Raw genomic sequence first — 72,089 nt, forward strand, 5'->3', positions numbered from 1 at the left:
TACATCCTCAGATTTCCACAGGGTAACTACATCCTCAGATTCCCGTGGGGTAACTATATCCTCTAATTCCTGTGGGGTAATTACATCCTCAGTTTGAAGTAGGGTAACTACACCCTCTGATTGCTGCGGGGTAACTACACCCTCAGATTGAAATGGTTTAAATACACCCTCAGATTCCAATGGGGTAACTGCATCCTCAGATTGCCATGGGGTAACTACATCTTCAGATTGAAGTGGGGTAACTACACCCTCTGGTTGCCATGGGGTAACTACACCCTTAGATTATCATGAGGTAACTACACCCTCAGACTGAAGTGGTTTAAATACACCCTCAGATTCCACTGGGGTAACTGCATCTTCAGATTGCCATGGGGTAACTACATCTTCAGATTGAAGTGGGGTAACTACACCCTCTGGTTGCCATGGGGCAACTATCCCTCAGATTAAAGTAGGTTAACTACACCCTCAGATTGAAGCGGGTTAAATACATCCTCACATTCCAGTGGGGTAACTACACCGTCAGATTGAACTGGGTTAAATACATCCTCAGATTCCAGTGGGCTAACTATACCCTCAGATTGCTGTGGGGCAACTATCCCTCAGATTAAAGTAGGTTAACTACACCCTCAGATTGCTGTGGGTCAACAACAATTATACACCTGCCTGCAAATAGTAATATCCTATTTATTTGCATTACCTTTTCTAAATTGCTAGAGATATACACATTTTTACCACTTTCTGCTCTCCTCTATGCCAATACTTCACATCCAGGTCCTGTGTGAGTCTGAAATCTTCAGCCTGGGATTGGATCGCCCTCCTGGGTGGAACTCTGAATTGTAAATCAATGCTCACTCTGATTCGGTCTCATTTCCCCGGGAGGGGACATGACATTATTCGTGTGGCAGTTCGCTGCACAATTCTAGCTGCAAAAGCGCAATGTTATATGAGGGTCTATTCAGTAAGTTTCTATTCTGAAGCTCTCTTCTATTGAGATGCCAAGTGGGTTTATCGTGTCGAAATTACTATTCAAGCTCATGTTCATCAACCTTCTGCACTAAGGCACAAACTATACATCAGTTCGCAGTGACCCGATGACAGAATTAAAACATAATTTGACGGCCGTTCCTGGAATTAAATTAAGATTTGAATCGTGTAAAGCTACGTTCAACAGTTGGCACTTCAGAAATTGCTAACTAGATAAAATCCATTCTATCCGCACCGAATCTTAACTTAATGGCTATTAAAACGTTAAAGTGTTAAAACTGTTCAAACTTCCCGGCTCTGTAACATTGTGCCATGGCTATGTCATGCTGGAAGTTCCATCATGTAACCACCGTTCTGCCAAAATGGATACCAGTTGTACGCGTTGGGCACAAATTAAAATTGCTGTCAGGAGATTATCGGTCCGAAACTGTTTGATATTCAATCACTGTTTAAAACGTTTCTCATATTTTTGTCTTCAGTAAAATCACAACAGGTTATTTTTGGCCAATAACAAACTCCGCGCGGCTGTTCCACAAAATAAATAGCGATAATCCTCACAAACACTGAGGAAATCGATTTATTTTCTAATTACTTGAATGCCAATTAATTTGGATGGGAAAACCATTCAACAGCGGGAAGTTAGGCAGATTATTTTTAGAATTATTTATTTCTGTCCTCGCTGGGGATGCTGAATGAAGGTAGGTAAGAAAACATCACAGCAGGGAATATTTTAGATAAAAATAATTACTAGTCATCCGATGTTGGACGAAACACCGTCATATAAACTGCGGGGATTCTTGAGCTCATGTGTTTGCAATGAAAGCAGAAACTGAAAGCAAACACAGCTTTGCCATAACATTCAGCCTGCGTTTTAACTCTTGCAAGAGTGTAGTAGAATTGTGACCGGGAGAGCTGCCACACATTAACGCAATCAGACCGAGTTAATCAAGATGTCTTGTGCTTTGCGTTCCCACCAGGGAAGAACAATAGTATTGTGTGTTGTGTATGTGCATGTCGTTTGCATATATTTTGGTGCATGTTAATTTCTCAGCACATGTAATCTCACAAACGATTACAACGTGTGTAACGTCTACGTTATTTGATTAAACGACCTGTTTACATCTTTGATCGCCTGAACATAACTTGATCTTAACCATTCAGACCACTTGATTATAACATCCTATGCCCTCTGGTTGAGATAGGGAAGATCTGAACTGCCTTTCAACACGTTGACACCGGTGCTGTTTAGCAACATAGTTCTCAAGGGCTTCAGCACACGCTCCAATCACCACACGGAGCTACCAAAGCAAAGTACTGTGGGTGCTGGAAATCTGAAATCGAAACAGAAAATGCTGGGAATTCTCCGCAGGCCTGGCATTCAGAACTGATGTCAGGTCACTGAGCTGAAACGTTAATACTGTTTCTCTCTCCACACATGCTGTTGTCTGAGTATTTGCAGAGTTTCCTGTTTTTAATACACATTGCTGATAGATCATGTTGTGCCACTTCTGGTTAGAACATTAAATCCATTTTAATAGCGAATTATGCGGTTCATCCAAGGTTAAAATAATAAACTTGGAATATTATAAAATGCGCCATTAGTTTTGTCGCTATGTATCTCACATTGTACCCAAAAGCGAAAAAGTCTCATTTCATTATCCCCCTACCCCAGGAACAGGGTATCAGTGAAATCCGAAATCTTACCAACTTGCTTTGTAATAGTCGTGGCAATATTAGTTGAACTTACAGAGCGGTGGACATAAAAACCGTTAGCTATTCGTTAGACAAGAAACTGACTTAACTGAATATCAGAAATACGAAGATGTTGTTTTATATAGTTTTGGTATCTTACTGAATGAGGTGAATTATTTGTTTAATGTGTGAAACAAAATACATTTTTGAACATAGGGTTTTAAAATTGGGGATTTCATTTTCAACTTATCTGGAACCGGACTCGGCATCCCAGGGATTATTAATTTATTCACTGGTGCCTTTTGAACTGAACCCACTGTAAAAAGTGAAATCATATTCCCCTGGTTTCATTAACATACACGTCTCTGCTGTCCTAAATGTCCACACCGATCATTGGGAGTATGTCTTATATGAATCTAATGAATGCTAACAGGAAGCGATTGAGAAATTGATTAGCACAGTGAACTCGCTGGAGCAGGTCCACACCCCGACAGTGCGCTGTTACTGGGATATGGTGCTGAACATCGAGGTCGGGCACCCCAAGCCGAAGGCTCTAAGCCTAAAGACACTGTCAGCAAATGAGCAAGATTCTGGTGGCACCAACACGTTTCCAATCGGAATCATCAAGTTTGCGCTTGTTGTTTATAAAGTTATCTTCAAATCAAATTAGCCGCGTTGCAACATTCAAAACATTGCCGCGCCTATTAATCCTCAAGTGCTCAGCACTGGGAAAAGGCAAACCATTTAATGACAAGAATTCCCACAATAGGCACTGTTCCAGCATTTAGCTGCAAATGCTGCAGTGGTTCCCCAACTGTAATCAGCGCTCGGAGGTTCGGTTCAGCCCCTCTCCCTCATTTTGTAATAGGAATACAGATTCCTCAATACTAACTGCACCACATGTCACGGGGATAGATTTTCCTGACGCTAGCTCCAACTGCAAAGTTTGCCCATGCAAGTGCATTTCTTACTGAAATCGAACCCCGCCCCCCGCCCCCACCCCCCCCCCCCCCCCGTATCTCAGCAAACAGCTGCTCCAGTCCCTGCTGCCGGTTTTATTACATCCAAATTACTATGTGATGGCAGTTAAAATACAACGCGAGCATTACTGTGTACGAGGTCACTGGCTGAAGCCTGTAACCCCGCCCAGTTAAAGACACGACACTTATTCTGAAAAAAAGCCACATAATTCCATTGGCTTGTATTTATTTAGTGAAGAACCGGCAACGTGGGAAGAAAGGAGATGCTGTAGTTGATAACGGAAATCATATATATGAAACGGTATCAGAACAGTGATACTGGTCACTTTACCAATCGGCTGTAACATCTGAAACCATTCGCTGCCCCCTCTAAATCTCTACCCTACACTTGATGAATTATGAATCTTAAACGATATATTAACCATTTCAAAATGGCCAGTTATCACAATGTCATTCAAACGAATTACGCATTCAACAAGAATATATTTAAATAAAATTAAATATGATTACTGTATGTCACATGCTTAAGGATTTCAATACGTTTAATCAGCTGAGTCCTCACTTTCGCTCCTTGCCCTCATAGATTTAGATACACTGGGAACGTGAATTTACAGAATGCCCGATCTTTAGTCCAGTCTTACTTAGACAAGTTTAATTAAAGAGATGATTTTGTAAAGGCTGGGTTATAGGGACAAAGAGCAACGTGTTTCGTGGCTCTATTACCAGGACTATAGAAATTATCATCGGAATAGCTGAAACCACATAGTAACATTTCTGTGCCCTCTGGCGAGAAGTTGATCCACTTATTTAAACTCCAAAGCAAAGCACCGTGATCCGAAGTTTGGGAAATGGGGCCTTTTCTTTGGCGTGTGCAAGTTAAGAAGATTATAAAGACTATTTTCAGTTTATCTCTTACCTCCAGAGCACTTACTATTGACTGTGCTCCTTATCTAACGCTGCCAGGATTCTAAGTTGTGCCTGCAGTTGAAATCGTGGGTTGTGGTGAAGTGAATTCTTTGAGCTTTTCATGCAGAACTTGATTTAAAAACTGGTCTGCGGCGTCCCCTTTACAATGGGGAGATTTGATGTGTTTTTTTTTGCTTTCTGATATTGAGTGAAACTTTCCCTGTGCTGAAATCGGGAAAACATGTCCCATCCCTTCATTCAAACTGAGCTTGGTCAAACTCCCTAAACCCTTTTGACCTCCCCGTGTCCATCCCTATCCCTTTGTCGTTAATACAATTTGTTGTAACGATTAACACTTGAAATGGGACGGGACAAGCGTGATTTTTTCCCCCTTTTAATTATCCATTTTCACAAAGTGGTTTGGCTTCTGAAAAGTCCAGTGTGAAGCCAATGAAGTGCAGGCATAGTGGAGGCTTCACATTTGTGTGTTTTGAACAGCAATGTTGTCGATAACGTGCGTTCGTGCTTATCGCAATATTCAAATTAAAAGTAACCTCTAGCTCTTCTTGCTGGCATTACTTGAGAAATGCTAGTGATTTACGTTCCTATATCGTGCGTCCAAGTGTTCAGAATTGAATCTTCAAAATAACGTGCCAGCCTATTGAAATGATAATAATTCCCACTTGGCATTTTCGACCAGTCCAGCAACTGGGATGTGTTTGACCTCTACACGGTGTCAACTTGTTGAAAGTGGATAGAAAACGCCAATAGGACCCAGAATGTGTAAAGGCCAGAGTAAAAAGGAAGGGGCCGTATAGCGACGCCCACTGCTATCTCAGTGGATGTGACTTTGAGATGACATTGACGCTATGTAGATGAGAGCATTAGGCTGGGCGCCGCACGCTACGCTCTCGCTGGAGGCATTCGAGTTGCGCGGGAGCCTCATCCCTCCTGCTCCCTGCCCCTTCTCCTTCTCTCCGCACGGCGAAGCTGAGCAAGACACGCCGCACACTCAGAGCCACACTGTGGGCAGACACTGCGCCCAATGCTCTCCGCTCGTGGGCTCGCTAACACGAACAATAAAAAGCACAAGAGTTGCCACTCGACTAGAGGAAGGAGCAAGTTCGGACAGTAGGCACGGGCTCACTCTACGCTTTGGAACAGTAAGTGGACGGCTTGATCCATATAACATTTGCAGAGAGTGAACTGTTTCAGTCATTTATGTGAAAATAGAGAGTGAGGGAGACAAAGTAGCAGGAGGCCAACAGGCTGATTTGCAGCGAATAATCGCACCGATTTGAAGCCATTCTAACCACAACGCGACCTGATAGTTTCCTTTATACATTGATTTCACTGAGGGAGAGGGAAACTTGTTAGTGTGTGAGAATGTGCTGCTGTAAGGGAGTTTGCTGGCAATTGCTAAGGTTTTTAAGTCCAAACGCTAGGGTTAAGACGCTTGACGATTTCCTCTCCAGGAATTCAGCGTGGGAAGGGGCGGGGGGGGGGGGGGGGGGGGTGGAGGGGGGGGAGGGGGGGAGGGGGCGGGGGGGGGTGGGAGATGCTGGCGATCTTTACAATGATCAATTGAAAGCGACAAGGGATATTTTTATACACATCAGGAATAAGCAGATTGACGGGCAAACCTCGGGGCTTGAGGCGTCTTGTCCATGCAGCTCCGGCTAGACTCTCTGCTTAAATGTGATCGCTATCACTTTGTGACAATGTGCACAAGACTGCACATGGGTTAAGGAGACGACAGGTCTGCTGCATGCAGTTTATATTGTGCCCGCCGAGGAGCGGGGCTCTGTCGCGAATGAACTCTTGGTAATATTTAATTGGCATGAAGTAGTAGATTTGTGAGGATGTGTTCCGGGATAGGCGATTGTGTGAACGTGGGTGAGATTTTCACGTTGTCTTTAATAAAGGTTAAACCGCCTCTTTTTTTTCCGAAAAAGGTTTTCTTGTAAAGAACTGGAAAACAATGAATAGTTAGGATGGCCTCAGGCTCACGGTGGATTGGGCTCCGGAATCGAACAGCGACGGTTACTGTTTTTTTTAGGCAAACTCTAAAATGAGGGGGATGTGTCCCAATGCCATCAATATAGGCAAAGCGAGGGCAGAGTGAAAGCACGTGCCTTTGACTGTTTCTGTCGTTACCAACTCTAGCCTTGCATCTCCTTGTCTTCTTCCAGCATCTCTCCCATCTGGCTACATCTGGCTGCGAATTCAGCCATTCCACAACCGGCCACGTCCGGCTGCCGATCCGAAGTCGTCTCCGTTCGTTTCTATATTTTCTCACCTGTACCTGCTCACACAGAACCGCGAAGCTGCTTTCCACGTGGTCTGGTGCTGAAAATTTCCGACCAACCCCCAGACGCTCGGCGCCCAAACTCAAAGGTATGGCGACCAACGGGGCAAAAACCCCCGACGGGCAAATTTCCACCGAGCTGCACGACGCCCCCACCTCGAACGATAAACCGAAAACTCTGGTGGTGAAGGTGCAAAAGACTAGAGCCATCCCCGAGCGGGAGAAATGGGGAGGAAAATTTGACTTTCTGCTGTCCTGTATTGGCTATGCAATTGGTCTGGGAAATGTGTGGAGGTTTCCTTATCTTTGTGGGAAAAACGGCGGAGGTAAAAAAAGAACTTTTCATTTCACAATACACTTTCTAAATAAACCAAATACTTTAAACAAACATATGCCGAAATATCGCATCTTTCGTGGATTCGAATTTTTAAAAACTAGAGTCACTTGTACCTTAATTATCAAAGCCCTATGCAAATATACTGAGATAAAATATTCCCAACAAATTACTGCATCAATTTTACATGTGAAATTGGAATAGTGAAATCCAGGTGTATATCCAATTAGACTTATATTTTCTAACCGAGTGCATTCTTTTAAGTCCGAGAAAAGTAGTAATGCAACACATTTTAACGCGGTGATTAAGGTATATTGGTGGCATGACCAACCCTTTACATGTACTTTACATATGAGACTATTCATCAAGTATCTGGATCTTGCCAGTTCTCCTGGATTTTGAGAGGCTGCCTATTCCCCATCAATTCCTAACGTGCCGTTCCTTGTTCTCCAAAGGGGCCTTTCTCATTCCCTACTTCTTGACGCTGATCTTCGCTGGGATGCCAATCTTCCTCCTGGAATGCTCTCTGGGCCAGTACACATCTGTCGGAGGGCTCGGTATTTGGAAACTGGCGCCAATGTTCAAAGGTATGGTCTAAATCAGCACCGAGAGCAGGAGCGTCGCATATTTCTAAGCGGATCGCAGTGTAGGGAAAACAAAAACGATGTCATTGGGAAATCCAGTATATGGCTATTCCCTGCCTGATATAAGGGGGAAGGATTGTTCTCTATATAACGGCATTCTAACCTAATTCAAAACGATTTCTCTACAAAGAGCGGCGGTGGTAATGCTTTCACCATCGTTTACAGCCACTGTCATGGATTTATTATGAAGGAGCTGTTATGAAATCCACACACAAAGTATTAATGTTAATATCTCAGTGGCACATCAGTCCGAGTGTCATTGCAATCGTTGGAGCCAATGTAGTTTGAATTTTTCCAAGTTGAAGAAGAAGCCAACCAGCTTCACAGGAGGTATCTCAGGTGCCAGTAACACTGTGTATTTCACTTTGCATTTCATAAAGTCTTCCCTGGAAGCCCTTGTCAGGCGCGGCCGCCTGTGTTAACGCGCTCCACACTGTAGGGATGAATGGCACAACCTGTTGTATTCACCTGCTCGGTTTAACATTTCGGGTTTCTCGATATGTCTTCTGTTTACAGGCGTGGGTCTCGCAGCAGCAGTCCTCTCTTTCTGGCTAAACATCTACTACGTCGTCATAATTGCTTGGGCCATTTATTACTTGTATAATTCTTTCACATCAGTAAGTTGTTTCTGCTTCTCTTTGAGCGCGAGTTAAGCTCCCTTGGCTCTAAAAAAAAGTTCACTTGGTGTTAACGTAACCATATTCTCATTCTCGAACACAGCTAAACACTCCGCCACCCTGAATTAATATATAGTGAGTGACAACTGGAGGGGGAAGTATCACATATATGATAACTGTAATCATATGGCGGGTTTGGATTGAACTGGCAAATAAAAGCTACAAGCAATGAAGATTAATTGGTGAACATGTAAATGGCGCGTTGTTGAAAAACAAACAAAAAAAATCAATTCTAACGTTTCGTAAACAGGATCTTCCCTGGCAAAGTTGCGGTAATCCATGGAACACAGAGAACTGTTTCTCAAACTACAGCATGACCAATGCAACTAACCTCACCAGCCCAATCGTGGAATTCTGGGAGTAAGATGGCTTTTACCTCTTTGGATTTTTCGGGGTGTTTTTTTTTTGTTACCAATTTAAAGTTTACTTTAAGAAAAATGCTAGGTCAAGGATGAAACATGTTATTGAGGAACACATAACTATATCCACAGACGAAACATGCACCAGTTAACAGATGGATTGGATGAGCCTGGACAAATCCGACCGCCTCTTGCAATAACACTGGCCATCGCCTGGGTTCTTGTGTATTTCTGTATTTGGAAAGGTGTCAGCTGGACGGGAAAGGTAAACTCATTCCTTAGAGAACAATTCTCGAGCATGGTTAGTCCAGCGGCATGAAACTAGTTGAAATCACATGACGTTAGGATGTCCCCTCATTACCTCCTATCTGTTTTTGGTAATGGTTTGTAACATGGACCAGATATATATTTGGTGCTGAAAGACGCCATTCGGCCCATGGTGCTTGTGCTGGCTTTTCACTAGAGCAAACCAAAACGGCATTCTTTCCATTTCCCTGTTAGTTCAAAGGACTTTTTTTGTGGCCTCACCACCTCCAACCGTAATCATTCTTTACACAACAGATAAAGGACATCTCCCACTCCAGGCACCGTGCCCTAAGATTGGCCCGTGGTCATGCTTGGCCAGTACTGCAGTGGTTTGCTGTTGCTTTCGGCTGGCCAGGTGTCTCTCCTGCCCTTACGACCTGGATTTGCAATTTGATCATTAACCTGCTTAGCCAGTTACGCACTGGCCATCAAATCCCCCAGGGGCACTGGAACCTGGAGCTTCCAACTCAGAGGTGGGCAAGCTCCCCACAGCCGTCAAAAGTAGCTACTGATGAGCAATGGTCTCGGGGTCTGCAAAAATACGGACATCCATTTTCACAGCCTCACGCTCCAACCATCCATGATCCCCTATCATCACCATCATACATATTAACGGATGCAAGTTGTATAATTTATATAATTCCAACTTTTCCCTATCCGGTAGACCTAAGGCCTGCCTTCCCAATGAAATTACAACGGTCTCGTTGGAATTAATAGTGGCAGGAATCTAATAAAGGCTTCACGAGACAATTAAAACTTTGAAGATGTTATATGCTGCTCAGAACATCACACCAAAGATGTGAACATCTGACAACCAGGACTTATACTTAATTAGCATATTTTATTGCACGAATCTATTAGTATTAATCCTTTGAAAAAATAATGTATTAAAAATCTATAATACCAATAGTTTTTAATCTAATCCTGATATCGATAAAGTAGATAAAAAATTACCACGATCTTCCTAAACGCTCCGTGTCTTTTCACAGGTAGTTTATTTTTCTGCAATCTACCCCTATGTTATGCTTCTTATCTTGTTTTTCCGTGGAGTGACACTGCCTGGGGCCCGTGAAGGAATTCTGTTTTACATAACCCCCGATTTCAGCCGCCTTTCAGATTCAGAGGTATGTTAGCAGCAATCTTGATGTTTAGCTCTCTTATAAAGAGGGAAACGAAGCCACTTTAATTACTGTGCACCATCTCGACCATTTCTCTCACAGGTATGGCTGGATGCAGCTACACAGATATTTTTCTCATACGGCTTGGGACTTGGCTCTCTGGTGGCGCTTGGAAGCTACAACACCTTTCACAATAATGTTTACAGGTAACACACCCCTACAGCTGTCATTGTTATAAATCGCATATTATACTGACAGTATTCTTTCCCAGAAAAAAATACAGAATCACGCAGCACAGAAGGAGGTCGTTCGGCCCACCGTATCCATGCCAGCCCTTTGAAAGAGCCATCCCTTTGCCGTGTTCTTCTCCCATTGTCCTGCAATGCTTTCCTTTTTGAGTACGTTTCCCGCTCTGTTGGTAGTCAACGCAATCTTGGGACCCATCACCTCAGATACCATGTATATACCTCACCAACTTTAATTTACTTTCTTTGCAGTCATTCGAATTTGTCATTCAGATGAATATTTTGCACTCATCTCTAACCCCCATTATGCAAACCCTCTCCCCCTCCCCTCCCCCACCCCACTCCCATTATTCCTACGGAGGGGAGTACCTCCCGATTACAATGCTTTTCATCCAAAGGTCTGATGAATCATTTATCCTTTGGGAATAAGTCATTTGAATTAATTATTGTCTGAGTTCCATTAATGATGTACAGAATTGAATTGTAGAAATTTATAGCACAGGAGACCATTCAGCCCATTGTGCCGATGCCAGCCAGCAAGCAGCTGTCTAGCCAAATCCCACTTTTCAGCTCTCTGTCCATAGTCTTGTAGGTTAAGGTGCTTCAAGTGCATATCCAAGTACTCTTTAAATGTTAGGAGGGTTTCTGACCCTACCACCCTCTCAGGCAGCGAGTTCCAGATCCCCACCACCCTCTGTCAATATTTCCTCAAATCCCCTCAAAACCTCTTAGCTCTTAACCTAAATCTAGGCCCCCTGGTTATGGATCTATCAACCAAGGCAAATAGAGCCTTCCCATCCATTCTATATAAACCACCCATAATTTTATACACTTCAATTAGTTCTTCCGTTAGCCTCCTCTGTTCCATAGAAAACAACCCTAGTGTATTCAATTTTTCCTCATAATTAAAACTCTTCAACCCAGGCAATATCCTTGTAAATCTCTCTGTATCCTCTGTAGTGCAATCATATCTTTCCTATAATACAGCAAGGTTAAATCCAAGTCCCCAATTTTGGTATGGTTTGATCCATTAAAAAAGGATTTTCTCATTTCATTAAAACCAGCTGGACTATGTCACTTGTTCGTATTGGCAAGATTAAAGACTGTTGAGCATGTTTTTGATTTAAATTGAGGGAACCTAACCTTTAAAATCAATGTTTAATGCACATCAATGCCTTGTTTGGCAATAGTGTTGTAAAGAGGTGGCTTATTATGATGCTCACTTCAAAATTAGATCAGTCATTTGGGGTTGGTTCTCACTCCTGTGCTACCCATTGCTGGATGTGGCTGTGCCTTTACTTTCTCCAAGTTGTTCCATTGACACAAATGGAGACCCCGATAGAAGTCAGTCAACATTTGTGGTTTGAAATCATGTAAAGTTATTTGTATCCACCTCACAAATAAACTCAAACTAGATCATGAGTAAACTGCATTAGAGAAGACAAGAAACTGATCTGCTTCCCCAGCCTTTGTCAATGCCATTACCAACTGCTTGAAGGTGCATAGGGGCCGCTTGTTGTTGAGATTCATCCATTTTACTCCTGACCCATTGAGAAATTGTTTTCCTCCACTAAATGTTCCTATTAAATGTCAGCAACTCAATAGTTTGCTGAATCATAAGCAGGGATCCAAGTCCCACTACTCCATGGATTTACGTGTTGGTGCTACATTGTTGCTGCCCCCAAAATAATTCAGTAACATTACATGCTCTAGAGACAAAAGCAATGTTTCTTTTCTCTCCTTATTTCAGGGACTCAATTATCGTCTGCTGTATAAATTCCACCACCAGTATGTTTGCCGGTTTTGTCATTTTCTCTATCGTGGGCTTCATGGCCCATGTGACAAAAAGATCAATAGCGGACGTGGCTGCTTCAGGTATGTTAATCCCATGCCTATGCTGTTTTGCAGGGTAAATTCATCGCTAATGTACAGATTTAGACCTACCTTGACCTTATTGTAACAATAAAAGTATGGGTCACATCTTTCATGCCATTCCTGAATGATGCTAGTGAATATCTGATATTGTATACAAGACATTATTTTTTCCCTGATGCCTGCCCTCTAAAAGAGATTTCCGATGGCTTGGTATTTGAACTTCATTGATAAAACGTCATGCCCATTTCTGAGTTTGGGAGTACCTTTTGCACTTCTTTACTGAATGTGCTACCTTCTCTCATCTTCTAAATTCTCAAGGATAGCAGAAATATTTGTTCCTCTAACTTTAAACGAATTTCGCTCCCAAAAGGAACCATTCCCAAAATCTACTCTTGTGACGTGAGCTCTTCATTATGCCACTGAAGAGGAAGAACTTTTCCGGGGTCATTGCACATACTGTCACTCACACAAAAGACAATTTGCTGGCCACTAGGGACTGTTTTACAAAATAACTGTGAAATGATTTAGCCTTATAATCAACCTGAGGAAGCTGGAAGCGATCTATCTGCCTGTGTCCAGGACACGGACTCTCCAACCTCCATCAACATTAAGAGTACCACACTGAAATCTGTGACATTTCCTTGTCTGGGGTAGACCAGTAGTTGGATAATAGGCTTGGAAATTTGCAGCCATATCTAAAGGGCAAGTCTATAGAAATGGAGAACTTTTAGAGTCAACATGACATTAGGTTGAAAATGAAAATTAAAGTTCATCATGCTGCTAGGTGTAAAGTCGCTGCACTTGAATTGCACAACAATTGCATAGTTATAACCACCACAATGAACTGGAGAAGTTTCGTGTGCAATATTCTGACACCATTCTTCATGGTCAATTATATGCTGAGATTCAACACTGACATCTTCATCAGGGAAGCAACAGCCAGCATTGACCACATGTTGCTGTAAATGTAAATGAGATATGAAAATGCCATATAGCAGACTTCTTAAAATGAGTTACATGAAGAGAAACACTCCCTTGATGACCAAACTAGAAGATCAAGCAAGAACAGAAGAACAAAATCTGAAGTTGGAATGTCCAGATACTAGTTTTTATTGCTATGCTTTTGGGAGGACCTAAAAACCTTAGGCTACAGATCTGAGACTAATACTCTTGCAATCATCATCGTTATTACAGTTAGATTGCCAATATTGTATGCTCATTAAATCTGTCAAATTGAATGTATATTTCGTGCACATAAAATACAGTGTTGAATTCAGACAGGTCCTAATGTAATGGTGGCCAGTCAATGTACAGAGTCATGCTTTCCTTTAGAGAAAAGGTATTTGAATGAGGTGCAATATCCAATCAGTTGTAGAACTCTCACTCACTTTTCCAGTTGTAGAACACTTATGCATGTGAATTCTCCTCACAACCATTTGAAATATGTCATATGAGATGTTTTGAAAACTACCTCAATTTTATGTGCCTAGAAAATAGCCAAAAAGCCAAGGAAAAGTATTATGGGATATAAAATTTGTTAGCTTTTCTGGAGATTAACACCACTTTGATTAATATGAACTTTGCAGCATTTTAATGGGTTGAGTCTTGATCATAAACCTGTACATGGTCTGTGCATGGATAATATTTTCTCACTGAATGCTTTTTAATGCTTTTAGCTCTTTTAATAGTGTATTCCTTTTAATAGTGAAAATTAGCTTAATTGAATTATATTACAACATTTTTAATATTATCCATGTTTGCTCTTGAAAATAAGACAGATAATACTTGATCTTTTTTTCTTTTCTAAGGACCTGGCCTGGCTTTTTTGGCATACCCTGAGGCAGTGACACAATTACCAATATCTCCATTATGGTCTATTCTTTTCTTTTCAATGTTACTTATGCTTGGGATTGACAGCCAGGTAAGCTCTAGTTTTAGCCCTTTATGTTTTATTTTATCTGATAGATCAGTAATAAAAATTGTCGGTTGTTCACTTTTAAATTGCATTAATTGTCAGGTAGTTCTTTTTTTGATTAATTGCATTAATTCATTACATTTTTAAAAGAAAATAAAAATGGTGCAACAAGGATACTTGTACATATTTTCTGAACAGCTGTTACTAATAACATTTAAAATGTGTTCAATATAGTTAAACGTTCAAAAATTATGCTGTTTGAACAAATTTGAACTGTTAGACTTACAGCGAAACATGCATTTCACATTACACTTAAGCAAAAACAAGTTAATTACATTTTATACTACAATACAGAATTACAACTCTACATTTATAGAGCCGGTAGGTTTAACCAGAGATGAATCCTGCCATTTGCTCGAAATATTCTATGTGAATCTAATGATTTAGGGGGATAAATACCAAAAATGCCTTTACTGATTGTGTCTGACAGGTGCAGACATATCCAAGCCTTGCCTCAGCAACACATCAGCACTGGACAGCCTCCTGTTGCTATGGGTAACACTGCTGATTACCCCTGGCTGTGTTCTTGCTGCAAGCTCTAGGATGAAGTGCTGTAATAAAAATCGCATTTCTTAGTAAAATCAATGTTTTGTGTGTCAACGGTAGTCCAAGTTAGGCTGTCTAAATATGCCAGTGTGAAGAATTGTTCTATTCACAATGTAAGCTTCCAATGAAAAAAATGCACTGTAAAACCGTCTAAATAAATTCATGCTCGGTGCACAGGCTGAGAAGGGTTCCATGTAAGATAAGAAGATGGGTTTGGCAGATGGCAAATGCAGCAGTGTGGTCAACATTTAACAACAAGAGTGACTGCAGCAGACAATTACTTTTTTGTAACATTTGCCAATATTCACATAGGAAAGTGAAGACATTCTGGGGCACACTGCCCTGGATGATTTTGCTGCAAAACAGATTAGAAAATTGATTTGTCCCCAGGTTTTGAGGTAAATATATTTTATTAAAAACAACTAATAAATATTTAAAAGATAGAATTTGAGGGGAGACATTTTCTTCTTTCAACATTATTACTGTAAGACAGTTCAATGTTGATCTTGCTGAACCATGTACTTTGTTTCTTCAGCTATAGGTTCATATACCAACATGCTCAGCATATATTGGAGTAGTAAGATGCAAACTTGCATATGCCACTCTGCACATAGTGAGTTCCCAAACTCAGGTGTGCTAACAGGTGGAGAAGTTGAGTGAAGGTTAGATACATTACCACTAGGCTGAAGAGCAAATCACCTTGAGTTTCTGTTATTCACCTCTCTGCATCCAGTCACAGAGTCAGATTTCCAGAAGTCATGGAGCTCAATGTACAAATTTAAAGAACAGTAGGCAAATGACAACAGGGTGTTGACTTACATATACAAGTGTAAACACATGCATTAACATGAAAAAACTATTGCAGAACTTTTCTCCACACTTATTGTAAAAATACTATTTGGCCAATTTGCCTTTCCATAATTTTGTTTGGAGGTTGTTTGTGGGACAGCCATGAAGACTTGTGTGAGAGAAGGAGAAGATGATGAAAAGAGAGGAAAAATATTTTACAGGTTGAGTAATATAAAAGATTGCAAATTTATTCAGAGAACAGACTGACACTCAATGGAAACAAAAGAGGAAAATAAATTTAAAATCAAAATTAGGTCAAAGCATGAAGAAAGCAAAAGGCAGCCATTGGAAAGGGGCTGAAGCAGTTTTCACTCAAAAGCTATTCTCTATCTTTGATTAGGACCCTGCCACTTGTAAAATGCATCGTCTTCAGATTATTGACTAACTTCTGAATACGGTGCTGTCAAGAAGTTACAATGATTACTGATTTGATAATAGGGAATGCATAAGTTTATACATTTTATTTTATTTTTGTAAATAAGCTTTTGCATTTATAATTGAGCTCTTTCAGTTTACAAACAAAAGCTTACCTAATCTAACAGAAAAATAAACTGACATTCATTTGCAATACTTATTAATTTTCAGTTTTGCACAGTAGAAGGCTTTATAACAGCTTTGGTGGATGAGTTTCCCAAATTGTTACGAGGAAGAAGAGAAATTTTCATTGCTGTGGTCTGTGTTATTTCATATTTGATTGGACTCTCAAACATTACCCAGGTAAATTGCAATAAATTTCATGAAGCTGTATTAAGTATGAAGTTTCTAGGTTTAAGCTGATTTCTAACTGAAAAAGTGACAGATACACTGTAACATTTTGCTGCTGTGGTTATCTGACTATGATTTTGGCTCCGCTGAAATTGAAACAATGCAACCTACAGCGTCTCTATATAAAAATATTATTTTAATGGATATTTATGACATTCTGGACATCACAGAGCCAAGTTTAACTGCAATCACTCAGTGTAAATGGGACAGTAGCAGGTCAAAAATGTAATCGGGTCACTTACTGCCATGTTTATGCTGCATTCCGGCCATCACCATTTTAGTAAGAGCCTTTGGCTTGGCTGCCAGAGTGCCCATCTCTTTCACTCTTATTATGAATATTGGCATCCTATGAAATATATCAGACTCCGACTGAAAATCTGATGGACAAATAGAGTGTGCTACCATGCAGTTCCACCCTTTTTGTTGGCATTGAGCAGTGGAACTTAAAGGCCCCACTAAAACACTCCTGTCTGCTACCAGTCCTTGCATGTCATTCCCCACAGCCTCAGCCAGCTGATGCCACATAGGAAATAACTACTGTAATGCCCTGCCCGTCCAGTGAGTTGCGCTGGAGCACTTTTAGTATGTGCAACTTATTAGATTGATGCAAATGAAGACCTTGGAATGGCATTGGCCTTTTCCAGCCCATTAGCTACTGGTTTCTCACCAAAAGTTAAAAATCAACTCTGCATCTGGGAGCATCAGAAATATATGTCTACAAGAGTGCAGTCATTTCAGATAGTTTCTTCAGAGCGAGAGCTGAAAATTTACAAAGAAATCTTCAAAATTCCCTTGCAAACAACAGTTAATCCCTAACTGATTCAGGGGCCAGGATTCTATGGCCCCGCCCACCCCACGGGATAGTATGGTCCCGCCAAGCTGAATGGAGTTTTAGATGGCACAGCGTATCTGCCGGGGGGAGACACGCCTTGGCGCGGCTGTGAAATCCTGGCCAGGATTTTTTATTCACAGAAGTTAAACTTTCTGGGCTGAATTTTCCCCCCGTCGGGGGTGGGAAGTTGATGGGCGGGCATGTATGAGCGCACTTCCGATTGGCGATCCCGATCAGAGGCACAGCGCCATTTTACGTGGGCGGGCCAATTAAGGCCCACTCAGCGTGAAGTCTGCACAGAAGCGATATGCGTTCCCTGTGCAGGTGGGGGGGGGGGGGGATCCCAAAATCAAGAGTGCGCTCTTTCTAGCATGCGCACGAAAGAGTGCACTCATTTCCCTGAGGCTAAGTGCAGTCTGTAAATGTAAAAAAGACAAAAATACAAAAATAAAATTTCCCTTACATATCCCTTCATGTGACACTGTCACATGAGTTGGGACATGTCCATAATTTTTATACAATCTTTATTAAAAATTTTTAAAGCCTACATGAAACTTCATCCCACTCATAGACGAGGTTTCATGATTTTTCTAGTTGCCGCCGGGCCTCCTGGCCTGCCCACCAACCTTAAGGTTGGACAGGCAGATCCTTTCATTGCTTAATTGACCCTGTCAATGGCCTCAATTGGCCATTGACAGGTTGGCGGGTGGGCAGCTGATTTTGCTGCGCTCCCACTTTCCTGAAAATTTAAATCGAACACAGTGATGTCAAGAGTTCTCCCCAACGTCACCACGCGTCATTTTACATGCTGGCGAGCGGGCCCAACCCCCATTCACAGACTCATAAAATTCTGCCCTCTGACTTTAAAGGGACTGGTATGGTTAAATATATTTGTACTTTACCTGGTATCATTACAAAACAGCACATTGTCTGATTTCCTATAAACAACCCTATGATAACGCTGCCACAGTGCATTTCAAATTTAAACGATATATGAAAATTAAAAATCCCGCATTCAGACCTAAATGTTTTTGCTAAAACGGTATCACTTGACTCTTTTTAAAAGAACGGTTTCACTGGATAATTTACCTAAATAACGGGCAGAGCTTTCTGAGGGCTCTGTCCCACTGGCCTCCAAATCAGCATGATGCCTTGCTAAAATGCTTCTGTCCATTAACTTACAAGACAAGGGGCCTCGGGAAGTTCTGTCCACCATGTGGTGCATGGTGGAGACATGCAACCCATGAGATTAATCAGGGAAGACTCCAGTAATAACAAAAATTGAAAAAACAGTGAGGGTCACTGTCATTATTTTAAATATTGTGATTTTAATGAAAGGTCTAGTAATTCTCAAAATTAACAAAGTTTACTATTCCTAGTTTAATTGAAGTTAGTTTCGAATGTGTAATTGGATGGTAAAGAAGGTTATTAAAATGTCCTTTATCTGGTCTAGAATGAGCATTGAAAGCTTCCTTCCTGTGAGGAGTCCAAACAAAGTGTGTTTGTATTATCTAAATCCAGTTCTTAATGGGTTTGAGGCAATAGCACATAAATTGCTTGTGTTTGTCCAGATAGTGATTGACAATGCCACTTAGACTGCTATGGGAGTAGCCATTTGCACTAGTGGAATAGCAGTTGTTCTTCTGAGGCTAGGGTAAGGACTTGGGCAGTCTAAAGATTTTTTTTCCCTTACTTTAAATATTTTAAATATGTGAAAATTTGATACAGAGTTCAAAAAATGTCAGATTTCAGAACTATCAAAAACAATGCAGTTAGCAGCTTTGAGCAACATTTCATATTTTCAAAATCTGTTCAAAAAGCATTAAAATGTATCTGTCCCTTTTTCAAACCAAAGCTGAGGAAATGTACAGAATCGAGGGTGTTACAGCACAGAAATAGTCAACTCAATCAAAAATGTTTTCCCTGATGCTTTTCCCCAACATGAGCCATCTTTTCTAATACTACTCTCTTCCCATACTTTCTAGTATTTCTCCTTATCAAGCAATTGACTGTTTCCCTTTTGAATAATTTATTGACTTTATTTCAATAATTGTTTGCAGCAAAGAATTTGACATTCAAATTATTTTCTGCATGAAGTTTTTTTCCCCCTAGCCATGCTTCTAATTCTTTTCAGATTAACTTAAATTTGTCCCACGTTGTTTCCACACACTGATCAATGGAAACAATTATTACGATTTACCCTGTCAAAGCCTTTCATAATCTTGAAGATGCTTTTCAGGTCATTCATTAACCTTCTCATTTTCAGTAAAAAAGCCCTAACTTCTTAAGTTTCTCTTCATTACCCTATTGAACTGACCCCTCATGAAACTATTTCTTCAACTGCTTTTATTCCTTCTTATAATGGATGACTAAAATTCTACTCAATACTCCAACAGGGCCTAACGACAAAGTACTGCTTTAACATGACTTCCTTGCTCTTGTATTCTGTGCCTCTGGGTATAAAATCAAGTATTCTGTTTGTCTTCACTTGGCCTTATCCACATGAGCCACAAACTGTGCTTCTGCACACCAAGGTATATCAGATCCTCTCCAATTTTTGAATTCTTACCATTCAAGCTGTTCTTCTTTAGCAATTCTATTATCTGCTCCTTTAGTTCCAAATTTAATCTAATCTCTCTATTCATCCATGGAACACTAGCCTTTGATATACCTTACGCTTATCATTTGGATCAGAACAAGTGACAGAATAATCTTTTCCCCGTTTTTTTCCTTAATGCAATGTACATCGTGTGTTCCCTTTCCATCTCCTGCTTAACTGTTTCTTATTGCTGATTTCTGATTCTATTTGTAGCATACATACATTGGGAAAACAATTTTTTGAATGTCCAAACTAGATTTCATCAAGACCAGAAAATGGTGGGTAGAATTTTCCCCCTATCGGAGGGGTTGTGCGGGGGTGGGGGCAGGGGCGGGCGCAGGTAGGCGCAGAGCCGATCGGCACCCCTGATTGGGTCCACACCGCCATTTTACGTGGGTGGGCCAATTAAGGCCCGCCCAGTCTGACATGCGCTGGGAAGTGCTGTGCAGCAGAGGTGCCTCAGGGAAATTAGTTTTAAGTTTAAACAGTCTAATAAAGTGTTGTTATAATTTTTATGACATGTCCCCTCATGTAAAACTGTCACTTGAGCTGGGACATGTGCATCAATTTTAATAAAAAATTTTCTGAAAATTTTAAATCATTCATGAAACCTCATCCCGCCCATGGATGAGGTTCCATGAAAAATGCGAAGGCCGCCTGGGCTCTTCACCTGCCCGCCAACCTTAAGCTTTCTGAATCGGCTTAATTAGTTCATTAATGGCCTTAACAGGACTTTGACAGTCTGCCTAACTGAAAATCTAAACGACGCTCGGTGATGTCAGGACGCACGCCCGACATCACCCCGTGTCATCTTACACCTCAGCGAGCGGGCCCCGCCCCCTCTTGCCGAGCCAAAGATTCAGCCCAGTATGTTTGATATGTCATAGTTAGGCCAAACAAACTAGCATTGAAATTAAGGTTAATAGTTACTTGATTTCAATAGAATACATGTTTGGCACATAAGTGTAGTATAATTATATGGCAAATAAGTGTAGAAGTGCACAGAATTGGTCATAAGTTGCTGGCGTTGCTTAAATTAAAAACTGAGAGGTTTGAAAACAATATTTAGTAGGAGTATAATTCTTCTCAGATCTTTCCACGGGAATGCAGTAGAGAAAATGATAATTATTAACCATCATTAGTCACAATGTCACAATGGGGTTAATAATGTTTCCGTGCCTATGCACATAGGCACCTGAAGCAGCTATAAATTTGTCAGAGGTATTGTACAAAATGTATTAATGGTAACTTTATTTTTGTGATGTGAAGCTGTGCATATATTGCAAGCTTATTTTAAACAGAATTATCCAAAGAACAGCTATAGTCAGGCTAGTTAATCTGCCAATTATATTTAGGATAGGTAAAGACATGCAACTAAGGTGTCAGTTATAATCTACAATTGGTGTACAACTAGGAGATGCTGAAGAATGATGAAGATTGAAAAAATAAAAGCTATCTAAGCAATGTATTATCATTTTTTCCCCTAGGGTGGTCTGTATGTCTTTAAACTTTTTGACTACTACTCTGCTAGTGGAATGTCTTTGCTCTTTCTTGTTTTCTTTGAGACCGTCTCAATATCTTGGTGCTATGGTAAGAATTATACATCCTGATTTTTTTATATCATGAAACTTTCACTGTTAAAAGTATTTGAACCTATGTGAAAGACACCAATATTTTTTCCTTCAGCCATCATGAGGTTTCACCAAGCAGCTCAACCTTGAGGCCCAACACAGGGGGAGGGAAAAAAATTGATACCAAATAGTTTGATAGCAGGTCATTTCACTGAAGACCTAGTTCACACACATTCTGCAGAAGTTTATTAAAACAATTGGGGAACCAAAATTCAGCTATGTAATTGGGTTTGCTTCAGTGCATAATCAGAAATAACATCTAACCACATACAAGCATTTCAGGTAGCTGAGCCCTGCTTCCTCATACAACCTACTAATAGTACATTTTAATTACACTTATCCAGAAAAATCCTAGATTCTAATTTCCAAAGTATGCTTTTTTTTGTGTAATTTTACAACAGTTCCATCATGTCCATGAGGCTACATAGAATTTGTGTTCTAAAGAAATTGTAATTGTTTGAAGAGTTACAAGATTCATTGATTACAATCAATTCAAACCTTTAGTAGACGATCTCAATTAAATCCGTTTTCTGAAGCATTCATACTCACCGGCAGAATTTTTAGCTCAACGTGCGGGCGCGCGCCCAATCCTCTCAAGCGCGAAATAGCATGTGATGACGTCGGATGAGCGTCCCGATATCATCCCACACTCACGTGATATTTTGGCCGGCAGATGCGCGCAGAAATTGGAAGCATGCCCGCCAACAATCATGAGGACAACAAAGCTCCAAGGTTCCAATTGTCTCCCAATTTTTTGTGGTCCATCCAACCTTACAGTTGGCGGATGGGCAGGTCCGTCAGGTGGACTTTGCAATTTGATGAAAACTCATCCAAGAGCAGGATGAGGTTTCTGTTATTAATTTTTTTTAAAAATGAATGGACAGAATTTTCATCATGTATCTGCTCAGGCGACTGATTCTGACACATGGACGTTTTTTCTGGAATTTAAAATCGTTATTTATTGCTTTTAAATTTTTCAGCTCCCTAAGGCAGTTCTCTGCTTTCAGGGAGCTTTGATACCGTGTTCCCCCACGTCCATGCTTATATCAGTGCCCGCCCTCCTCCCACCCCTAACCCGGCAGCACTGAGCATTTCAGCGCGCATTTCATGCTGGCTGGCCTTTAATTGGCCAGCCAATGTGAAATTACGGTCAGGAGCCATTTGTGGGCAGCAGTCCATTCCCTAGCTGCTCCTGGGCCTGCCAATCGTGCCAGCACGCTGACCTAAAAATCCTGCCCTATGTTTTTAAAATAAAGGTATACATATTTTTATACATGTACAGAATAAATGACAGAATATTATTAGTCATTGGTACTCAGGTACTGATAGCAGATAGCATCAACACTATACTAGTTAGCTACATTATTGACACAAAGATTATTCTTTGCATGGGTAATGGGTAATAGAAGGAAATTGTAGGCAATGTTGAACATTTGTGTTGGGCTGCTTTTGTTGTTGTGTCCTCTCTTTGAAACTCGTCTCATCTCCCTGTTTTCTCATGAAGTTGGCTCAATCAGCAGCTAAGAGTAGCTCACATGACATCATCAAAGCAGGCACCTGAGTTGGCGCTCTTCACCACAAGCGGTTTGATCAGTATAGCATCATAGGCTGTACAGTTGCTTGTAACTGTAGTGGCAGCTGATTACCACTACAAAGAAGGAAATGTTCATATGCTCAGCAGGAGTGGTAATCTACTCTACATGAGAAACACAAATGTTTGATTGTTAATTTGACATTTAACATTGTAATCATCACATCCTCTTGGAATAGTGTTCAAAAATAGGAGCTACAGTTTTGCGTATCCCAGATCTAACTAACAGTCAACAGTTGGTCTTGACCATTTTGGCTAGTACTAGCCATCTCTCAATCAACTCAGTAGATCATAATTATGGAGGCCAATGATATTTCATTCATTTTTTTTTCAAAGTGGATTTGTTAAAGGATATAACTTGCAAATATCTCAATCTGAGGATTTGAAATGGAATAGAATTTCTGAATATAATTGGAATGACAAAACTCTCTTGAGAAACTCGGCATTGATGCTTTTATACTTGGATATAGAGTCAAAAAGATCATTGTTTGACTGCAATAAAAAAACAGACAGATTGGTACTATTGATGCCATTGCAGACTATCAATGTCAGGCAACCAAAAAAAAATCATCAATGTGTCAGACCATTTTTGGGTTGTATAAAACAAAAGATTGATTATTGACAGACTTACTGCAATCTGAATTTGCATTGAACGATGAGCACCCTTATTATGACCACAAGAGCATTTCCAACTTTTTCCCAGTTTAAGGACGTGGATTGTTTGCATTAGCTGCAATCCTCTCAATCCATGTCAAATCTGGTGGCATAAAAGTGAGTGATCAAGAAAGAAGGTTCTGTGACCAACTCAAAAAACTCAGGAGCTGAGACCATCCGAGCTAATTTTGATTGACAAACTACAGAACACAGTGGACTCCACCATTCTTGGCCTGGCAGATTAACTTTTGTAATCTTGTGCTTTTTACCTGCTATCTTGCCACCAATGTAAATGGTAACCTTCTTAAGTCAATCAACGTTTCACACTTTGTTCAAGCTATGATGTAGTTTTGTTTCACATCTTGGCTCATCTTGAAGGCCTGATGTGTGGCAGTAATACTGATCTTTGCAGCTGCTACCTTTACTTCATGTATTCTGTACTCATTTCCTCTTGACTACCATTTTCTCAATTCCAAGGAGAGAATTTTCTCCTCATTGGGGGGAAATGGGTGGGAGTAGGCGGGCGTGCAACTGATCGCCGCCCGCGATCAGCTGGGCACCACCATTTTGCGTGGGCGGGCCCAGCGTGACACACACCCGGAAGCACTAAGCGTTGCCTGTGCGGGTGGGGGGAGGAGGCTGAGTTGGGGCCTGTGTTCTTTTGCACACGTGCGCGAAAGAGCACAAAAATCTCCCTGACGCACAGAGCTGCCTCAGGGAAAATATTTTGATTTTTAAAATTTTAATGATGAGAAAAGAATTTTTAAGATATGTCCCCTCATGTGACAGTGTCACATGAGCTGGGACATGTCAATGAATTTTAGTTTAAAAATTTATTTAATTTATAAACCCTTCATGAAACCTCATCCCGCCCATGGACAAGGTTCCATGATAAATGCAAAGGCCGCCTGTGATCTTCGTCTGCCCGCCCATCTTAAGGTTGGACGGGCAGCTCCGTTAATGATCTTAACTGGAATCTAAATGGCCTTAATAGGTCTTTGACAGTTCGGAGTGGGCTGCATGCCCGCCGAACTGAGGATCTGAATGACGTGTGGTGACGTTGGGATGCACGTCCAACATCACCGCATGTCATTTTACGCGTCGGCGAGCAGGTCCTGCACCCATTCGCAGAACAGAAGATTCTGGCCCAAATGTATTTCTGGGCTAGTCTGTATATCCATTGTAGAAGAAAGTGGTCATTCCAGATGATAAGAACATCCTGCTAATGGTTCAGCTGGATGATGATGCTGCTTCAATCTTTAATATCCCAAGAGCTAAGCAACATTTAAGCACGTAATTCACAAACAAATTAGTTTGTGACATACACTGTGAGAACAAATGACAACTCTGCTGAGGGTTAAATTGTTATTTACTATTGTTGGAATACTTCTGACAATCAACATGAATGGCATTCGATAAAGATTCTTGCCAAGCTGCTGATTTTTGTTCCTAGTACCAAAGCATCATTCATTAAACAAAGGGGAATTTTGCCTTGATGTTGAATTCCCTGAAGAGAATGAACTGATCATTTTTTTTCTCACATAAACCGCCAAAAGGCAGCAGAGGATGCTTTGGAAATTGCCCAAGTGCATGAAGTACAGAACAAGAATTCCAGAAATGCTAGGAAATATTTATTGAATATTTTTTCTGGACAATCTATCTATAGACCTAAACATTTTACATCGGCAAATGTTCAGTAAGTTCAAAGTGCACAAAGCATGCTGATTAGCTCAAATTTCATATTTACTAAAAAAAACACTTGAACATTTGTATCAGTATCTCACAACAATTTTCCATACATTAAATTATCGACCCACCTTATCCTGAATTTTTTTCCAGATGTGCTTTTAAGCCACTGTGTTGATTGCCTACTGACCACACGATATGCCATCAAAATGAAATTTAAAACATAGTAAATAATAAGTTAATTAATCGTCACATTTGCCACCCTTCAGTGCCTGAAACAACATTTACCACCCCCAAGGCCTTGGCTACTGCTCTGATTTCCATTCTCAGAGCTTGCTTCATTCACTCTGACTTTGCAGCTCCAGAGCATATGTAACCTCAGTGCCTCAAGGAGGGTCAAGCCTCCAGTCATTAAAAAAAAAACTGCCAGGGTTCTGCCTAGGAGAAAAATAAATAACTCTCCATTTCCAAAATTAAAGAAAGAGAATTTGGCTACAGAAACTCCAACTTAAAGAAAGGAAGTGAAGGAGGGTGGAGAAAGGCCATGGGAATTCCCAACTTTATTTTGCAACTCCCTACTGTTGCAGGGAATAAATAATTGTCTGACTTTATTTATTTCAACAGACAACTTAGGCTGCGCATCATAAAATTAGGGCATAAGGAGTTAAGAAGGAAAGAAAGGAAGGCACCCCAAAACGGCACTATTTAGAGGGATGGGGGAAGCAGACAGGCCCTCCTGAGGATGAGGAAAGAACAAACACAGAAACCCTCTGAAAATAAAAGAAGAGAGAAGTGGGTCACATTGATGGAGTGGGTCTCTCCAAGTTTGCAGATACCTGAAGTATGGCTGCTGCCTGGGTACACATTATACTACAGCTGAACCTCCAATTTTCCATGTGTAATTCCATGGGAGCACCACTAATGCTTATTCAAATGTAAATGTCAGGATGTGAAAGCGCAGAACAAAACACTTTTCTGAATTAAATTTCACAACAATAACAGTTTTGAAAATCAAAATAATGTTTAATTACAAAAGCCTAGCTCTAAAAATCTAGTCTGTGGTTATATCTGCCCACCTTAGCAGCAATACAATCACCATATGGTCAAATAAATGAGCTCAGAGAATCTGCGTAAAAATTTCCTCTAGCACTTTTGAAATTATTTCTGAAATAGGCCAATTCTCCACTGTAAGAGAAAAAGTAGGGAACATGGCAGATGATCAAAATACCTTGCTTTTGCTTCAACTTAGTGCTGATACAAATGACTTACAGCTACCTTTTTATTTGGTCAGTTTAATTTTTTACTTGGTAATTGCAAATTAGCTACACTTAAATATCTTGTGGGAAGCATTGTTCTGGTTTCTATGTGGAGTGACATTATCAATGCATTTAAAAAGTACTACATATTTACTAGAACAATCTGTTCTCCTTTTATGCAAATATGTAGGTTCCTTTTATGCAAATGTATGGGTAGCTTAATAGATATATAGTGCCAATGCTTGACAAATCTTCAAATCAGAATGAATGTTTGAATAGGGAGGATTCTTTCTGTTGGATAATTCTTGGCTGTCACAGTGGCAGACTATGTAAACCTAACAACAAGCTGTTAAACAAATTGCCAAGTTTTTATCAGCTGGAGGCAGCAGTGAAGATTTGTCCATGGATGGAGATTGAGCTGGAAGAAGATAGTATCCAAGATTTTTTTTGTTAAACTTTCAGTAAGCTGACAATATGAAGGAAACAATAAGGCCTGAAATCAATGAGCAGTGGAAATTGCAACAAAGAGAAAACACTGGAACAGAAATTAGTAATTGATTGCGGTAAAAATGATAGATCATGGTCAGTCTAAGTGGTAAAGTCAGGCATTGTCACCAGCGCACTGATTAAATAAAATGCAGGTGGTAACAGTAACCAAATAGCAGCAGGATTAAATGTGCATGAGGGCACAAGACAATAGATATCATAAATTCAACAATAGTTAAGAGAAAACAGATATAAGTGAAGATGACTTTAAGGTGATTGACCAGATAAAGGTTAGCACTGTGGCACTTAGTGTTGCATAGATCTACATTACTTAAACCTCTATTATACTGGTTGGCGTTATGGATCCTGGAATCATAGAGTAGGACAACGCACATCCCAGCATTGTTTCATACAACACTAAGGAGACTGATGTTATTGGTATATTGGAAGGTAGTGCAAGGAATAATGACAAGATAAAGAAGAATATCTAACAGCGACTGAGAAGAAAAATTATGTGACAGCTTTTATTCATCAGTTCAATAGTTTCCAAAGCTGTCAGCTGCACAACCAAAACGATCAATGTGAAATGAATTGTTGCGCAATTCCCTGTCAAACCTTTGGTCCAGTGAACATCTCCACATTATTTGTTCCAATTTGCCGATGAAACTGCATCTCAACCCAGCATGCTGTTAAAAAAATACACGCAGGAAAAAAAAACTATCTGAAACAAAAGGATATAAGATCCCAAGGGATCATATGATAGATGCAAAAATAACAAATGTTGACTATTATTCAGCTTTATAGCTCAAATTATATTGAATGACATCTACAAATTTATAGCAATTTCTGATATGCTGATTTCATCACTGCAATTGATCTCCCAATAAATGGATGCAAAAGTCACTTGATGAAAAAATGTGATGGTTATGCAAAGCCTGCCAAGTGTTGGAAATCCTAATTCCAAGTCTCAGATAGATGCTCCTTTGTGTAATCTTGCGGAAGATTACTAAGTGAATGATACTCCCCAAAGGGTCAATCAAAAAATGAAGATTTAAAGAAATTCTAAACACATGACACTACATCTTCAATGTGAGCATGAAGATTTCATTGTGTTTCTGGACAACAAATACACAAGAACACAAGAGATAGGAGCAGGAGTTGACCATACGTCGAGTATTCTCTGGCATTTAATGCGTTTCCTGGCTGATCTCTTGGACTTCAAATTCACTTTCCCGCCTGTTCCCCATATCCTTTAATTCCCTGGGAGACTAAAAATCTGTCCATCCCAGCCTTAAATATAGTCAATGATGGAGCACCCACTGCTCTCTGGGGTAGAGAATTTCAAAGATTCATAACCCTTTAAGCGAAGAAGTTTCTCCTCATCTCTGTCCTAAAGGATGACCCCCTTATCCTGAGACTCGGAATTTTCCGAGCCTGCTGGCAGCAGGCATGATAGGTGGCATGTGTGGAAAATACGGCGCTACCTGCTTCATGACGGTGTGAAGGCAGGTCGCGGTTGTCCGCTCAGCCCGCCAACAGCGGGCCACGTTTCCCGCCATCGGTCGGCGGGGAGCTAATTGTAATACATTAGCATGCATTTAAAAGGCCATCCCACCAGGCTCTTGGAACCCTGCCAAATCGCCCATCCATGTCGGCGGGAAAGCACACCCACGTGTTTCACAACAGCATCCAAGCAACATGCAGCCTTCACTTTGGGGGAACTGAGGTGAGTGAGCAGCAGCGTTCTCCACAGCTCACCTATTGTTTACCAGCCTCGGATGCCAGGGGGTTGGACAAATGATGCCTGGCCCCGAAGGTGACTGCTGAGGGGGTGGGGGGTGGGGGGGGGGGGGCGGGGTGGTGGGAAATGTCTAGGCTGCAGTCTTTTTTGCCTTTGCTGGCCATGTCTCCCGGACAGCGGTGGTGAGCTGGTGGCAATGAGCGCTTTGCTGGCGGCTGCTTTTTAAAGATGGCAACCGGCGTGATGCAACAGCAGGGTGATGGCGATTGGGCAACTGAGACCCCACCCACCATGGAAATGGTGCATTTCCCAGGAATGCATAAATAGTGAAGTGGGCCCGGGAGGATACGGTGTGAAAACCTGCCATTTTCGTTTCCAGCTAGGACTCCATTTTACCTGCCCACTACCGCACTTAGTGCAATTCTGGGAAAATTCCGCCCACTGTGCCCCCATGTTCCAAATTCTCCAGGCAAGGGAAACAGCTTTGTAGTGCTGGCCCTGTCAAGCTCATTCAGAATGTTTCAATGAGATCACCTCTCATTCTTCTGAACTCCAGAAAATAAGGACTCAGTTTATTCAGCCTCTCATCATAGGTCAACCTTCTCATCCCAGGGACCAATCTGGAGAAATAAATGGTTGATGCCCAATTAAAAAGTGAATATATTGATGTAGCAGTCTGGAAGTACATGAGAAGACTTCTCAAGCAATTAATCTCAACATCTCTTAAAATGGAGCAGTGATTCCTTTTCAAATTGAGTGCCAGTAGAATAACAGAATCCAGCAATGTCTCTGCCTAGCAGATTACTTCAACATCGATTTGTTGCTGACAAAATATAACACACAATTTAAACATGTAAATTTCACAGGTAATTATTTAAATTCCGAGACTGGAAACTTTGAACTTTTTGATGTATTTCAGAGTTTCTGTTTTGAATATTGCCAAGGGGTGCAGTGTGGCTGCTACAGTTATATTGATACAAATGAGGTTCAGGTATGCATCAATGCTAGTGTCAGAACAGCCCAGGGATCAGATCTGTATCTCATGCCTGCATATATGGAAACAAGCTCTGTGAGACCTCTTGCCAAAGCTTGTCTCAGAGTGCTTTCACTAGTCTGAACTGCCTTACACATTTAACATAAATCCAGAGTTATGTTGCAGCCTGACTCCAGAGTGATTATCAGATTCCAATTCTGGGTTTAGGGTGCATTGCTAGTAGAGCACGGGCTTGAGGTGAAACAACTTCACATTAATTCTCCTGTTGTAGAGTAAATGCACCCTCACACTGCTCTGAGTTGGCACTGATCATCACTGTAGGTCAGCCCATGGCGCAGCCGTATGCTAAATGATAATCAGCAATTTTCTTGGAGATTTATAGCTTCACTGCCATTTTCTCATGATGTTTGCCTTGGGATACAAGACACAGTAAGATTTGTAGATGGGAGCAGACAGTTGCAAAAGGACATAGAACAGTCTAAGTAAATTAACAAAACAATGGCAGATAGGGTTCAGGGTGGACAAGTGTGAAGTCATCCAGTCTGGATCTGAGAAAGTCAAATCAGAATATTCCCCTAACGTTGAAAGATGAGGAGTTCCAAAGGAACAAAGAGATTGAGGTATCCATGTGCAAACATCACTGAAAATATTGTTAAAAAGGCTAATTGGAATTTTGGAATAAAAACAAGAACAAATAAAACAAAAGATTTCCAGCATCCACAGTATTTTGCTTTTGTGTTGTAATGGAATGTTGACCTTTATCACAAGGAGCTGGATTTTCAAACTGAGGAAGGAATGCTTCAGTTGTACAGAGAATATGCAGATCCCAACTCAGCTCCGAACTCAGTTCTGGGCATCAAACCTCAGTAAAGATATATAGGCCTTTGATAGGGCACAGTGCAAATTCACCAAAATGATAACAGGATATAAGGAGGTAAATTATGAGGCCATGGTGCAGGGATGAATCATTTGAATGGAGATAAGAAATAGTAAAAGAAAGAAGTCACTGGAGGGAGTAATTTATGGACCTCCTAACAGTAGCTACATACTAGGGCAGAGTACACATCAAGAAAAAATAAAGAAAGGTAGTGCAATAATCATGGGTGACTTTAATCTTCATATTGATTGCACAAATCAAATTTGCAATGGTAACCTGGAGCATGAGTTCAGAGACTGTATTCAGCATAGTTCCTTAGAACAGTACTTTCTGCAACCTACCAGGGACCAGGCACCTGGTAATGTGTAATGAGACAGGATTAATTAAGGACATCTTAGTAAAGGATCCTCTAGGCAAGAGTGATCATAACATGATGGAATTTCATATTCAATTTGAGAATAGGAAATGTGGGTCCATAACTAGTGTCTTAAACCTAAATAAAGGCAATTACAAAGGTATGAAGACAGAGTTGGCTAAAGAGGACTGGGAAAATAGGTTAAAAGGTAAGACAGTAGACATGCAGTGCTGACATTAAAGGATACATTTCATAAGTCTTTACAAAGATGTATTCCATTGAGGAAGAAAGACTACTAGAAGGATGCACCATCCATGGCTAATTAAGGAAGTTAAGGGTGGTTTCAAATTGAAAGAAAAGTCATTTAGTGCTGTGAAGATTAATGATCAACCAGAAGATTGGTAAAGTTTTAGAAACCAGCAAAGGATTATTAAAAAAATAATAAAGAGGGAGAAATTGGAGTATGAGGCAAAACTAGCTAGAAATATAAAAACAGACAGCAAAAGTGTCTACATGTATATAAAAAGGAAAAGAGCAGCTATAGTGAGCATTGGTCCCTTAGAGGGTGAGACTGGGGAATTAAGAATGTGAAAAGCGTGCCAAGTATCATTGAAAATCAAGACACAAAAGGGAGGGAGGAGCTTTGAACAATCAGTATCATAAAAGAAAAAGTAATGGAAATACTGATGGGACCCTGGAACTGGTGGGTCTGCATTCTAGGGTCTTAAAAGTAGTGGGTGCAGAAAGAGTGGATGCATTGGCTGTAATCTTCCAAAATCCCCCAGATTCTGGAAAGCTCCCAGCAGATTGGAAAACTACAAATGTACTATGACTGTTCAAGAAAGGAGGGGGGATAGAAAGCATGCAGAAATTATAGACCAGTTAGCCTAATGTCTGTATTTGGGAAGATGATACAAACCATTATTATAGAGGAAGCAGTAGGACATTTAGAAAATCATAATACAATCAGAGTCAATGTGGTTCCATGAAAGGGAAATCATGCTTGACAAATTTATTAGAGTTCTCTGAGGATATAACAGATCGGGTGAATAAAGAGAAACCAGTAGATGCAGTGGTTTCCAAATGGCATTCGATAAGGTACCACATAAAAGGTTACTACACAAGATAAGAGCATATGGTGTTGAGGTGATATATTAGCATGGTTAGAAGAGTGGCTAGCTAACAGGAAACAGAGAGTCCGGATGAGTGGGTCCTTTTAAGGCTTGGAAACTGTAACTAGTGGAGTGCAACAGGGATATGTACTGGGGCTTCAACTATTTGCAATCTATATTAATGACTTGGTTGAAGGGACAGGCTTTATTGTAGCCAAACTTGCTGATGATAAAAAAAATGGGTAGGAAAGCAAGCTGTGAAGAGGATACAAAGGCCAGAATTTTCCAGCCTCTCAAGACAGTAGGATCTTCCGGTCCTGCTGATGTGAACAGAGATTTCAATGGCTCGCCAGCCCCACTGCAGGGGGGAGGAGGGGGAGAAGGGGGCGGGGGGGGGGTTGGGGGGGGGTTGGTGCTGGAAAATTCCTGCCAAAGAGTCTGCAATGAGAAATAGATAGGTTAAATGAGCGGCCAAAAATTTGGCAAATGGAGTATAATGTGGAAAAATGTGAGCTTGTCCTCTCTGGCAGGAAGAATGCAAAAGCAGAGAATTATTTAAATGGAGAGAGACTGCAGAATGCTGTGGTACAGAAGGATATGGGTGTCCTTATACATGAATCACAAAAAGTCAACATGCAGGTACAGCAAGTAAATAAAAGGCAAATGGAATGTTAACCTTTACTGTAAGAGGGATGGAATATAAAAGTGGGTGAGTCTTGCTTTAAACGTACAGGGCATTGGTGAGACCACACCTAGAGTACTCTGTGTAGTTTTGGTCACCTTACTTAAAGAGGGACATACTTGCATTGGAAGCAGTTCAGAGAAGAGTCACCAGGTTGATTCCTGGAATGAAGGGGCTGGTCTTATGAGAAAAGGTTGAGCCTATACTCATTGGAGTTTAGAAAAATGAGAAGTTATCTAATTGAAACATATAAGATTCTGAGGGGGCTTGACAGGGTAGATGTTGAAAAGTTGCTTCCCATTGTGGGGAATCTAGAACTAGGGAAACTGTTTCAAAATAAGTGATCTCTCATTTAATTCAGAAAGGGGGAATTTATTCTCTCAGAGAATTGTGAATGTTTGGAATTCACTCTCCACAGTGAGCACTAGAGGCTGGTTGATTAAATATAATGAAGGCTCAGTTCAACAGATTTTTGATTGAAAAAGGAGTCAAGGGTGATGAGGAACAGGCAGGAAAGTGTAGTTAAGGCCAAAGAGATCAGCCATGATCGTTGGATTAGCAGTGCAGGCTTGAGAGGCTGATTAATGGCCTACTCCTGCTCCTAATTCTTATGTTCTTATAAACTCAGCTTATCAATTACATTGTTAAGGTTTGTTAATGTCAATTACATTGTTAAGGCCAAGAGAAACAAGTGATGGGTATTATTTGTCTTTGAGCACATAAATAGTGATAGCTGGGTCACTAGGTTGTGTGGGAGGAAAACTATGAGACTGAACAAGTTCATAAACTCAACAAAGAAGAGATCTGTGTCTTGGTTTCAGCTTCACTGACTGAATTGAATCCTGTTAACATCTGGGTGATCTAATGGAGGTATTTAAAATGATTAAGGTATTCAATAGTGTAGATACAGAGACACTAATTCCTCTGGTGTGGGAATCCAGAACAAAAGGGCATAATCTTAAAATTAGAGCTAGGCAAATCAGGGGTGAAATCAAGAAGCACTTTTTCACACAAAGGGTCGTGGAAATCTGAAGCTCACTCCCCAAAAGGCTATGGATGCTGAGTCAATAGAATTTTTCAGAATTAAGTTTGATTAATTTCTATTCATTAAGAGATATCAAAGGATATGGAACAAAAGCAGGGAAATGGAGTTGGGGTGCAGATCAGCCATGACCTAAACGTATGGCAGAACAAATTCCTGGAGCTGAGAGGCCCCACTTCTGTTCTGCATCAGCAGCAATATTAATATGTTTAAAATAAAGTTTGTCACCTCTGCTTTAAAAAAAATGGAGAAAGAAATTCAATGCAAATTATACTCAACATTTGTACCCTGGTATTCCATGACATATTTCAAGGCCATTAAAAATAAATTACTTGAGGAGCATAAGTTCAAGCAAAAATGTGGCACTCCATGGTAGCTGACCTTAATATGACCAGAGATAGTGTAACACAGATTCAACTGATTCTAACAGGTTATCATACTGTGCAGCTAATAGCCCGATAATGGTAGCTTTGGTATAATTGCATCTCTAGGCTTATATTCATAGAAATAGAATCAATTTATAATGCTTCTATTAAATATTCAGGTGCAGTCATCAAATGATTCCATTTATTTTGCTGTGTATGAAATCTTCAGCCAGCTTATATTGTGCAGAGGTGATCTGTTACTGATATCCATGTTGATTATGCAGCTGTAGCAACCATAAATGCAACAAATGACAGATGCAAGTGTCCCGCCTCCTGGTACTGCATATGTGCTTTATTTTAAGATTTTTGTTCACCAGGAATATTGTTTCAATGTTTATCAGCTCTCACTGCTTTTATGATGTGCTTACACATAAGGGGGTGAATTTCAATTTTGGTGTAAGAGTCCAGAAAAAGAGAGAGAATCCCCTATGGATATTTACCCCATCCCATCTTTTTAAAATGGCAGATTTTAAACAGAATCTTCATTCTCCACCCATTACAATTCAACTTTCCTGCCAGAACAAGGGAAGGTTCATACCATCAGGATAGTCAAACTTCAAATAAAAACAGAGTGAACTGGAAATACTCCGTCAATCTGACAGCCTCTGTGGAGATAGAAATAGAATTAACATTTCCAGTCAATGACATTTCATCCAAACTCAATCAATAGGCAGGTTTGTTTGGCAAGGTTATGTAATCTTCAGTAATTCAAATGGGAAAAAGTGAGCAGTTTCCTTTTCATTGTTTGTGTTTGTTAAGAGAAAGGTGAGCAGAAGAGAAAGAAGGGGTTTACAGAAAGAAGCAACACAATATAGAACACATTTCTGAAAAATGCATTTCAAAGAAATTAAAGAAACAAGTCAACATGTTTTAACTAACAATAAGACAGATTTGTTTTGTGACTGTCCCACTAATGTCAGGAAGAAAGAGATCCTGCAGAGAATGTCACAACTGGGAGAGACAGTTGTGAAAAAGAATTGAACGGATGAAAAAGTCATGATAGTTGGGAATGAAAGTGAAAAAATAAGGCACGATGAAATCTTCAGCTGAGGAAAAACTCTGAATCTGGAACAAGATCAAAAATTAGTATCAACCTGGAAATTGTCAACGCCATTGTTCATCAGGGATAACAACCAAGTAAACTAAGAGTTCATGGAACAATTAAACAATTAAATAGTGCTGAATGGTTGCTGGACTTTTCTCCTGCAACACTCAGCTAGATGACCTAAATTATTTTTCATTGTATTAAAAATAAGGATTCTTTAAATTAACAATGAAGAATCAAATAATTATCTGACTCAATATTTCACTCCCAAGATCTCATGAAAGGCTTCTTCATTGTTTCAGCCTATTAATATTTTGTTGTAAAGCATCACATCAAAATATTCCTGATGGTCTACATTTTCACTGAGTAGTCTATCAAACATAGAAATGCCCAGTATTTACTTTCAGGCATCCTGTCCATTCCAAGATTTACAATTGTGGTGCAAGATCCTTCTTAATGTCTTAATCTTCTTACCTTCAAATAATAATCATGTTACTAATTCAGTTAATTGGAAAAGATTCAGTCGCTTGCTGCAAACTCCTAGAGGAACATTCAAAATTGTTGCCAGTCAAACATGGCATTCGTGAGAATGAAACAATCTATTTTTGCAAAAGGATAAATTCTCAGAAACCAGTTGGTTTTAGAATCAGCATAATCTCCTCTGGACTATCTCAGGCATTTTTCTGTATTTTCCTATATAGCTTTTTCTCACCAAGGCTAGAATATTTGACAGGCTTATTTCTACCTCAATGTGTTTGTTTTAAGATTTCCTAGGAAGGAAGACTTAAGTATTGCTCAATATGCAGCGTCAAGCATGCGTAAGTGAGCCCAACTGATAATCTTAAATTGGTTGTTAGTGTAATTCTTAGCATGTGTGCTAGAAGCTACATATTTTCATATGCAGAACCCTGTCCTTTGCAAACAGAGAGAACATGTCCATGCATTGCTCCTTTTTCAACTAAACAAAAGCTTGGGGGACAGCCATCCCCTGGTTCATTCACCTGGCAATGCCTTGACCAATCAAAGCCACTTGCCAACTGATCAGCACTCTCTTCTCATGCAATATAAATTATTGTTCCCTTTGAGATTTGGTATTCTTCCGAATCTATTCTGAGTGTAAGATGGAAAGCTTCAACAGCATAAAGTCAAAATATTGTGGAAATCTGAAACAAAAATAAAAAAATGCTGGAAAAAACTCAGCAAGTCTGACAGCATCTGTGGAGAGAGAAACAGAATTAACGTTTTGAGTCTTCAGCTCTAAAGAGTCATACAGACTCGAATCGTTAACTCTCTTTTTCTCCATTGATGCTGTCAGACCTGCTGAATTTTTCCAGCATTTTTTGTTTTAGCTTCAACAGCATGTTTCTTTTATCAGCAGTACTCAAGTTCTGTACTATCAAATGGCAAAAGAAAACTTACTTTTTACTGATACTCAGAATGTGATTCCATTAATGAGAGATTGAAAATAATAATGAGAGATCAAAAACTGCCTCTCTAGCAGTGACATGAGAGAGATGGATACATTTTGTCTTTGTTCTGTGACCAAAAGGTCGAGGGTATAGTGAAGAGAAATAGCATGACCAGAGGGCAATATAAAATAATTAATTACAACTGATGAGGGGAAAGCGGCTGTGCAAAAGGACTGTACATCAAACTAAAAGACTGTTGAAAGTAATAGCTGAGCAGTAACAGGGTAAATGTACAAAGAATAATAGATACTTCATCAGGATGGCGAGCCCAATGGTTGTAATTGTTAAATGATCACAGTGCACTTGTTATTAGGTAACTGAGAAACACTGAGATAAAAACAAAAAAACTGCGGATGCTGGAAATCCAAAACAAAAACAAAAACAGAATTACCTGGAAAAACTCAGCAGGTCTGGCAGCATCAGCGGAGAAGAAAAGAGTTGACGTTTTGAGTCCTCATGACCCTTCGACAGAACTTGAGTTCGAGTCCAAGAAAGAGTTGAAATATAAGCTGGTTTAAGGTGTGTGTGTGGGGGGCGGAGAGAGAGAGAGAGAAGTGGAGTGGGGGTATGGTTGTAGGGACAAACAAGCAGTGATAGAAGCAGATCATCAAAAGATGTCAACAACAATAGAACAAAAGAACACATAGGTATTAAAGTTAAAGTTGGTGATATTATCTAAACGAATGTGCTAATTAAGAATGGATGGCAGGGCACTCAAGGTATAGCTCTAGTGGGGGTGGGGAGAGCATAAAAGATTTTTTAAAAATTTTTTAAAAATAATGGAAATAGGTGGGAAAAGGAAAATCTATATAATTTATTGGAAAAAAAAAGGGAAGGGGGAAACAGAAAGGGGGTGGGGATGGGGGAGGGATTTGTTGAATTCAATATTCAGTCTGGAAGGCTGTAAAGTGCCTAGTCGGAAGATGAGGTGTTGTTCCTCCAGTTTGCGTTGGGCTTCACTGGAACAATGCAGCAAGCCAAGGACAGACATGTGGGCAAGAGAGCAGGGTGGAGTGTTAAAATGGCAAGTGACAGGGAGGTTTGGGTCATTCTTGCGGACAGACCGCAGGTGTTCTGCAAAGCGGTCGCCCAGTTTACATTTGGTCTCTCCAATGTAGAGGAGACCACATTGGGAGCAACAAATGCAGTAGACTAAGTTGGGGGAAATGCAAGTGAAATGCTGCTTCACTTGAAAGGAGTATTTGGGTCCTTGGACAGTGAGGAGAGAGGAAGTGAAGGGGCAGGTGTTGCATCTTTTACGTGGACATGGGGTGGTGCCATAGGTGGGGGTTGAGGAGTAGGGGATGATGGAGGAGTGGACCAGGGTGTCCCGGAGGGAGCGATCCCTACGGAATGCCGATAGGGGGGGTGAAGGGAAGATGTGTTTGGTGGTGGCATCATGCTGGAGTTGGCGGAAATGGCGGAGGATTATCCTTTGAATGCGGAGGCTGGTGGGGTGATAAGTGAGAACAAGGGGGACCCTATCATGTTTATGGCAGGGAGGAGAAGGCGTGAGGGCGGATGCGCGGGAGATGGGCTGGACACGGTTGAGGGCCCTGTCAACGACCGTGGGTGGAAAACCTCGGTTAAGGAAGAAGGAGGACATGTCAGAGGAATTGTTTTTGAAGGTAGCATCATCGGAACAGATGCGACGGAGGCGAAGGAACTGAGAGAATGGGATGGAGTCCTTACAGGAAGTGGGGAGTGAGGAGCTGTAGTCGAGATAGCTGTGGGAGTCGGTGGGTTTGTAATGGATATTGGTGGACAGTCTATTACCAGAGATTGAGACAGAGAGGTCAAGGAAGGGAAGGGAAGTGTCAGAGATGGACCACGTGAAAATGATGGAGGGGTGGAGATTGGAAGCAAAATTAATAAATTTTTCCAAGTCCCGATGAGAGCATGAAGCGGCACCGAAGTAATCATCGATGTACCGGTCGTTGACAGGGCCCTCAACCGTGTCCGGCCCATCTCCCGCGCATCCGCCCTCACGCCTTCTCCTCCCTCCCAGAAACATGATAGGGTCCCCCTTGTCCTCACTTATCACCCCACCAGCCTCCGCATTCAAAGGATAATCCTCCGCCATTTCCGCCAACCCCAGCAGGATGCCACCACCAAACACATCTTCCCTTCACCCCCCCTATCGGCATTCCGTAGGGATCGCTCCCTCCGGGACACCCTGGTCCACTCCTCCATCACCCCCTACTCCTCAACCCCCTCCTATGGCACCACCCCATGCCCACGCAAAAGATGCAACACCTGCCCCTTCACTTCCTCTCTCCTCACTGTCCAAGGACCCAAACACTCCTTTCAAGTGAAGCAGCATTTCACTTGCATTTCCCCCAACTTAGTCTACTGCATTCATTGCTCCCAATGTGGTCTCCTCTACATTGGAGAAACCAAACGTAAACTGGGCGACCGCTTTGCAGAACACCTGCGGTCTGTCCGCAAGAATGACCCAAACCTCCCTGTCACTTGCCATTTTAACACTCCACCCTGCTCTCTTGCCTATATGTCTGTCCTTGGCTTGCTGCATTGTTCCAGTGAAGCCCAACGCAAACTGGAGGAACAACACCTCATCTTCCGACTAGGCACTTTACAGCCTTCCAGACTGAATATTGAATTCAACAACTTTAGGTCGTGAGCTCCCTCCCCCATCCCCACCCCCTTTCTGTTTCCGCCTTCCCTTTTTTTTCCCGATAAATTATATAGATTTTCCTTTTCCCACCTATTTCCATTATTTTTAAAAAAAATTTTAAATCTTTTATGCTCCCCCCACCCCCACTAGAGCTATACCTTGAGTGCCCTGCCATCCATTCTTAATTAGCACATTTGTTTAGATAATATCACCAACTTTAACTTTAATACCTATGTGTTCTTTTGTTCTATTGTTGTTGACATCTTTTGATGATCTGCTTCTATCACTGCTTGTTTGTCCCTACAACCATACCCCCACTCCACTTCTCTCTCTCTCTCTCCGCCCCCCCACACACACACCTTAAACCAGCTTATATTTCAACTCTTTCTTGGACTCGAACTCAAGTTCTGTCGAAGGGTCATGAGGACTCGAAACGTCAACTCTTTTCTTCTCCGCCGATGCTGCCAGACCTGCTGAGTTTTTCCAGGTAATTCTGTTTTTGTTTTTGTAACTGAGAAACACTGTTTATCACATTCCCAAATTAACCAAAAACAGACACTTCAAATGCATATTGTTAAGAAGTAGTCAGCTGTCAAAGGTTAATCTATTTGTGCAAGTGCCGAACACACAGACACCAAATAAAATCCTGCAAGATAGCTCTGACGCTCAGGCTTTACAGAAGTATATTTGTTTAAACCACACAATTTACAAATTCCATCTGTTCTTAATGTGTCATTAGGCTATATTGATTTGTCCACAATGTTTTAAAATTGCTCAGTGATAGATTGTGTACCATTAAAATGTAGAAAAGTACCTCCTTAACTTTCAGATCACTTCTTCATTAATCCATGCTGTTGGGAAAAATACATGTTCATAATATTGTATTCAGTTGCAACACATTTCATTATATTTTAGGGTTTTAATTTAACCATTGCCACTACCCTCCACACAGAAAACACATTATCTGTAGTAATGTTTGATTTGTTTAGCAAGTTAATAGTATAATAAATTAATGAATTATTACACTCTATTTAGCTAGTACTGAGTGTCAACCCAGATGTGAATGTGCTTCATATTATAGCATTTACTTATTTGGAATGTGAATACCAGTAAATTGATATTTTCTTCCTTCAGGAGTGAACAGGTTCTTTGATAATATCGGAGAGATGGTTGGCCACAGACCTTGTCTATGGTGGAAACTTTGCTGGTCCATTTTCACTCCAATTGTTGTGGGGGTAAGGTATAGCATGCATACCACTTAGTGTCAAAGGAATTACTTATTAGTCCAAATAAACTGCAATGTGTTCCATTACATGCATCACAAAAGTTACTTCACAAATCAGTCGTAAGGGCTAGTTGTGACATTTCTTGAGTGGTCTCAGTTGCTGGAAGGGGTGAGAAAAGGCTACACCATGGAATTTTCAGGTCCTGCTGGTGGTGGGAATGGAAGTGAGTGGGGATGGAAATTATCAGCACTGGCTGACATGCAAGTTTCCCAAAGCCCTCTCCTGGCGCCAGCCAGTTTTACAAGGATTTGGGGGGGAGGGGGGGGTGCGGTAGAAAGAGGGTTGGGCGTCCCGGAGGGCCAGACCAAGCCATTATGAAGGCCAACTAACATTGTTAAAGAGCTCATCGGAACATAGGAACAGGAGAAGGCTGTTCAGCCTTTCAAGTCTGCTCTGCCATTCAATTAGATCATGGCTGATCATCTGCCTCAACCCCACTTCCCACATTATCCCCATATCTCTTGATGTCATTAGTATCTAGAAATCTATTGATCTCTGTCTTAAACATGTTCAATGATTGAGCTTCCACAGGCCCCTGGGGTAGAGAATTCCAAAGATTCACCACCCTCTGAGTGAAGAAATCCCTCCTCATCTCAGCCATAAATGGCCTACCCCTTATTTTGAGACTGTGTCCCCTGGTTCTAGATCTCCCAGCCAGGGGAAACATCTTTTCACATTCACCTTGCCTAGCTCTTTGAGAATTTTGTATGTTTCACAGAAATCACCTCTCATTTTTCTAAACTTTAGAGAATCCAGGCCCAGGCACCTCAATCTTACTTCATAAGACAGTCCTGGCCATCCCAGGAATTAGTTTGGTGAACTTCTGCTGAACTCCTTCTATGGCAAATATATCCTTCCTTAAGTAAGGGGACCAAAACCATACACAACGCTCCAGGTGCAGTTTCACCAAGGCGTTATACAATTGAAGCAAGACATCCTTACTCCTGTACTCAAATCCTCTTGCGATAAAGGCCAACATACCATTTGTCTTCATTATCGCTTGCAGCATCTGCACGTTAGCTTTCAGTGACTTCTGAACAAGGACACCCAGGTCCCTTTGCACATCTATACTTCCCAATCTCTCATCATTTGAGAAGTGTGCGCCCCATCCATTCCTCCTACCAAAGTGGATAACCTCACACTTACCCCCATTATTTCCCATTGCCATGTTCTTGCTCACTCACTAAGCCTGTCCAAATCCCCTTGAAGCCTCCTTGCACCCTCCTCACAGCTAACATTCCCATCTAGTTTTGTGTCATCTGCAAACTCGGAATTATAACATTTGGTTCCCACATCCAAATCATTGATATGGATTGTGAACAGCTGGGGCCCACATACTGATCCTTGTGGTTCCCCACTAGTCACAGACTGTCAATCTGAGAATGACCTATTTATTCCCATTCTGTTTTCTATATGTTAACCAATCCTGAATATTACCCCCTATGCCATTTTCTCTAATTTTGTTTACTAACCTCCTGTATGGAACCTTATCAAAAGTGCCCTGAAAATCCAAATATATCACATCCACTGGTTTCCCCCTTATCTAATCTGATAGTAACATCCTCAAAAAACTCCATAGGTTTGTCAGACATGATTTCCCTTTCATAAATCCACGTTGACTCTGCTCAATCAGATTATTATTTTCTATCACATCCTTTAGAATAGATTCTAGCATTTTCCCTACTACTGATGCCAGGCTAACATGTCTGTAGTTCCCCGTTTTCTCTCTCCCTCCTTTCTTAAACAGTGGGGTTACATTTGCAACCTTTGTAACTGCAGGCACCATTCCAGAATCTATAGAATCTTGAAAGACAACCACCAATGCATCCATTATCTCTATAGCCGCCTCTTTCAACATTCTGGGATATAGGTCATCAGGTTCCAGAGATTTATCAATTTTCAGTCCCATTAATTTAATTTCTCTGATAATACATTTTTACCAATACTAATTTCCTTCGGTTCCTCATTCTTACTAGTCCCTTAGTTTGCTATTATTTCTGAGCGATTTTTTGTATCTTCCTCCAGGAAGAGAGACTAAGTAATTATTTAGCTTTTCTTCCATTTCCTTATGTTCCATTATCAATTCTCCTGTCGAGCCTGTAATAGACCCACATTTGTTTTTGCTGACCTTTTCCTTTTCTCATACCTATAGAAGCTTTTACACAGTCCATTTTTATGTTTCTCACTAGTTTACATTCGTATTCTATTCTCCCTTTATCAGTTTCTTGGTTCTCCTTTGTTGAATCCTAAAATGCTCCCAATCCTCAGGTTTAATATTTTTTTGGCAATTTTATAGTCTCTTCTTTTGATCTAATACAATCTTTAATTTCCTTTGTTGGTCACAGTTGATTCATTAAGAGCTGCTTAAGGAGGATGTTGTAACTTTCATGAGGGTGCACAGACTACTTGCGCTATCTGTGGCAGACCAGATGATAGGAGTGGACAGACAGTAGTGAACCAGTCATGGCCACAACAGGAAATTAGTTAGATCCAGGACTTGAGCACAAAACTCTATGCTGGTACTCCAGTGTGATACTGAGGGAGTGCTGCACTGTCAGATGTGCCTTCTATCAAATGAGACCTTAAACTGAGGCTCCATCTACCTACTCGAGTGGATGTAAATATTACCATGGCACTACTAGTGAGAGCTTTTGGTGTAGTGGTAATATCACTGGATTAGTAATTCTAAGGTCCAGGCTAATGCTCTGGGGACATAAGTTCAAATCTCACATTGGTAACTGGTGGAATTCAAATTCAAGCAAAATAAAAAATCTGGCATTGAAAGTTAATCTCAGTAATTACAACATGAAACTATCAATGTTTGTCATAAAAACCTATCTGGTTCACTTTTCTTTGAGGAAGGAAAGCCAACTTACCTGGCCTGGCCTACATGTGACTCCAGACCTACAGCAATGTGGTTGATTCTGAAATGGGCTAGCAAGTCACTCAGTTCAAGGACAATTTGGGATAGACAACAAATGCTGGCCTTTTCAGCAATGCCTATATCTCATTAAATAACTTTTTAAAAAATCAAAAGAGCAGATGAGTTATCCCTGGTTAATATTTATCCCTCAATCAACATCACAAAAAGCAGATTATCTGGTCATTATCACATTGCTGTTTGTGGGAGATTGCTGTGTTCAAATTGTTGTGTTTCCTACATGTCAACAGTGCCAACAATGGTAAAAATAATTCATTGGCTGTAAAGCGCTTCGCAACGTCCAGCGGTTGTGTAAAGCACTATATAAATGCAAGTCTTTCTTTTCTTGAATAAAAGGGTGAATGATGCAGAGGGGGCCTCACCCATTGGGAAACAAGTGCCATCGATTCAGCACATGTAGCGGGGAGAGTAGACAGCAAGCGCGTGGGCAATATGGGGAATCATCATCCTCCTGGCAATATGGGGGCTTAAGACGAGTGTTCAAGACTGCCGAGAACAATTGGGTGGGGACGCGGTGGAGAGCAGGGCTGAGTGGGTTGTAGCACGTGAATACAGGGAAGACTGCAGATGGCAGTGAGGGCAACTGTCAGATTTTGGGCCCAGTGGTGATGAGAAGCATCACCATCTGCAGGAAGGGCACAACTGCTGCTGCTGGTCTAGGTGGAGCCTCCTTTTCTATGACTCCTGAGGCGCTGCAGCTGTGCCCATCTGAGGAGGGCCGAATCTGTGCTCCAACCTCCAAGTGCGACTTCCCACATCTGCCTCTGCCTCAGCTGCTTCCTCCTGCACACTAGTGCCATGCACCTCACCCAGTGCTACCTTATCTAACCATGCACCAGAACCCACCAAGGTGAATGTGTCTGAGCTGGTGGATAGTGTGTATATAAGGTGTGATGGTGTTTCGCTGCTGCTCCTCTTGACCTGGTGATGGTGCGGGGATTGATTCACTTGACTTGATGTCTGCACCTGTGGGAAGAAGGGAACATGAGAACTAACCTCTGTATGTGCTGAAGCTTCCCAATGGAACTCTGTATTCAGTGTGCCATCACACAGGGTGGAGTGTGATGCTTTCCTTTAATGAGCACTTTACTCTCTCTAATTACCATACCCACAAGAGTGCCCATTTCACCATTGCCATGATCTGCGATCCTGCCTATTTCCATCACTCCCTCCTCCATGGGTGTGATGACTTGAAGGTAAGGTACCCCTCCATCGTCTGGGCCCTCTCTTACTCATTATGTGCCCACTGCTCCTACAAGGACAAGAGACAGTGATATAAGACACTGCTGTTCTCCATGGTCAATGCCAGCTGTTCCAAATCATTAGAATGCATGTATCGGTGCTGGCAGGTCACATAGTATATTGGAACATTTTCAAAGCTGTCCCCTTCATAGTCCTGGCCATCTCTTTGTGAGCCGGTCTAAAGTTCTGCTCATTCTAAAAGCTGCATTTTTTTCCTAGGCCTCCCCTTCTGGGCCTTTACATTAGTATTAAACTTAATATTTTACATCCAGTCAACAGATTTTCCAGAGAGTTGCATATTGGGAGGTAACCCCCAATCAACAATAGTGGTGTAACCCCTTATCAACATTCATGGGGTTACCATTACCAGAAACTGAACTGGACTAGCCATATAAACACTGTGGCTACAAGAGCAGGTCAGAAGCTAGGAATCTTGTGAAAAGTAACTCGCCTCCTGAATCCCCAAAGTCTGTCCACCATCTACAAAGCACAGGTCAGGAATGTGATGGAATACTCTCCGATTGCCGGGATGAGTGCAGCTCCCACAACACTCAAGAAGCTCGACACCTTCCAGGACAAAGCAGCCCGCTTGATTAGCACCCCTTCCACGAACATTCACTCCCCCCACCACCAACGCACAGTGGCGGCAGTATGCACCATCTACAAGATGCACTGCAGCAACTCAACAATGCTCCTTAGATAGCACCTTCCAAACCCATGACCACTACAATTTAGAAGGACAAAGGCAGCAGATAGATAGGAACACCACCATTTGAAGTTCCCCTCCAAGCCACACACCAACCTGACTTGGAAATATATCATTGTTCCTTCACTGTCGCTAGATCAAAATCCTGGAACTCCCTTCCTAATGATGATTGGTGGAAACTATGGTGTAGTAATCCAGAAGCCCAGTCTAATATTCTGGGGGCAAAGGTTCAAATCCCAACACGGCAGCTGGTGGAATTTTAATTCAAGTAATAATCTTGAATTGAAAAGCTAGTCAATAAGGGTGACCATGAAACCATTGTCAATTATTGTAAAAACCCATATGGTTCACTAATGCCCTTTAAGGAAGGAAACCTGCTGTCCTTACCTGGTCTGGCCTACATGTGACTCCAGATCCACAGCAATGTGGTTGACTCTTAACTGCCTTTGGCAATGGTGTGGCAAGCCACTCAGTTTGAGGGCAATAAGGGATAGGTAAAAAATGCTGGCCTTGCCAGTGATGCCCACATCCATGACTGAACTTAAAAAAAAGCGCTGTGGGTGCACCTGCACCATATGCACTGCAGCAGTACTAGAAGGCAGCTCACCACCATCTTCTCAAGGGCAATTAAGGGTGGGCAATAAATGCTGGCTTAGCCAGTGATGCCTACATCTCATGAAAGAATAATATATTTGAGCAGTTTGTGGTACTCACTGAAAAATATGATTCATCTGATTTCTCGGTGACAATGTGTGTTTATTGATGTTCTCTTCTTTGATATTTCTACTGATGGCTGTAGTTTGTAACCTCTTTGTCTTCAATCAGTGGTGCCACTTACTTAACATTAGTTATTTCAGTTAACCACTATTAACTTACATAAACTGTAGGATGTTATAGACATTTTGAAATCTAATGCTGTGTCACATACCAAGCTCTTATTTATATAACTATAGATGTCTTGATAGAGTTCATTAAGTTGTCATACAAATATAACAAATTAAATAATTATAATAATAATCATTACCTCCTTGTCCTCGGTCTCACTTTTCCACCTGGCCTTTGCACTGAGCTACAACCTATGAAGGTTGGCTGCCAGGGTGAGATTTAAGAAAGGTAAAGATACTAATTAATTTGATCTAATCGTTAATGTACATCAGATGGATCTAAAGAGTGTCAGGCTGCACATCAGGGAAAAGAGAAAAAAGGAGAGATTTAGAGAAAAAAGGAAAGAGAAAGAAAGTTGAAGACACAACAGTTGGAGAGAGTGTGTAAGAAGCATGCAGAATGAATAGAGGTAAAATTGGTCTTCAGCATGAGCAAATTGACTGCAATCTAAATGAGAATCAGGCAGGATGTAAAACAGGCTGGAGATTTTCTATTGCCTATTTTGTACTTCCACTCAGGCTAAATTCCAACCTCAGAGAGTGGGAGACAAACACAGCCACACAAAGAAAAGAAACAATTGTTTTTAATTTTTAGTGAATAATATCACAACAGATCAACAAACATACACCAGTGTTATTTAACATCCAATGTCTAACAATCTTGACACAAATTTCCTCTTAAAAATCAGATAGCAGTGCATTCAATTCCTTACTCTTACTTGAATGCAAAAGCCCATGCTGACAATCCAGTGCAGGAGCAAGGAAGTGCTGTACTGTTAGAGGTGCCTTCTTTGGGTAAGATGTTAAACTGAGGCCCTGTCTGCTCTCTCATGTGGGTATAGAAGATCCCACAGCTCTGTTTCAAAGAAGAGCAGGAGACTTCTTAATATTTATACCTCAATCAACATCACACAAACCAATTATCTGGTCATTATCACATTGCTGTTTGTGGGAGTTTCCTGTGCACAAATTGGCTGTACATTACAACAGTGACTACACTTCAAAAGTACGTCATTAGCTATAAAGTGCTTTAGGACACCTTGTAGTCATGAAAAGTGCAAATCTTTTATTTTCCTCCAGGATTTTGTTGAACTGTGAACAGCACTAACTATACTTCAAAGGAATGCATTGCATGTGAAGTGTTTTGACATGTTTTCGCAAGATACAATATGATAGAATATAAATTCTAGAAATTCTGTATTTCCAGGGTGTATTTCTCTTCAGTGCAATTCAAATGACACCACTTAAGATGGGGAGCTATGTTTTCCCCAAATGGGGCCAAGGTGTGGGCTGGTTTATGGCTTTATCATCCATGATGTTGATCCCTGGCTATATGGGCTACTTGTTCCTCACTTCAAAGGGATCTTTAAAACAGGTAAGTGAGAACAGTTGATAAGCTACATTTAATAAATTTATGGTGACTTAACTCCTGAAATGTGACCAGGATCCAATCAGTTAAATGTGCATCCAGATTGACTGGAAGTACAAATGCAAAATACTGCAGATGCTGGAATTCTGAAATAAAACAGAAAATGCTGGAAATACTCAGCAGGTCAGGCAGCATCTGTGAAGATGGAAACAAACATAATGATTTGGGCTGATGACCTTTCACTGGAATGGGAAAGTTATGGGAGAATTACTCGCTGGGCTACAAATACTACACAAACATCTATGAATTTTATCTTTGCGGCAATTTATTGTGATATTTATAAAATTTAAACACATTGCTGGCTTCCTTGTCCCTGTGTATACTATATCCCCCGAAGCCTCCAAGTCACCCGTATTTAGCATGACTTCCACTTCAGTGATAGGAGAAGGAAATCTAGGAGCACTTTGAATACAACGTAATTCCACATTTTTACAATGGAATCAATGAAGAATATATTTCCTGCCTGGTAAGGATTTTTTTCAGTCAGTCACTTGCACGGTCTTAGAGATTTGATCTTTTATATCTCCATTCATATACATTACCTGATTATGTAAATTATAAGGATGGGGAAAGGGTGTAATTTTGCAATATCTTCATTCACTTGCATATCAGTTGATCCTTCAGTGTGGTCCACAGTGAATGTGGAGGTGCCTCAGGCCAAGAAAGGTTGATCTACATGGGTATTTCTGTAACCTCCGAAGCACAACATTCCCGAGGCCATCAAAGCCAGTTCGGAATGTCAATTTTCATTTAGCTGTATTAAGCAGTTCAGGGCACAATCATAATTTGTCATCTGAATGAATCGAGGTGCAAATGGAATCCAAAATGAATGATATCTCCTGGCAGCTAGAAAGTACGTTCTTCATTTTATTTTGAATTATGCAGTTGGAGAGGTTCATCATGTTCAAAATATTCTATCCAAGTTTTTTCTCATCATTTTAAAGATTAAAATTGGTGCTATTTTCTTAGAAAAAAGGGTGGCCTTGAATTTTTGTTAGCTAAATCTCTAAGCTTTTCTAAAAGAAATATTATTATTGACTTGAGATTAGTTATTAATATATTCTAGCATATTCATTATTATCTATATTCCAAGCCTTTAAATCTGCTTTTACTTTTATGTTTTTGGTTTTTAGCGTCTCCGACTTATGACTCAACCAACTGAAGACGTGAAATGCCGGGAGAATGGACCTGAACAACCCGAGCATGGCAACACTCCAAGTGATGAAGCCTATATGTAGATTATTTATTAAATATAAGATACTAACACTGCCCAGAAAATGAATCTTTCACTGGTTGATCGAGACCAAGGACTGTAGTTACATTATTGTGCACCTACCTCCTATCACAAATATGATCAATAGTTGTACAAGGCTATAAACTTTTGTTGATGGACATCAGTAAAACTCTTAACAAAAAAAGTTTCAGATCAAGTTTTGATAACAATGTAATTTTGGCAAAGAACCATCAATAGAGTAAGACTGTTAGCATTTTTAAACTATAGTTTTCTCTTTCAAAGAGCCAGCACAGGCACAATGGGCCAAATGGCTTCTTTCTGTGCTATAAGACTCTTTGATTTTATGACCAAGTAGGCGTGATTAGAGTCACTGACTTACTTTATACAAGTCAACTCATTCAGTCTGTCAAGTTTATAGCACTAAGGCCATTAATTAAAATTATGGTTTTGCAATAAAATTACAGAATTTTCTTACCTACTCTTTAATATTCCTGTCACACCTTCCAGGAGTCTACTTAATTTTCTTCCTGTAACCCCTACACTCCCATAGTGGATTCTACAACCTGCAGGAATCTTCTGTCCACCTAACATCCATTCTTCAGCCCTATGTCCATGTATCTAATCCACTTCCTGGTCCATCCAAGTACCATTGTCAGATGCCAATGTGGGGATTCACTATGTTTCCAGTGAGAGAAAGCAAAGTACAGGTACTAGAAGATAGAATAAATGGAAAGATATTCTTTTCTATATTGTTAATAAAATTTTATAATCTAACTTAGTGACTATTTAAACAGTCCCAAACTTTAACAATGTGATTTGCTGTCTCTTGCTGAAGAGTGAGTAGAAAAAGCACTTAAGGCAGTGGCAGTTGACAGCAGATGCCACACAGACTGCGATAAGGAGCAGAAGTTTAGAGGAAAGGCTGGTGACAATGAGGAATGAGAGGCAGTTGTATGCAGCATGGGATACGAACAAGATGATGATGCACAGGCATGGGGAATGAGATATAGTGCCTAGGGTCAGAGGGGAAAAGAGAGGCCTGTAGATTGGAGGTCAGCTTCCTTAATATCACTCACCTGGTTTCCCCAGAATTTTATATGTAAAATGTTGGAATTTTTCTTCTAATGTCATTTGTTCATTTTTCTGAGCTTCAGTGTTCAACAATCCCTAATCAAACTACCACTTGATCCCAAAGGCAATTCATTAACTTTGAAACCCAGCTTTGACTAACTAATTCCTCGACTCCACCAAATCCTCATGTTCTTTGTTTTCAAGCACCCTATGATCAAATACAACCATTATATCTTGATTAGGTCAGCATTTAAATATATTTAAATATTTGTATGAACATTTTATTCACTCAAACATTACTTTCCGTTTCAGTTAGTATAAAGAAAGTAGATGCAGCAAATATTTTGGAATTGCTATATTTGAAGATCCCGATCTGGGCATTAACAATGTACTTTATACCCCAGGGAGTGGTAAATTACTATTGATTTCATTATATCATGTAGCAGCAGTAGATCAAGGCAGTGCTTCTACAATTTTCTACTTTGAGACAGACATCAGCTTGTGTCTATGGCAGCTACGCAAATGTGACAGGGAAACAGAACCACGGAAGAAAATTTAGTATATTGTACAATGTATTCTAAGTAAAAGCATAGAAAGTACATGTGCATTGATTAAGCATTGGTTGCTTAAAAAAAACTATTACAACTATATCTGTCAAAATGTTGTTGTATAGCAAGTGTGTAAAAATAAAGTATAAATGTCTGCATCTTATTTAATGTAGTTTTGTCAAAAAAAATAACAATTCTTCCATCATAGACCTTAACACTGCAATAACTCTTAACACAAACACATAATTAAAGTGTTATTCTTTCAACATCAGCTATGTATTTAATTTGTATAAAATATATTCAATATATAATGAGTCTAGTAAAGAGAGTATTGTTTTGTAGATTTATAAATGTTAAATTGATCAAATGTACAGTTTTCAACGTATATATTAAATGGTGTAGTTAAGTTCTAAATGGTGTTATTGATACCAGGGCATGATTGTCATATATCTGTTGTCAATTTTTTGGAAAGCAAATAAAAACTTTATCTTACACTGTAATTACATGGAGGTATACCTATATCAATGTTAAGGATCTGCTTAGTTTCCTTTCATGGAGCTAAGTAATAAAGTGAAATATTTTCTGCAGCCAATATACTTGAGTCAAAGTCAATATTCAATGCCTTTCCATCACACCTGTGCCAAAGTTGGCATTTGCAGTTCATATATCACAACTGAGAAATGTCAGATACATCTCATCTGAAGCATTTTGCCCAAATCAAAGTGAGAGGCTTAAATTATGTTTACAATTGGGTGTCATTGGATACAGTCTTTGAGATCAAGCAGCTTTTTGCAAGATTGAGTCATCTTCTTGAAAGCCACTTTTGACAATTTCATTTCTATCCAAATTATTTTGTTATCAATGGCCATTGCACCACCTTGTGAGAGGCTGCGCCATACAGAATAGAAAGATCCCACGTTTAATCCTTCATTTGTACTAAGTTACTCAGTAGCGGTAGCAATGGTAGGTGCAGAGATACAATTTGGGCACAGTGAACTCAAGCAAGGTTAGAGGATAAAATGTACAGTGTACTTAGTCCTGATTTTGATTCAGTAATCCCTGCTGAAAAGGGTACACATGTGGATGCTGAATGACAACAAGATCAGGATCAGGTGCAATGCCCCTCCTGGTTGATTAATCTGTTGACGCTCACTATTCTGAGTCACACTTCAAGGGTGGATACTAGAACAAAAAAGTGGGTAGATGAATTGTCCTAATGGAACTGTAACCCTGAAAGGGCAAAAATGGAAAAGCAAATAAATTTATTGAAATTAAGAGCTACTGTCTTGATATTGTCTGAAGCAAGGACATTGTAACAAGATAAGATAGCGGACTTTTTATCCATATCCAGTTATCCAAGCTCACTATTTATTGAAGCTGTTTACTGGACCTGTCAGTGTGTCTTGCACATACAGTCATTTGACTACACTGGATATTGGTGTCCATGCTGAACTACTGTAATATCTTCCCCTATCCAAACAAGCATTGTTCCCACCCAACTTAAATGGTGATGAACAATAAAACAACTAATGGGAGGAGAAGGATCCACAAATATCCCGATACTGAATGATGGGGGAGCCCAGCACGTCAGTCAAAAAGACAAAGCTGAAGCATATGCAGCCAACTTCAGCCAGAAGTACCAAGTGGATGATTCATCTCCTCCTGAGATCCCCAGCATCACAGATGCCAGTCTTCAGCCAATTCGATTCACCCGACATGATATCTGTGCTGAAAGCACTGGATACTTCAAAGGCTCTGGGCCTTGACAACATTCCAATAATAGTTTTGAAGACTTGTACTCCAGAATTAGCCAGGGTATTGCAATACAGTTTCAACACTGACATTGTGGTAATGTGGAAAATTGCCCAGGTATGTACTGCTCACAAAAAGCAAGGCAAATCCAACCCAGCCAATTACTGCCCCATCAGTCTACTCTCAATCATCAGCGAAGTGATGGCAAGTGTCGTTGACAGTGCTATCAAGCGGCACTTACTCAGCAATAACCTGCTCACTCATGCTTACCTTGGGTTCCTCCAAGACCATTCAGATCCTGCCCTTATTACAGCCTTGGCCCAAACATGAACAAAAGAACTGAACTCAAGAGGTGAGTTGAGAGTGACTTCATTTGACAGCAAGGCAGCATTTGACTGAGTATGGCTTCAAGGAGCCCCAGTGAAACTGAAGTCAATGGGAATCAGGGGCAGCTTTCACCACTGGTTGGAGTCAAAACTAGCACAAAGGAAGATGATTGTGGCTGTTGAAGTTCAATTCATCTAAGTTCCAAAACATCACTGCAGGAGTTGCCCAAGGTAGTGTCCTAGACCCAACCATCCTCAACTGCTTCATCTAAGACCTTCCATCATAAGGTCAGAATTGGAGATGTTCATTGATGAGTGCACAATGTTCAGCACCATTTATGACTCCTCAGATACTGAAGCAGTCCATGTCCATATGCAGCAAGACTTGGACAACATTCAGGCTTGGGGTGATAAGTGACATGTTACACTTGCACCACATAAGTGCCAGGCTAGGACCATCTCCAACAAGAGAGAATCCAACCATCTCCCCTTAACATTCAATTGCTTTACCATCACTGAATCCCCCCTATCAACATCCAGGGGGTTACCATTGACCAGAAACTGAATTGGACTAGCCATATAAATACAGCAGTTACAAGAGCAGGTCAGAGACTGGGAGTTCTGTGGCAAGTAACTCACCTCCTGTCTCCCCAAAGCCTGTCCACTGTCTACAGGGCACAACTCAGGAGTGTGATGGAATATTCTCCCTTTGCCTAGATGAATGCAGCTCTAATAACACTCAAGAAGCTCAACACCATCCAGAACAAAGCAGCCCGTTACATTGGCACCCCATCCACCACTTTAAACTCTCATTCCTTCCCACACCGACGCACAGTGGCAGCAGTGTTTACCATCTACAAGACGTACTGCAGCAACTCATCAAGGCTCCTTTGACAGCACCTTCCAAATCCATGACCACCACCATCTAGAAGAGCAAGGGCAGCAGATGCATGGGAATACCACCATCTGCAAGTTCCCTTAAAAAAACACTCACCACCCTGACTTGAAACAATATCTCATTCCCTCACTGTCGTTGGGTCAAAATCCTGGAACCCCCTTCCTAATAGCACTGTGGGTGTTCATACAACACATGGGCTGCGGTGATTCAAGAAGGCAGCTCCCCACTGTCTTCTCAAGGGCAATTAGGAATGGGCAATAAATACAGGCCTTGCCAGTGACACCTACTTCATGTGAAATGTTTTTTTAAAAAATAACTTGAATAACCAGGGCACAAAGCTGAAATGTCTTTTTTTGGTACTGAAATTATATAAGTAATAGTAAATTTACATTAATACTGTTGGGCCCCTGCTTCTAATTATCACCTTGAGTCCAACTAATCTAAAAGTCCAACAAAGTTTTCAGGATATAGTGTTGAAAGGGGTGATAAAACTAAGCAGTTAACCTCATAATCTGATTCCTTGGTGTACCAGTGACAAAATGTGATACTGCCTTCCATGTCTCACACACTTGAGTTTCATGTAAGGCGTAGTATTCACACCTCAGGATGTCCCAAAATATCTTAGAGCCAATGAAGTACTTTTTGATTGTAGCTATTGTTTCCATGTAAGAAACATGGCAGCCCCTTTGCATAAGTGCTACTCTGGTGGTTATAAGTACTTGCTTAACATCTTATGGTTTATGTAACAAAGAAAGAAAACGACTTGCATTTATATAGCACCTTGCAGCTTTCAACACCCCCAGATGTCTCAAAGCACTTTACAGCAAATGAATAATTTTGAAATCTAGTCACTGTTATAATGTAGGAAATGTGGCAGCCAATTTGCATTCAGCAAGGTCCCAAAGATAACAATGTAATAATATCCAAATAATCTGTTTTGTGATCATGATTGGCCAGAATACTGGGGATAACTTCCCGGCTCCTCTTCGAAATAGTGCCATAGGATCTTTTATATCCACCTGAGAAGTTCAACGTCTCATCCAAAAGAAGGTACCTCCAAAAGTGCAGCACTCCCATGAGCAATTGAAAGTCAATTATTTTAAGTACAGATGTTTTACAGCTATGATCCAGAATCAAATGTTTTATTCAAACAAAGAAGTTCCATTCCATATTTTTGTATTTAAAAGGTAGTGTTGGCCAGGGGCTGCAGCCGAACTGCTGTCACAGGCAAAAGCAACTTTTGACCTGAAGTAACCTGATTCGAGTCATTGGCCTGAGCTGGCTGGAACCAGTTTGAAGTAGCTGAATTTCTTGGAAAAAAGGGAATGTGAAAAGACACAAGTCCTTATTTAGGAAAGGAGTAATGAGGTAATGCTACCTAAGTCCTTGGGACAGAGCCAATGAGAAGATGCCACAGACTAGGCAAGCAAGCCTAAACCAACTGGAGAGAGACAGCACAGCTTGAAGAGATAAGATTCAGTATAAGATTGGAGAATTTCGGCCATGGAGGCAGCAAGAACTCCGAAGAACAACCATCGCGGAAGTGGAAGGACCTACGTCAGCAACGTAGAGACGCAAGAGGGAGAGAATGGAACACTTGGCCAGCGTCAGCTCTCCTTTTCAGGTATGAGCTTTTATATTCTGTGACCACTCAGGCGGTGTCAGAGAAACCTAGTGGATGTGCGTTTAGATCCTAGTTTGGAATAAGACTGTATAACCTGGTGCAAACTGTATGTCTATATCTAACCAGACATATAAGCTATACGTATATGATCTAACAACATGAATAAAGCAAATTTAGAGTTAAGAGAGAATTGACTTTTCTCCTCTTTGTACTAAGCCAACAACCGTTACCGGTGACCTCCGGCAACAATAGCATCAGTTACCAACTTTTCCTCTGATTTATTTTTCTCTCAGTACAGTTTGTTTTGACTGGTCTGATGTAGTGCAAAGATCTTAGAGTGATAGAGATCTTTATTGGGAACCAAACTATAACAGTAAAAGTTGAGGACAATCTAAGCAGTTTTATGAAGCTTAAAAGACAGGTCACACAGGGTGTGTTTTCTCCCCAGATATATTCAATTTGCACAGTGAAAATATTCTTAGAGAGATTGAAGACCTTCTTGGATTATTAGTCGGAGGTTACAGCTTTAATAATATAAGATACACCAATGACACTGTTCTTACTGCCAACTCTGAAGAGAAACTGTAAAAGATTTTCGATAGAGTAATGAGTGAATGTGAGCAAAAAAGGCTGAGCGTAAACTGTAAGAAAATAAATGCCTATTGGTGTCCAAAAAGAAAGTCATAGCAGAATGTAAGATCACAGTGAAGAATGAAAAGGTCACACAGTAGATAACTTCTGTTACCGAGAAAGTATGTTAACATTAGACAGAAAGTGTCACCAAGAAATAAGATGAAGGATTGGAATGGCCAAAGATGCATTTCAAAAAATATAAACATTATGATCAACTCAGAGTTAACCTTAGAACAAAGCTCAGAATCCTGGAATGATATATCACACCCATTTTTACATACTGAAGTGAGTGTTGGACCATGCAGAGAAGAATTGATGCTGCAGAGTTGTCATTTTTGAAGTGAATAATGAAAATATCCTTGGACAGTCACACTATCATTGAAGAGGTGCTAGCAAAATCTGAGACCAAAAGAGCTCTGAAAGGTCAGGAAGAGACAGTTTGGAATTTCTTGGGCAGGTAATAAGAAATTGTGATTTAGAAAGCCTGATGCTGATGGGGATGATTGATGGTAAAAGAGATTAAGATAGGCAAAGAACAATCTTTCTAAAGAGCCTCTCAAATTGGATGAATGTACCGCCAACAAAGATGATCCACACCTCCAGGGCAACATTAACATGGAGGTCCATGATCACCAGTGCCTGCTTAGGGCATGGTACCTGAAAAGAGTGAGAGGTGGAGTGCAAAGATCTGTTTTTATCAGCTTGTTGATCCAAACTGGTTCATTATCTATCACTATTTATAATAATACTGAGGTGAAATTGTACATCCTGCAGAAACCCAGCCTCAACTCTGAGTTCAACAACTTAGGTCATTACCTCTGCTCCCATCTTCTTGGAAAGTAGTTGTTGGTCATGGTTCTGTTGTACAACAGCAACAAAAACAACAACTTACATTCATATAGTCCCTTTAACGCAATAAAACTTTCCAAAGTGTTTCACAGGAATGTTATAAAGCAAAATTAGACACCAAGCCACAAAAAGCGATATTAGAAAGTCAAAATCAAAGAGGTAGTTTTTGAGGGGTATCTTAAAGGAAGAAGGAGAGGGAGAGGGGTGGAGAAGTTAGGAAAATTATTCCAGAGTTTAGGGCCAAGGGAACGGAAGACACGGTCACCAATTGTGGAGCAATTAAAATCAAGGGTGCTCAAGAGGCCAGAATTGGATGAGGGCAGATATAGCTCACTTGTAGGGTTGGAGGAGATTACAGAAATAGGAAGGGGGGAGCCCATGGAGGGATTTGAACACAAGGATGAGAATTTTAAAACTAAGAATCAATGTAGTCAGGAGCACAGGGATGAAAGTTAAATGGGACTTGATGCAAGTAAGGACTCGGCCAGCATGGTTTTGGATGACCTCAAGTATGTGGGAATGTAACCATTTACACCTCCCCTAGACCAATCTTTTGTTTATTTACTTATCCCATTACCTTCCCCTTTTCTGTGTATCATTATCCCTGTTGTCATTCCTGCCTCCTCCATATCACAGGCCTTCTCCTTTGGTCTCTCACCCTACCCCATCAAGCCCTTTGTTTGCCCTGTATTTCCTTAAAAGTTGTTAAATCTCTAACACTCTCCAGTTCTCATTAAATATTAACTCACTTTCTCTCGCCACAAATGCTGCCTGACCTGCTGAGTGTTTCCAGCATTTTCTATTTTTATTATTGGTGAAATGATACAACTGGCATTCTATTGAATAAATGAATACAGATATTGTGGCAAAGCATTGGTGGATGAGGGCTCTGGAGGTTAACTTGGATAGTCCTTGGCACCTGAGGACTGGGACATGCGAATAACTCTTGCTCATTCATTGCAATGCAGACAAGGCACTAACTTTATGTTGTCTGCTCATTTTCATGATTGTCATGTGCAGCCAGTGCTCCTCACACTATTCATTGGCTGCACGCAACATCAACATCATGAGTGGCTGGCACTACTCGCACTTTACATTCATATATTTTGCCATAATATAACACACTTAGCACTGTAGCAAGTCTTGCACCCACACTGGCAGCTTACATGCACTGGCAGCTATTCAATGACAGCCACATCACTCAAATATATTGGACACCATATAAACACTTACTGATACACGTCCGTCTTTCTTGCAAGAGAAGATGGTGTACAGAAAATGGAGCAGGAACTAATGAGAGGGGTAGTGATGTATCTGTATGTTTTAACTCCCAGGGAGAAGACTGTGCCGGCCATTGTGAGAAGGACTATTGCTGATGCCATAGCCACCTAAGGAGCTAAAGAATAAAATTCAGCATACAAGATTATGGTTCTTTGAAAAACAGAATTGATAGCGTGGCAAATTAACACTCTTACAGAAACCTGGTGGCGGGAGCAGCAGTGCAGAAGAGAGGGAAATCTCTTGTTTCAAAAAGTTCAATTCTTAAGTTAAGTTGAGGGTATCCGCACATACCTAATCCTCCTTCTCTCCTCCCACTTCTCCCTCATCTTTCCATCTATTTTGACTTACAAACAGCAAATGATGTAAGCTTGCACTTCTTACTTCGTCCTCTCCCCTCACCACAGCTCTTCTCCTCCTTCTTTTCATTTCAGATACTCAAGCACTAGACCTTGCCCAAGCAGTGGAAGGAGAGTCAAAAGGAAGTGAAGATGAAAGGACACCATCACCTTGATTTCACAGTGACAACCATCCACTCAGAGACTGGCATTGTGTATAACTTGGAGGATAGGATAGAGGCAGGATTTGCACACATTGCAACCCGGGTATGACTGTGCTGGAGCCAGAGCTAAGGTAAAGGATAGTATGGGTGCCAGCCAGCTGGAGATCACACAGAAATGCCTCCTCCTTCTTCTAGCAGTTTGTTCTGTTCTGTGTGAGCTGGAGCACGGGATTAGAAAATGACGACACTGGCCTAAAATCAGCACTGGTTAATGCCAATGATCTGCCTGCTCTGCAAGCTGTCATCCAGCATTTATTCCACTCTCCCCACCCCTGCACCATCCCCCCTCAACCACCCCACTCCCACCGATGGCAGCAGTGTGTATCATGTAGGGGATGCACTGCAGCAACTGCAGCAACTCACCCAGGTTCCTTCAACAGGAAATTCCAAACCCACAACCACTACCTCCTAAAAGGACATAGGAGGCAGCCGCATGGGAACACCACCGCCTGCAAGCTCCCCTTCAAGCCACTCACTATCATGACTTGGAAAAAGATTCCTTCACTGTCGCTGGATCAAAATCCTAGAACTCCCTCCCTAACAGCACTGTGGGCGCTCCTACACCACATAGACTGCAGCAGTTCAAGGAGGCAGCTCACCACCACCTTCTCAAGGGCAACTAGGAATGGGCAGTAAAAATGCTGGCCTAGCCAATGATACCCACATCCCACGAACAAATGGATAAAAAAAGACTATTGAAATGAAATATGTTGGCTACGAAATACAATGAGCGTTGGTTTTCAAAAAAAGGCCAGTACTGTAAAATAATACTGTGAACTGCCACAGCATGTGTGTATCAGCAGATGTCCAATCTCAAATCAATATGAAACATAATGTAGTTAGATCATCAATGTTCACTTTTATATAAGTAAAAAGAGGTAAATGAGGGCTTAATATGTGAAAGCATTGTTATTGTAAAGCTACAAGCAGCATTACACTAAAATAGTAAAAAGTTATAGGAAGATAATATCAAATATTTGACTTTGCACAGTAACAGCCTCACGAATTGTTGAGAAGTTTAAGATGTTTTGTCATCAGCAGCTGTTAGCATGGTTGGCAAGTGATAATATCTCATTTCTAAGGAGTAACTAATTTCCTTCTTTCACAGAAACAGAGAGGAATTAATTTTAACTTATGATCATATGACAGCCTGAGTTCGCCCTGAACAAATAGTGTCCCCCTGCCCCTCCTCCATGCAACATGATTGGTTCAGCCTGTGCTGAGAGGGCAGAATTCTCATCATTGTGCTGAATAAAAATAGAATTCTGTGGCTGATAGGGGCCCCCATGTGGAAAAGGTCTAACCTGAGCCAGTTACCTTACTGGGGATGGGACCTATTTAATCGCCCTGCGATATAGTGATGACCATATCCTCTTCCTTAACAGTATAAATGATGCTCCACATAACTCAGCAAGACAAGTGGGTACACACTGAAGTTTTTTGTCCTGAAACTCTTATAAAATGTTTATGTGCAAGACGTTTACTGGATGCACACTATGAAATGTATTAAAGCAGCAGGGTAAAGCTAACCTCACTTGAATCTGTTTAAGGGACTGCTCAATGCCAAAGATGGGATACAGGCAGATTGAAAAAAAGGCTTTATTGACAAACTTGGCCACACTTGCTATGTGTGTCATATCTGAGAGGTAATCTCCAGGAGGTGTTCCTGTTTGTGTATATTCGGGTTTCTTGGGCTGTGGTTCTTTTTGTCAAGCCTGCCCATGGGTCTAAAGACGAAGGCAACTCCTGGGGATTGCGGCAGTGAGAAGGGGTGGGGGGGGCAGTGAGTGGGTGGAGGGGGCAGTAAGTGGATGGGGGGGGGTGCAGTAAACGCGTCGGTGGGGGCAGTAAGCAGGTCAGGGGGCAGTAAGCGGGGAAGGGGACCAGTGAGCGGGGTGGGGACCAATGAGTGGGGTGGGGGGCAGTGAATGGGGTGGAGGGCAGTGAGCAGGTGGAGGGGGGCAGTGAGTGGGACAGAGGGGCAGTGAGCAGGGTGGGGGCCAGTAAGAGGGTGGGGGGGGCAATAAGCAGGGGAAGGGAGCAGTGAGCAGGGTTGAGGGGAGCAGTGAGCAGGATGGAGGGGCAGTGAGTGGGGTGGGGGGCAGTGAACAGGTGGATTTGGGGCAGTGAACAGGTGGATTTGGGGCAGTGAGTGAGTGGGGGAGCAGTGAGCAGGCGGGGGGCAGCGAGCAGGTGGAGGGGCAGTGAGTGGGTGGGGGGGGCAGTGAGCAGGTGGGGGGGCAGTGAGCAGGTGGGGGGCAGTGAGCGGGTGGGGAGGTCAGTGAGCGGGGTGGGGGGGCAGAGAGTGGGGTGGGGGGGCAGTGAATGGGGTGGGGGGAAGTGAGCGGATGGGGGGCAGAGAGTGGGGTGTAGAAGTCAGTGGGCGGGGTGGGGGGCAGTGAGTGGGTGGGGGTGCAATGAGTGGTGGGGGGTGGTGAGTGGTGTGTGAAGGTCAGTGAGCAGCGTGGGGGGCAGAGAGTGGGGTGGGGGGGCAGAGAGTGGGGTGGGGGGGGCAGAGAGTGGGGTGGGGGCAGTGAACGGGATGGGGAGCCGTGAACGGGATGGGGAGCAGTGAATGGGTTGGAGGGGGCAGTGAGCAGGTGGATTGGGGGTCAGTGAGCGGGTGGGAGTCAGTGAGCAGGTGGGTGGAGGTCGTTGAGAGGGTGGGGGGCAGTGAACAGGTTGGGGGGGCAGTGAGCGGGTTGAGGGGGCAGTGAGTAGGGTGGGGAGGGGTAGTGAGTGAGTGGAGGGTGCGGGGGTCAGTGACCAGGTGGGGATTGCAGGGGGCATCGAGCGGAATTGGGGGGCAGTGAGCGGCTGGGGGGTAGTGAGTGAGTGAGGGGGCAGTGAGCGGGTTCTGCGGGCAGTGAGCGGGAGCAGCGAGCAGGGTTGATGTCGTTGGGGGGGGCAGTGAGCAGAGTGGGGGGGGGATGAGTGGGGTTGGGGTTGGTGGTGGGGCAATGAGCGGGTTGGGGGGCCAGTGAGTGGGGTGGGCGGCAATAAGCGGGGTAGGGGGACAGTAAGTGGGGTTGGGGTCAGTTGGGGGGGGGGCAAAGAACCCGGTGGGGGGGTAATGAGCAGGGTGGGGGGGCAGTGAGTGGGCTGGGGGTGGGAGCTCAGTGAGCAGGGCAGTGAGCTGGGTGGAGGGGGCAGTGGGAGGGGTGAGGGGGCAGTGAGTGAGGTGTGGTGGGGGTGCAGTGAGTGGAGTGGGGAGGGGGCAGTCAGCGGGGTTGGGGGGAGGCAGTGAGTAGGGTTGGGGGGGCAGTGAGCGGGGTTGGGGGGACAGTGAGCGGGGTTGGGGGGACAGTGACCGGGGTGGGGTGGGGTGGGCAGTGAGTGGGGTTGGAGGGGCAGTGAGCAGGGTGGGGTGGGGGGGGGGCAATATGCAGGGTTGGGCGGCAGTGAGTGGGGTGGGGTGGGAGGCAGTGAGCAGAGTTGTGGGGGCAGTGAGTGGGGTGGGGTGGGGGGGCAGCGAGCAGGGTGGGAAGCAATGAGCGGGGTGGAGGGACAGTAATTGGGGTTGGGGTCAGTGGGGGGGGGCAAAGAACCTGGTGGGGGGGGGGCAATGAGCAGGGTGGGGGGCAGTGAGCGGGTTGGGGGTGGGGGCTCTGAGCAGGGTTGGCGGGGTAGTGAGCTGGGTGTGGAGGAGGGCGGTGAGCGGGGTGGAGGGGGCAATGGGAGGGATGGGGGTGCAGTGAGTGAAGTCGGGAGAGGGGCAGTCACGGGGTTGGGGGGAGGCAGTGAGCAGGCTTGGGGGGGCAGTGAGTGGGCTTGGGGGGGCAGTGAGCGGGGTGGGATGGGGGGCAGTCTGCGGGGTTGGAGGGGCAGTGAGCAGGGTGGGGTGGGGGTGCAATATGCAGGGTTCGGGGGCAGTGAGTGGGGTGGGGGGGCAGTGTGCACGGTTGGGGGAGCAGTGAGCGGGGTGGGGTGGGGGGCAGTGAGCAGGGTTGTGGGGGCAGTGAGTGGGGTGGGGTGGGGGGGCAGTGAGCAGTGTTGGGGGGCAGTGGGCGGGATTGGGTGCAGTGAGAAGGGTGGGGGCAGTGAGCGGGGTGGGGGGGTGAAGTCAGCGGGGTGAGGGTCAGTGAGCGAGGTGAGGGTCAGTGAGCGAGGTGGGGAGTGAAGTGAGCGGGGTGGGGGTGCAGTGAACAGGGTGGTGTTGGGGGCAGTGAGCGGGGTGGGGGTGAAGTGAGCGGCCTGCGGGGCAGTGAGCGCGGTTGGGGGGGTCAGTGAGTGGGGTGGGGTGGGGGGCAGTGAGCAGGATGGGGGGCAGTGAGCAGGGTGGGGAAGTGAGCAGCCTGCAGGGCAGTGAGCGCGGTTGGGGGATCAGTGAGCAGGGTGGGGTGGGGGGGCAGTGAGCAGGGTTGGGGGGCAGTGAGTGGGGTGGGGTGGGGGGCAGCGAGCGGAGTTGGTGGGCAGTGGGCGGGGTTGGGGGGGGCAGTGAGCAGGATGGGGGGCCGTGTGCGTGGAGGGCAGTGAAGTGAGCAGGGTGGGGGTCAGTGAGCGGGGTTGGTGGGGCAGTGAGAGGGGTTGGGGGGCAGTGACAGGGGTTGGGGGCCAGTGAGAGGGGTGGGGCGGCAGAGAGTGGGTTGGGGGCAGTGAACGGGATGAGGAGCAGTGAATGGGATGGGAAGCAGTGAACGGGTTGCGGGGGCAGTGAGAGGGGTGGGGGGGGGCAGTGAGCGGGGTGGGGAGCAGTGAACAGGATGGGGAGCAGTGAACGGGTTGGGAAGCAGTGAATGGATTGAGGGGGCAGTGAGCAGGTGGGTGGAGGTCAGTGAGAGGTTGGGCGAGCAGTGAACAGGTTGGGGGGCAGTGAGCGGGTTGAGGGGGCAGTGAGCATGGTGGGGAGGGTAGTGAGTGAGTGGAGGGTGCGGGGTAAGTGACCAGGTGGGGGTTGCAGGGGGCATCGAGCGGAGTTGGGGGGCAGTGAGCGGCTAGGGGGCAGTGAGATAGTGAGGGGGCAGTGAGCAGGCGGGCTGTGGGGAGCAGTGAGCAGGGTTGGGGTCGGTGGGGGGGGCAGTGAGTGGGGTTGGGGGTGAAGTGAGCGGGGTGAGGGGACAGTAAGTGGGGTTGGGGTCAATGGGGTGGGCAAAGAACCCAGTGGTGGGGCAATGTGCAGGGTGGGCAGCAGTGCATGGGTTGGGGGGGTCAGTGAGCGGGGTGGGGAGGGTGGCAGTGAGCGGGGTGGAGGGGGCAGTGGGACGAGTGAGGGGGCGGTGAGTGAGGTGAGGTGGGGGCACAGTGAGTGGAGTGGGGAGGGGTGCAGTCAGAGGGGTTGGGGAGCAGTGAGAGTGGTGGGGGGGCAGTGAGCAGGGTGGGGCTGGGGGGCAGAGAGTGGGGTGGGGGAGAAGTGAGCGGGGTTGGTGCGGGGGCGCAGTGAATGGGTTTGGTGAGGGGGGGCAGTGAATGGATTTGGTGAGGGGGGGGCAGTGAATGGGTTTGGTGAGGGGGGCAGTGAAAGGGATTGGTGGGGGGGGCTGTGAATGGGGTTGGCAAGGGGGGCAGTGAATGGGGTTGGTGAGCGGGGCAGTGAGCGTGGTGAGGGGGCAGTGAACGGCGTTGGTGCGGGGGGAGCAGTGAGCGGGTGTGGTGCGTGGGGGGAAGGGCTGTGAGCCGGGGTGATGTGGGGGGGGCAGTGAGCGGGGTTGATGCGGGGGTGGGGGGGGCAGTGAGCGGGGGTGGTGCAGGGAGTCGGGGCGGGGGGGGGGGTGGTGAGCCGGGGTGGTGTCGTGGGGGGGGAGGTGAGCGGGGTGGTGTGGGGGGGAGCCGGGTGATATGGGGGGGTTGCTCTCCCTCTGGACATTGGCTCGGATCCCAGGCCGGCGCTGGAAATCGCTGCTGCTTCCAGCCACCCAGTTGTTTTAGTTACTAATCAGCCCCCAAGCGGCTCGAACAGTCGATTCCGGCTCCTCCCGCCCGCTTACTCTGTTGTGGTGGCAGCGAGAACCTGAACTGAGAAGTTTGAAGAAGATCAAGACCAGAATCTCGCGAAAAGTCTGAGACCACATCTGGTAAGAAGGGGAAACTCTGGTTCAATATTCATGGGCTTGGAGATTGAAAGATAAATTTAACGGGGCGGCTGTGCAAGTTCGCCCACTCCCTCCAGCCTCTGTTAACCTGAAGCTTTGGTTGTTTTATGTGGGCGTTTCTGACACCAGCAGCAAGGCCAGAGTGGGAGCCGGGAGCCGCACCGACCCCCAGCACATGTGGGCAGCGTGGGCGCCGGAAAGACCAGCCGAGACCCCAGTCTCCACTCAACTTGTGGGTCGCGACTTTCGTTTCTTGGATCAGCAGCAGTCGGGTAGAAAATTGGGACATAACAATGAATGTAGCCCAGAAAGATAAATCCGATCATACTGTCTTCAACGGGACTGCCAATTCTAGTTGTAGAATTAGCTAAAAGCAATTTTATCTCCAGGCTTAAAGAGTAAAATATTGGCCTTTGAAAAAAAGTACACTTTCCTCAGCATTAAAGAGCAACCTTTAATATTGAGTGTCTGTACCTGGGTGTGGGGGGGGGCGGGGATACTAGACATGAATGGACTGGCACACTGGGATTTGAAAGGGGGAGGGGGTGTAAACAGCCGACCACATTTCCCCTCCCCGCCCCTCCCTCCCGCAGTGATGCTGCCTCTGGATATCTTTGTTGTTCCAAAGTAATTGTAGGAAGAAGCGCGTTTCACAGTGGGCTGCTGCTGTGCTGATATGGATTGCACTGCCTGAAACGCTACTGGAAATGGAATTTTCCAAAATTAGAAAAAGATCACGGGAAGCTCTTTCAAATGGGGTGACCCAGACACAATGGGCCGCATGTCCTCCTCCTGTGCAGTTCGATTCTGTGACCTGCTGGTGCCCAATCTCCCTCACGCGATCTGTGAACACAAATACATCCCAGAAATAAGCTCGCAAGCACTGTGTGTGGAATCAAGGCAGATACAGTTGAAAACTATTCAGTGTCTGCAGGTATTTGAGGAGAAATGAAGTAATTTACCCTTTAGCATTCCACAACTGACTTGTGGCATGCTGGAGCGAATGAAGCATTTAAGACACTTGTCATGTTATCTGCCAGAGTGTCCAGCCAGTGCAAAGAGAAAAGTTAGGACTGAGGCTCCACTTTCCATTCATTTTATTACAGATTGCGCGATGAAGTGCCATCAGATCTGGCTGCTGTCCGTCTCCTTGGCGGCTCTTGCCTGCTGTAACCCTGTCCCGATTCAAGGCCAGGAACAAACCTTCAATCTCCTACCAGATGAACTCAATCCAGCGCCAGAAGGAACTGGTGTCTTTCAGATTGTCGGTAAGCTGCGTATCCGTGTCCACACAATTGGAATAAAAAGATAGAGATGTGCTCTGTGGGTGCACAGTGGAGTATAAATCTGGACGCTTTAATTATTTTCGTTTTAAATTTAGAAGATAATCTAAAGCAAACATTCTGAACACCTTTAAAGTAAAGGGTTAAGAACTTTTAAAAACATGAATTAGCTGCAAATTAACTTTACATTAGCTGTAAAAGTATCATTCTCTTTGATTCCATCTGTGGGAGATGTCAGTTAATTGCGCCCATCAGGTCTGGTCAAACGACATATCTCGCTTCCCTCAAACTTGAATTCCAAATTCACCCGACTTTAATTATAACTTCTGTGAACATATCTTGCGATTTTTCTTACTATCCTGACCTTTCAGTCATTCATATACCAATAAGTAACGACATGTCATATTCAGTTCGATGCATTTCTGTCCATTGCTGACCTGAATTCCCAGCAGAGTTGAACCATGTCTGAGAGGCGTTCCCATCCTAATGGGAGTTAGCTATTGTAGTCATATCCAGGGCCACTAAGGAGAGCAGTGCAGTTCTGTTGAAGAGTCATACCGACTCGAAACATTAACTGTGTTCCTCTCTACAGATGCTGTCAGACCTGCTGAGTTTTTCCAGGTATTTTTGTTTTTGTTTTGGATTTCCAGCATCCGCAGTTTTTTTTTTTGCTTTTGTGTTAGAGCAGTGCAGGGTTTATGCTCTACAAAGGAAAAAAATGCCAGTTAGCATTCAATCGTCACGGTCGGTGGCTGTCTGATCTCTGACCTTGTTTTCTTAAGTTCTTGATGAGGCTACATCTTTAGTGAGCAGCCCTCCACTGCACGAAACCTGCCTCTCCACTTGGGTCTGTGCACAACACTGGTCAGATTCTGAAATATTAACAAAAATCTGGATGAGCTCAAGATAATTTGGGCCAAAAGATGATCTTTTGAGGAGTGTCTTTAAGAGATCAAGTGGCACACCAGTGACAAATATTTTCTCAACAAGTAACTGGCCTTAAAGTGTGCATCTTGTAAAAGAACAGTGAAGATAAACAATGCAAAGCTAATTCACAATGGCCAGTGATTAGAAATACAGACTTTCATTTAATTTTTACAGTCAATAATCTTGTAAAAGTGGGTTTGGAAGGGTTGGTGCAATCTTCGATTCCTCCTCTATCTGCCCCCAGACACCTATGGCCCCCAGTGTATTGGGAACACTCTACCTAAGCCTCTGGCCAGCCTGGCTCTGAGGCCATGAATTCACATGTGCGGCCCTGGTATTGGTCTCCACAGTTGGCCAGCTGCTTCCTGCTTGCACAGCTGCAATAAAGCGAATTGCCAGCAACAGTCTCTGTGCCTGAAAAAGGTTGGCAATAGGAAGAAGATGAGCAATAATTAAATCAACACAGAATTAACAACACTGAGGGAACAGGGACAGGAAATAATTCAAAACCACAAACAAGAAAAACAAGAGCAAGTGAATGGAACTCTTAAGAAAGCACAAACGCAAGAGTAAATAAGGAGAGAAGGTAGTGGTGGTGCTGAGGACAGTTAAGAATGATCAGGAATCAGCACAATGAATGAAGAGTGAAGATATAAATAAAGACAAGGAACAAAAATGTGAAAATAATAGAAAATAATAGAAACATAAATAAGAACTAATAAAAGAAATGAGAAAAGATGAATAGGGACAGCGGTTAGCAAAAAATACATTAAATAGTGGTCATAATGCAGGGGTCATTCTGTAAAGAGCGACCTTTGTTGTTGGATAGCTTACTCTTCCTTCAAGTGGAATGAGCAAGATGCTAAGGTAATGTTTCTGAAGTTCTCACCAATTCCAAAGTGTAGGATCGCCCTGGGCTAGGTGTAAGATCATACCTGATCATGGGCCTATTGCATCCGATGCTAATCATGCCTTTACTTTAAGAGGAAACAACTACAGGTGGATAAAATTCACAGAGGCAGAAATCACCCAGATGTGCTAATCGGGAGTGAGGTGATATAGGTTTGTTTGGATGGAGAATGTTCATTTATGTCTTCTGGACGGTAGCCTAGTGCTGGTAGTATATTCATCTCTGTGTATCTGGGAGAACATCACCTTTAAAGTTGATTTCTCCAAAGTGTACGAGAGAAATTGAGGCTGTAAAAGTGGGTGTAATGACAGAAAAGATACTTTAGAAATATAAACTATTTGCAAACATTAAAATATTTTGTGAATATTTACTTTGCACATTTGCCTGCATAATTTAGAAACAATTTGCATTCACACAGTGTCTTCCACCTCATTGGAACATCCAAAAGTATTTCATAGTCAATGAAGTACATTGGAAGTGTAATCAATGATACAGTAAAGGGGAACACAGTAGCCAAGTTCCACACTGTAAGATCCCACAGTTGAAAATGAGATAAATGACCAAATGGTGGTGTTGGCCAAGTTTAAATATCAGCCAGGAGAACTCGCCTGTTCTTCAAATAGTACCACAGGATCTGTTACATTTCACCAAAGCGGGCAGGTGGGCCTCAGTTTAACTTTCGGTAACTTTCATTCTTGTGGTGTTTCTCATTATATGCTGCTTTTCCTTAAAAAAAAGTGCATCGATTTTTTAAACAGTTAAATTTAGAAGTGTAATTGTCCACATTAATGGTACAGGCAAAAAGCACAGTTGTTTTACAAGCTCTTATTTTGTGTGTATCCCACAGAGATACCAAGTGAATTTACAGCATATGATGTGAACAAAGATGAATCAATCAGCCTTAATGAACTATCAAAGATCACGGAAACGAATGAAGATGATGCAGTCCAACCATTCCACACTGCTGACGTTGATGGTAACATCAACCAGTCTGGGACATATTTCAGTATAAAATGAATAGAAAACCTAGATAGCTAATGACAGGCAGTGCGTTTAAATGAGTGTTTGATATATAAACTTCTGAGCAATATTAATCAAAATCATACATTGTTATGTGACCTCCAAAGCTAGGAATGAAAAGCTTAAAAATAGGAGCCGTGCAAATGATCGTTAATATGGGATGGATCATTTAAAATATATTTTATAAAAACTAATGCCGTGACTATGGCTCTGCTGCTATGATATTTGTAAATTGGATGACACTATTTGTAGCCATTGTTTGTGCTACAATCTATAATAACTATGATTTTCTTTTCATCAGACGGATATCCAAAAGCTATGGGAAAGTGTCTGATGTATCAAGAGGATGTAAAGTATTCTGCTTGGTTGTTTTTTAGTACAAGTGTAATTCAAACCAATCAAAATCACCATCACAGAGGCGCTGATATTCTGAAGGGGTTCTTTCTGTCTCCCATGGTTACTCCATGGAAATGACATTGGAAGTTGTTTTCAGCCATTTTCATTGTTTCTGAAAGAGTTCAGCCTGTTACCTGCCAGTGTCGTGGTGGGAAACTACAGGAATCACTGCAGAATTTCAGGACCTAACTGTACATTTCACAATTTCTCAAAACAAAACCCGAGGAACAAAAGTTCTTTGGCACTGTAGATGTTCATCCATCCCGCTGGAAATCAAATTTGTAAAGTAATGAAGAAAAAGATCATTACAAAACGAATTCATCCTGACTGTTCCTCTGAAATAAGCTTTCCCTGAATAATTAACATGGATTTTAACTGTAGGCAGCTTTGATCCAAAAATATAGGTACAGGATCACTTAATTATTTCCTATGGATGTCTCATTTTATTCAATCCTTCTGACAATATTGAATAAATATTGTAGCCTGAGGAATATTTTGAATGCAGTGAAATGAAACATTTCATACAATGGGTCTTCAGCAACCTGAGGTCATATCAAACTTCAGGGTAATGACAATCTATAGTGAGACCTGTTGCTAAGATAATGACATAATCAGGTTGTTTTTTTTATTCATTGGACGTGGGCATTGCTGGCTAGGCCAGCATCTATTGCCCATGTCCAGAGGGCATTTTAAGAGTCAACCATGTTGCTGTGGGCCAGATCAGGTAAGGAGAGCAGATTAGTGAACCAGATGGGTTTTTACAACAATCAGCAATGGTTTCATGGTCATTGTCAGACTTTTAATTCCAGATTTTTATTGAATTTTTATTATTATGTTGGGATTTGAACCCAGGTCCCCAGAGTGCTCTAGTGCTGCTCTGTGCCATCATTCCCCCTAAGCTGCTACATTCAGAAAGAGACCCAATTTTCCTTAACTGTTATTTGCTTTCTCTAGTTTACAAAGTATTTTATGTTTTGTAATTCAGTAAACTCCACACATGTGCAGATCATGTTTTGAACTAAAAATAATGAAAGAATGAAAAAGTCTATTCCCACAACAGACCTGTTCTTCCAAAGACTCTGCAATTTGCCTTCTTATGGGCTCCACCCAATTTATATGACCTACCAACATATGTTCCCATCAAATCTACCGATATATTTTACTATTTCCCTCGTGTAAAGTCATATTATGTTGTTCAACCTTAGAGCATAAGTTACCCATTTTCAATTGTTTGTTTTCTATGGTTCAATCAGCTCACAGGCTGTTATCACAGAGTAGCTGATCATCTTTATCCCTATTTTGCCTTACAACCAGAAATAATTTTTCTTCCTGAATCACGTTTCATATTGGCATGAATGTTATGTGCAAAATTTTCCTGCTTTGCAAAGCAACAAAAAACTTAAAGAGTCATTTATTTCTCTTCCCTCCTAGGTAATGACCTTCTCACCAAACAAGAGTTCGAGGTAGCTCCATGGTTATTCCATATTCCAGAGGACATTATCAACCCAGTGAAGGAAGACAAATATGGACATCTATTATTTGAAAAGAAGATGAATAATTCAACACAGTGAAAGTGCTTTGTTTAACATGCATCTTCCAAAATATTATTCCCCGCTCCTTTTAATATCATCTTAGCTTCAGAAAAAGTTCCTAAATTTCTAGAAGCTTCAGAGAATTCTGCAATCCTTCGGGTTAGTCATTTTGACATTTAAGTTTGTAAGGCTGAAATTCTTAAAGTATTTTGATAATAATGGCATGATTTCAGGAAGAGCTTTATGACATGACGTTAACCTACTTTGAAAATTTCCAGATAGATTTTAGAGACTACTTACATTTTGTCAATCCTCCTTTTCCATACTGTTCCTTTTACCTTTTCTCTACACCAATACAAAGTTCTGGTCAGAACACATCTGGAGTACTCTGAGTACTATAGCACCACACCAAAGGAAGGATTAGTTGGCCTTGGAATGAGTGCAGCATAGGTTTACCACAATTAAAACCTGGACTCCTTGGCTTAAATTACAAGGAGAAATTACAACTAGCTTTGTATTCCCTGGAGTTTAGAAGGTAAAAGAGTGAACTGATCAAAGTTTTCAAGGTGTTAAGGGAAACAGATAGGATAGATAGAAAAAATATTTTTCACTGGGAGTCAAGGACTAGATCTAAAAATTAAAGTCAGATCATTAAGGAATAAAATTAGGAAACACTTCTGCATATAAAGGTTGGTAGAAGTTTGCTACAAATGGCAATTGATGCCAAATCAATTGTAAATTTTAAATATGAGATTTTGTTAACCAAAGATATTAAGGGATAAAGGGCAAAGGTAGGTACATGAAGTCAGATTGCAGTCAGGCCATTGAGTGTTGCAACAGGCTTGAGGGGTTAAATGGTTTATTTTTGTTCCTATGCTCCTTCTGATCCCTATTATTTCTACCTTCATTTTGTATTTTTTTTTTACCCTTGTAACACAGTTTCAACTATACATAATTTTTTTTAAAGCCTTCCATTTCAGAGATAGGACTGTGGAAGTAAAACTTAGATCTTTGGCTGAAACTAAAAGCTGGCTTGTCAGCCAATCAGGTGACA

The 72,089-nt window shown here is 42.3% G+C and overlaps 1 protein-coding gene across 1 annotated transcript; it reads left to right on the forward strand.

Annotated features, from left to right (window-relative positions):
* Positions 1 to 6,947: 6,947 nt before the first annotated feature.
* slc6a1b (solute carrier family 6 member 1b) lies at positions 6,948 to 51,455 on the forward strand. The gene is made up of 14 exons (XM_041191248.1): positions 6,948 to 7,196; positions 7,660 to 7,791; positions 8,365 to 8,465; positions 8,776 to 8,885; positions 9,017 to 9,149; positions 10,180 to 10,314; positions 10,411 to 10,514; positions 12,304 to 12,428; positions 14,237 to 14,349; positions 16,384 to 16,515; positions 21,482 to 21,584; positions 40,810 to 40,910; positions 47,942 to 48,109; positions 49,297 to 51,455. Exons 1-14 carry the CDS (start codon positions 6,962 to 6,964, stop codon positions 49,399 to 49,401), a joined length of 1,797 nt encoding a protein of 598 aa, XP_041047182.1. The 5' UTR covers positions 6,948 to 6,961; the 3' UTR covers positions 49,402 to 51,455.
* Positions 51,456 to 72,089: the final 20,634 nt, after the last annotated feature.

The sequence above is a fragment of the Carcharodon carcharias genome, chromosome 7 (genome assembly GCF_017639515.1).
Source record: "Carcharodon carcharias isolate sCarCar2 chromosome 7, sCarCar2.pri, whole genome shotgun sequence".
Classification (NCBI taxonomy): Eukaryota; Metazoa; Chordata; class Chondrichthyes; order Lamniformes; family Lamnidae; genus Carcharodon; species Carcharodon carcharias.

Coding starts and splice junctions, on each gene's coding strand:
- slc6a1b (XM_041191248.1), top strand. CDS start 6,962: ATGGCGACCAACGGGGCAAAAACCCCCGACGGGCAAATTTCCACCGAG. Junction 7,792..8,364: donor ACTGGCGCCAATGTTCAAAG/GTATGGTCTAAA, acceptor TTCTGTTTACAG/GCGTGGGTCTCGCAGCAGCA. Junction 12,429..14,236: donor AGCGGACGTGGCTGCTTCAG/GTATGTTAATCC, acceptor TTCTTTTCTAAG/GACCTGGCCTGGCTTTTTTG.